This window comes from Perca fluviatilis, chromosome 10, assembly GCF_010015445.1.
Source record: "Perca fluviatilis chromosome 10, GENO_Pfluv_1.0, whole genome shotgun sequence".
Classification (NCBI taxonomy): domain Eukaryota; kingdom Metazoa; phylum Chordata; class Actinopteri; order Perciformes; family Percidae; genus Perca; species Perca fluviatilis.
The window spans coordinates 11,251,612-11,323,700 of record NC_053121.1 but is presented as its reverse complement, the minus strand read 5'-3'; the positions used below and the strand labels follow the sequence as shown (position 1 = coordinate 11,323,700).

The 72,089-nt window shown below is 39.5% G+C and overlaps 2 long non-coding RNA genes across 2 annotated transcripts; one reads left to right on the top strand and one right to left on the bottom strand.

Annotated features, from left to right (window-relative positions):
* Positions 1 to 41,003: 41,003 nt before the first annotated feature.
* LOC120566375 lies at positions 41,004 to 43,232 on the top strand. Its single transcript, XR_005640394.1, has 3 exons — positions 41,004 to 41,203; positions 41,706 to 41,801; positions 42,837 to 43,232. It is a non-coding gene; the product is annotated as an uncharacterized LOC120566375 (long non-coding RNA).
* Positions 43,233 to 48,648: 5,416 nt separating this feature from the next.
* Positions 48,649 to 49,185, bottom strand: LOC120566306. The gene is made up of 2 exons (XR_005640369.1): positions 48,944 to 49,185; positions 48,649 to 48,862 (listed from the first exon to the last, which is right to left on the bottom strand). It is a non-coding gene; the product is annotated as an uncharacterized LOC120566306 (long non-coding RNA).
* Between the last annotated feature and the right edge of the window lie 22,904 nt (positions 49,186 to 72,089).

Below are 72,089 nucleotides of genomic sequence, written 5' to 3'. Positions count from 1 at the left end.
TGTACACCTAATATATTATGTGTTGATGTCTATGAATCTGTCTTTAATAGGAGCATACTATACAAAGACAACAGTGGAGAGTTCCTGGATCGGTCTGTCCTCAAAGTGCCAGAGATCTACAAGGACTTCACCCTTTTTTGCACCATCAGCTGCATAATCAAAGTGATAGAAGAGAGAACAAATTATTGTTTTCTCTGTTGACATGAATAGGTGCCTGTAATGTCTGCCCATATATTCAATCAATTCAATAAATGTTAATAAGTATCACTGATATTTCTTAAATCATTGTAGTTTTTCAGAGCAATAAGATACAGATTATTAAAACCATGTTCACATTTGCAACAAATTAAAACCCTGATCAAGGCAAATAGTTTTTTTCATTTTCCATAACATTTATAAAAAAAAAAAAAAAATTAATTTATCAGAGCTGACACTTGGTAAATGGCTTTAATTTACCTTGTCAAAACAATGAGTAATTCATAACAAATTGCACAATATTTGACACAAAACCTTAAAAGTGTATGGTTCATACTACGGTGAAGCAGTACAATTTGCCTATAGGATTTACTGTAGCAGGAACATTGATATTGGCAAACAGATGACCCAGGTTCAGGTGAGTTTGTGAGCAGGGTTATGAATAAAGATAAGATAAGCCTAGTGTTCACAAGAGGGATGATTCAGGTATGGCAACACAAATAAAGAATAATTGAATTAAATAGGAGGTATATACAACTATTAGAAGATAAATTAACTATACGAGAGCAATTAAGGTAAAGTTATGAGGTAGTGGCAAGCTAAAGTATAGTCAATAGCATGGAGTCAAGTCAACAGTGTACACCAGAATAATATATACTGTGATTAAGTAATGATACTTACTGTTGTCTGTACTAATATAACAAAACAAAAAAATAATATAGTGTATGGAGAACAACCAAGTCCCATATGAACCCAAGATACTTTTAGTGCAGCTGTTGATGATGTTCACTACAAACAAAACTTGCAGATGGTTGTAGTCTGTAGTCAGCCATACAGCAGGTAGATCTGGAGTAGTAGGGTGAATTCTAGCTATCATGGGTTGGTGATATGACACACACAGATCAACAGGGGTCGAGCCCCTCAGCCCCACCTGGATGAAAAGAAAGTAAAACAAAATACTTGTTTTTTCAGTTCAGTTTGCTTTGTATTAAATAAACAAATAACTGCGATTTAAGGAGCAAATAAGAAACCATATCATTTCTAGATCTGTTTTTATTATAGTGATAAAATTGAACTTAACATTACAACATTTTATACAGACTGCTATGAATCCATCATTTTCAAACTAATGTTATATGAAGGAATGAAGAATTCTGATGAACAACACACAACAGTGATGCAAAAACTGACACAAACAATCCAGTTTCTTGTGTTCTTTCAGTTATATTACAGTTTAGGTTTTACTACTGACTCTAACATGAAATTAGCCAAATCCCAGGAACATGGTTAACCAAACGAGGAAAAAATACAAAGTGGGGTCATCACATATACACATACTGTCCCTCATATGTCGTTCAATCTAGCTAGCTATACAATAAAGAACATGTATTTGTTTATGGACATCAAGCTAAGCTATATGCTAGCGCCATTTGCTAGCTAGCTAGCTAGCTAGGTGCTTAAGTTATGTTACTCACCCTCGTAGTTGTTGACATAACTTCATACGTCCCAGTTCAAAGCTTTCTCCCGTTTCCTGATGGGTGCAGGTGAAAGTGCGTCGACCATTCTGTGCACATTGTTGACATATACTTATAATAAAGCTATAAACGGCACGGGGATATATAAACTTGGTTTCAGTCAGGTTACAGTGCAGCCGCCCTCAACGATGTTCTTAAGTAAATTGAACGCACCCTCAACGGGGTTTGGGATCATTTCATTGGTCAACACTACAACTGGCATTCTATTGGTTGTTGACTTTTGACAAAAAAATCCAAGCGCGCAGGAGAAATCCGAGAGCAGAAACTTTGCAAGCGAGCAGAATCAGCCTGAGTGCGAGGAGAAGGTTCAAAGCTGAGAGCAGGAAATCTGTCCAAACAACAACATATCTGAGTGCAAGCACAAAGTTTGAGCGCAAGCAGAGCAAATCCAAGCACGAGCAGTGACTATTTGAGTGTGAGAGCAAGGTTTTGAGTGCGAGCAGTGACTATTTGGGTGTGAGCGCAAGAAATCTGAACGTAATATCAGTGAGAAATGCTCTCAAATTGAAATAATGCGCTCTTGACATTTTGCACCATATTTACCTTCATAGCTGATCTTTGATATCAATGTACTTTTATGTTTTGATGTATTCACAATGTACTCTGCAGCTTATTGTGCTAATTAGATCATGTCTGTCACTTAGCATACAGGAGGAAGGTCTTTGTTCACACGGCAGGAAGAACTTTTTGTCTGTCCGTCTTAGAGCCAACCCCTGCTGGCGTGCGGACTAGATTAGAACAAAAGAATGTTTATTCCTGTAGTTTGAAAAGAATTGACACCCACAGGGTAGGATCTTGTTTGTGACCGGAAGTAACCTCAAAACACATGGTTTTGAAAGCCAAGTCATCGACTATAGACCTATGGAAAAATGTAGCAGCACAGGTATCAGTCCTCATGACCTCAGCATCACAAGAATTAGACGAAATGTGTGATTTCTGACTCCTGTTTTTGTTTTTTGTTTATTTGCAGAGGGTGGGGGTGGGAGAGGTTTGTTGTTCTTCTTCGCTTGTGTTTGTCTGTACTGTATGTTTAAAAAAACAATAAGAAATTGATCATCAAAAAAAAAAACATGGTTTCGGGAATAACGACTTCTTTTGGGCGATGACGGACCAATGGACAAAGTCATCCAAGGAACCACCCAGAACTTCAAGTGATTATAATTGTGAAACTGAGAAATGTTTGGGACTGTAAAACGTGAATCCACAAGGGAGAAGCATCTTTTCAGTCAGCTGCAGCGTTAATACTTGTTTTTGTCATGTCATTTTCTTATTAAATGTTTTAGTTAATCTTCATTGGACCAAGCCTCTCTTTCCTCAAAATTCAAGAAAACGCAACAGAACCCACAGGCATTTGACCTGACATCCCTGATTAGTTTTTCTTGTAACTGACTTAAGGACTTCATATGGTATATCTTGACAGCTGTCTGAATGGAAAGACCTTAAACTTGCTAGGGCTGAGGATGAGTCTGAGCATATCAACACCTTATCTTTGTCTAGTTGTTTCCACCCATTTTAGCACAAGCAACACTGCTTGTGTTTCCACTATGTAAACCCCTAAATGGGATGTTCTTCTGTTGATTCCATTTTCTTTTGCTGGTATTGTTACCCCAAATCCTGGCACTCCTGTCTCAGTTTTCTTCACTATACTGTACTATCACTATATTCTTTTATTGCACGGTGTTCCCCGAATCTATTTTGCCACACAAGCATCCATGGAGTTCCAATGGCATTTTTTTCCCATTTCTACTGCCGGTGTTTTAAGAGCCCAACTGCACACTCCCAATGCCTGTGCCTGAATCACATCTAATTTTCTTACAAGAGACCTGCCTGCTATACCTAAATGCTATACTGCCATAATCCAACACACATCTTATCAATGCTACATCTATTTCTTTAAATGATGATCAGCTTGCACCCCATTCCCTTACAGTCAAACTTACTACTACTTTTTTTGCATTGATCTTTAATTTTCCTGATATGGTCTGCCCAAGTTAACCGTGAATCAAGAAGACCTCCCAGAAATTAGTTAGATAGTTAGATAGTTCCAACCCTTTCTAATACTTTCCCATACATCTGTAGCTTCATCCCTTCCTGTATTATTTTTCTGGTGAAAAAGGCCCTTTGAGTTTTTTTCTACTGAGGTCCTACACCCCACTCCACCACCTCATCAATTGCCTGTGTACTTTCCTGATTGCATGTTCCATGTTTCTTTCTCTTTTTCATGCCCTATCATCTGCAAACAGGGACCTACCTACTGTACATATATCTACTGGAACCCTTGTGTCATTGATAATAACAATGAACAGTGGCGGCATATCACACTTCCTTGAGGTTTGCCATTTCCAATCCTATACTGATTTGACAAATCTGACCCAATCCGTACTTTTAAGTTTTCTTCCAAACAGAAAATCCTTTATCCACTCTTCTACCAATTCCCATCGTATGCAACTTAATTTACAATCCCTGCTTCCAGGTCATAGACTTTTTCGATGTCACAAAACACGGCAATTACTGACTCTTTATTTGCCTGGACCTTTCTTATTTCAGTCTTCTGGCCTTATCACTGAGTCTATGGTATTCCTTCCTTTTCTAAAACTAATCTGATAACTTGCCAGCATTCCTCTATTCTCAAGTTTGTGTGATAACCTCTTTGTTATCATCCTCTCCATTATCTTGCAAATATTTGATGTCAGTGCTGTTGGCCTGTAGGTAGTGTCTTTAGACGGATCCTTGTCGGGTTTTCTTATCAGAATCAATACTGCTTCTTTTCATGCACTTGGTAATCTTCCTGTGAGACAGAGAGGTGCAGCAACTTTGAACAGCTTCCTTTTCCTAAATGCTTAATCATGACATAGCATATATGATCTTTCCCTGGTGATGTTGATTTATTTATTGCTCTCACTATCTTTGCCAAAGTAAATGGTTCATACATTTTATCATCTGTTTCTTTCCTTCTGTCTAACACACCTGGATGTAGACTCATTGGGTCTTATTCACCAATATCTTTCTAAGCTTTTTCTTAAATTTGTTCTTAAGAAAGTTCCTAAGAAAAGTCTACGTCTGATTCATGAGGTGTTCTTAAACAGCAGAATTGTTCGCAAGTGTGTTCTTAGAATGATGAATCTCAATGTCTTTCTAAATTGAATGCTTGTGCCCTTTGCTACTATTTAGCATAGGTAAACGCCCCATTAATTCCCATAAAAGGGCATGAGATGGCAGGGCTATGTGCACACTTAGAGAAATGTCGAAAAGACATGGTAAAGACGGTGGAGGCCTCGACTCCAAAAGAAAAACTTTAGTAATTCTGAAGTGGAGGTACTGCTGCACGAAAAACGAGACATCATATTTAGTAGCATCAGCAGTGGATACAAAGCAGCAAATAAAACCAAAACATGGAATGCAATTATTCATGCAGTGAACACTGTATCCGGAGAATATGAAGTATGATGAACCCACTTTGGGATTCCACCACCTGGTCTCCCTTCCGTTCTTTTTCACACCGAGCATGAGACTGGTGGTGTTATCTGCCTACTGTTGTAGCTGTCCAAACATCCCAGTTACTTACTCCAGTCATGAGATTATATACTTGTGTAATTTCTAATGCTGATTCAGTAGTTGTTTGCATGGATTGTAGTAGTTCAATACAACCACTTCCTCCCACCTTTTCTACACTTTCACCACTATGTGATCCTGAACATCTCCCTTTTCCAGTACCCTATATGGAATATCTTGTTTTGTTTTGAACATTCTTCTTATTGTTTTTTTCAGGTTAAAACAAGAACAGGAAGGAAAGGAGAGAGGGCAATCGAAAAAGAGACGTGGGCAATGTAAAACATACCGAAAAGAAAGAAAGAAATAACAGGGCTTTACAATTAGAGTAGGTTACATTCCTTATAGTTTACAGACCATTTTTTCCACAGCTTAATATAGTAGTCAAATTGTAACCTTAAGGAAAAGGACAGTCTCTCCATACAGTTTATTTCGCTGACAATTGCAATCCAATCATCCTTAGTTGGCGGGTGTATCCGCAGCCACTTCCATGTAATGGCTTTCTTGCTTGCAACAATAAACGTTGTAAAGGTACTTATCATGGGACATGAGATTATCTTGTAATTTGCCCTTTTGTAATGTGAAAAAGGAGCAATCGACTTTTAGTCCAAATGCAGTACTCATGACCTTTGTAATATCTTTCCAAAATGGCTGGATGAAAGAGCAGTCCCAAAATATTGAAAGTAGTCTGCCATCGATTTACCACACTGCCTCTAACATCCGTTCTGACCGTGAGAGCCCTGATGCAAGAATTTCACTTTAGGAGTCACAAAAAAACGTATTATATTCTTCCTGGAGAATTCTCAGCAAGATCTTGAGTTGGTAGTTTTGGCCTTATTCTCCCAAATGTCGTTCCACTCTAGTTCAGATATCTCCAGGCCAGATTCCCTCTCCCATTTCTGTCTAAACTGAGCAGTGGAGTAAGTTTTAGAGTTTTGTAATTCCTTATCCGTGAGACTAGATACATGTATATTTATCAAGTTCGATTCATATTCCTCTGTCTGATTTCTTTGTTGAAATAATCCCGGACCTGGAGATATCTGAAGAAGTCCCTTTTTTTTCAAGGTCATATACAGTACAAAGACAACTAAATGACTCCAGATTGTTACCTTTGACTATAGTGCAGTAAGCAGTTACACCCTTGAGTATCCACTGTTTAAATTGCTTGTCCTTACGGTGAAAAATGGAATATCTTCTTTGACGAATGCATAACCTCTATCTACCCCTATGATCTCTGTCTTTCCTTATTACTGTATATCCATGTACCACAAAGTCTAAAGTTGGTTTTAACCAAGTTTCCTAAAGACATATTATATCCAGTTTTACAGCCATTTCTTTAATGTGATACTTGAATTCCTGGCCATTAGCCAGTAAGCTCCTGGCATTCCATTTAAATAAGTTAAACCAAGGCTCCACCATTGTAGGAGAATTACCATAATTAGTATTAACCAACCCATGGTGTTTCCTGGCTCGACTGATTGGTCACTGACATGTCAGTCCCACTAATCTTAAGTGATTCACTTTGACAACCAACTGAAGTTCATCATTTTTGGACTTTATTTCAGCCGCATTAATAACTCATGTAATGAATGTTACTAAAGCCCTCTTATATTCACATTAATCCTGTCATTTGCATTTAGTTGCAACTCTTGAACCCCCATTGTATTGTTTTCATTAATTGAATTGTTCTGTTCTCCTGAAATTCTTACAGCTTCTGCATAAGGGATCCTTCTTTCCACTTTTACTTTTGGGATTTCATTCTCCCGTCTCATTTCCTCACACCCACCATATGCCACATTATAGGCTCCTTCACAGTTACAACATTTTGATTGCACCCCTGTTCCATACTTTTCATACTCATGGTCGCCCCCACATCTAGCATATCTCTTCTGCTCCTGACAGTTTTTTGCTGTGTGGCCAAATATTTGACAATTGAAGCACCTCAATGGCTTTGGCACATACACTCTCACCAGGGAAATCATAAAACCCAGGAATACCTTTTTTGGCACACTTTCTCCTTCAAATTCAATCAATACTGTTTCAGTAACCTTTTTAATCCTCTTGTTGTTTTCAGTCTTTGTACACTCACTATTTCCCCCTTTTAAAATTCCTCTTTAGGCTATGTTCACACTTGGTGCCAAGTGTGAACTGACTGCCAGTGTCTATTTTACATTATAAATCCTATTGAGTAAACTGTGTTTTCAAAAAAGTCGTGAGCTCTTCTTTTCACTGCCGGCTTCTTTTCTGCAGCTTGGAGCGTCTTTTTGAAGTTGAAAAAAAACGCCTTACATCAAGCGCTTTTTTGACAGCCGACCAATGACAAGCGGATTAGGCAGACCTGTCGTTTTCATAACAACAAGAAAAAATGGATTCGGAGCACAACGAGTTAAACGGTATGACAGGGTGCTCCCTGTACAGGGAACTTGCTTTGTTTTATGTAACGTTAGCAGCACCACTGTCTCTAGCTCACTCTAACGTTAGCACCGCTTCACATGGCGCTCTAGCTAGGATACTGTAGCAGTAGCTGTTGTTATAGCAACAAAAGACGCTCTTGGCTGCTTTTTGGAATAAAACCGCTGCCAGGTTCTTCCTTTTTACAAAAAAAGCCTGAGTGTCTCCATATTTACACTCATTGGTGCCCCTGTCATCACTAATTTATATCCACCACCTTTTGTGCTCCCAACCTCTCCTGTGCTGATCACCTTCATCTTTTCCTTCATTTGCACATCTCACCAATAGGTTACCATTATCAAGGACCTTCAAGTATATCCCCTATCTTATTTGCCAAAGTAGTTGTTTGTACAATGGGCTGATTTTCTTCATTTGTTCCTGAGCCTTTTCATTAAACCTTATTATGCCAATAGGCTTCTCCTTTTCCTTCGTCTTTTATATCCTTTTACTTGTCTGTCCCGATTTCCATTCACCCATCCCTTATATTCTCCTCATTCTCTTCATCTCCCTCTTCTTAATAGTCCATGTCTGCCCATCTTCCTACTTCTGATCCATTCACAGGGCATGCTCCACCGCCACCAAAAGGGAGGGTGCAGTGGGACTGAGGGCCTGATTTACTAACACTAGCGCAGTTTGCGCTGCGTCTGTTTATGCGAGTTCGGTAATAGCGCACGCTATGCTTCCACAGTTTGCGTAGTATTTATCAACCCTGACACCCATCAGGCAATCAGCGTCTTTCTCCGCCCACTAGACCGTAAATTGCGCTGTAGCAAAGCGGTACTGGTGCTATGATATGGCTGAGTGCAGACTGCGATATTCCCACTGCTGATGCTATGACTGTTTGAAATGATCCTGATGCCAATATTTGTAATGTAGCGAGGAGTTTAACAACTGCTGGAATGGGATGTGAACGCTGAGTGGGAGATTCAATTTCATCTTTGATTTCTTCCAGTATTGCATGGCTGCTTGATCTGTAACGCTAAATTATGTTGTGTTCACTGACAAAGTGTGATTCTCGTGTTAAAAATATTTTCAGCCTCGCCTATGTCTTCGTCTTGCTCAAATTGCTGTTGCCATTTCACCAGCGGCATAAAGGTCTACGAGGAAACTCGATTGCGGCTGGTTTAAAAGAGGCGAGGGGAGAATTTCCCCCCCGAGAATAAGAGGCGCTCTTACTGACAGTCTTTGTAAATACCACGGAATATATAATTAGGTGCACTTTGCGCTTATCCTCCCACCTTTTTGGGTGGAACTCCCACTTTCCCCACGACCCTCCCACGAACGCATATTGAAAGCGCAACTCGTCTCTTCTCGCTCATGTGGCAGACAATCTGCGATTTTACCCAAGTGCGCCTTGTTTGTAAATAGCCCGCATCGGTTATGTCCGTTTTTGCGACCAATTAGCGCCTGGAAACAGGCGCAAATGGCTTGATAAATCTAGCCCTATGTGCGCTAGAATAGCCATTCAACCAGAGGTGCACGGTGAAGCTGTAATTTTGTGTTTTGCTCATATTATGTTTTTTGGCTTTTCCCCTTTCCTTTATTGTGTTAGATGTATCTCTTTTGTGCATGTAATAGGTTTACAAAGTAAAAAAGGCCAAAGTCCACCCCAAAGGGAATTACCATCTCCCACAGAAAACACTGTTCACAAGCTACTCGAAACGCCTCTATTGTAGTCCAGCCTTCACTTCCGTGACAAACTCGCGTCACTTTGTAACACATGTTATAATGCTCGCCTAGCTGCTAGCGTGGCACGCCCTCAAAGCAAGCTAGTTAGAGCAGAGGCTCAAAAAGTTCAGATAGTTCTATCGCCATGTCCAGGAGACTTAATGGAGAATTAAAAAGTTGGTTACACTTTACTTTAAGTTTTCTACATTAGAGTGACATCACACTGTCATGACTGTGTCATAAAACATTATAAACAAGTCATAAATGTTTATGACATAACTCTTTTTTAGTAAGTGTCATTGAGTTTTGTCATGACACGTTATGGTTAGGGTTAGGGTTCATGTGTCATGACTGTGTCATGACAGTGTCATGTGAGTGTCATGTGAGTGTCATGTGAGTGTCATGTCACTCTTATGTAGAAAACTTAAAGTAAAGTGTTACCAAAAAGTTAAGTATAAAAGACACATTTGTTAACATTTAAATAACTTGCAACTCTGAAAAGTCTTGCTCCAAGGTGTAAGTCAAAGTCTAGGTTGCGAAGCTGGTTCGGGTTGTTCTGCCTGTGTTTCGGGTTTGAACATGAGCCACACTGGCTGAAGCGGGTTTGTTTTGGATCACACTAGCTTGCTTGTCAGGGCCCACTCTACTCTGCTTCTGACTGGCTAGTAGTCCTTACCTCGGTACTGCGCATGTGCGACTCCCAACAAAGATGGAATAGAAGTGAGATGCCTTACTCGGTAGCTAAAACAGAGTGCCCAACACACAGAAATCTGCAGTATGACAAAAATATGGTGTTTTTAGAAAATTAAACCATATAAACCTATTCTGGTAGTATATATATATATATATATACATATATAAATATTGTTTATAACAATATATCCATGGCTTTTCAGGTACAACCTTCTTGTAATACAGTACATCCATGGGGATGGCTGGCTAGCTTGCTCCCCATGTTTAAATGCTACATTGGTTAAAAAAAAAATGAGCCAAACTGCCCACTGGTGAACAGCAGCAGTGCTGGCTCCAGAGACAGATAAGCTAGCTAACTAACTAGCCAGCCCTAACGAAAGAAAGAAGAGAAGAGAGAAGAAGAAAAGAAAGAAGAAAAATAAGAAAGAAAGATCCTAAGTATTAGGAGCAGTGGAGAGCTATAGATACAGCATCCAGGGAGCAACTTGGGATTCAATGTCTTGCTCAGGGACACACCGGAGGAGACTGGGATCAAACCGCCAATCTTGTGGTTGAGGGGCGACCGCTCTACCTCCGAGACACATCCAATTCTAATGTTAGCTTATGCATAATTCTGAGGAGCTGCCCTTAGCTCTCCTCACAGCGAAGTAGAGGATCGTGCCATTTTGGCTACATAGGGGTGCTCATGTCTGAATTTACATAGAACTACCTGTTTTCTTGCAATAAGTTAATATAAACCCTATTATGATATAAATATCAACATATAATGCTGTAAATAAAAATGTGAAAAAAACAAACAAGTTTTTAAAGTGCGTGAATAAATCCAGCCGCCCCATGCTGGTTTTAAGTTTCACTTTCCATGATCCGTGACCAATGCAGGAGCATCTTGGCGGCAGGGATTTAAATCTTTGTGTGCCGGATATGGGCCGGAACACACCGGTACTGAGTAGCTGGCTGGCACTTCTGACTTTTATCCACATGAGTACCGTTACTTCTTACTGCGTACCAGCACCTCCTGCTTTGCATATGCAGCACCCCTAAACACCTGGGTAACTGTGTCCCTCATATAGCAGCTTAACGCTGAGAAAAAAGAGCTTTAAATGTGCTTGTTAAAGTGATGGTTTGGAGTAATTTCACCCTAGGGTCCTTTGCACCATGACCTCGAGCCAAACAGCCCCCACAGAAGCTTTTTTCACCTGGATCGAACATTGGGAGAGTTAGCGTTATCAGCTGAATAGCTTAGTGCAGGCGCTAATGGATCCAACTGTTTATTTCGAAAGTTACCCCACTAATAATGCCCAAAATTATACAAAAATTCTACAGTAGTACAAATAGGTTATGTACTCATAAAACGATGGATTGGAAAGTTTGTAAGTACACCAGGAGTTTATTTAAATAACACTTGCCTGCTGCCTTCTGCTCTCTGCTGCTACTGGCAGTAAGACGAGTGCTTAGGGACGTCTACAAATTACAACACCAAAAAGAGATACAAGAAACATATTTATTAATTTAATTATTAAATAAGGTAATGTCTCCAAACTTACCTCAATTATGACTTGTCTCCTGCTAGTTGTACTATAGCACTTACTTTAAAAAAATAAGTTCAATTAATAAATATTTTGGTTATATCTCTTTTCTGTGTTTTTTTTTTGTAGACGTCCCTAAGCACTCGTCTTACTGCCGGTAGCAGCAGAGAGCAGAAGCCAGCAGGCAAGTCTTATTTAAATAAACTCCTGGTGTCCCTACAAACTTCCCAATCCATCGCTTTATGAGTACATAACCTATTTGTACTACTGTAGACGTTTGGTATAATTTTGGGCATTATTAGTGGGGTAACTTACGAAATACACAGTTGGATCCATTAGCGCCTGCACTAAACTATTCAGCTGATAATGCTAACTCTCCCAATGTTCGATCCAGGTGAAAAAAGCTTCTAGGGGGTTGTTTGGCTCGAGTTCATGGTGTAAAGGACCCTAGGGTGAAATTACTCCGAACCATCACTGTTCGTAGTGGATAAACATATTATTGTAACCCTGATCGCTGGAGTAGGCTACTGTACCGCTGTGCCACAAGACATGCGTATAAATATAAATATATCCAAGAGAAATGATCATATCATGCAACTGCTGAATTAGAGTACCTTTTTTGGTCTGATTCAATTGACGATAGGCAAGACTTGACAATTCTGATTCAACTATGTAAATTCTTAGTCTGCAACACCAGTAAATCAGCCTAGCGGCGGTGACTAACTACCCCCCTTTCTCCTCCGTCAGCTGGGAGATGTGTTCAAACAGCAAGTTTGCTTCAGTCTAATAAATAAACAAAATATACTCACAAACTGTCAAGAAAGGAAATATTTACACATATTTTCCTTATTAAACAGAAAAATACAATCTACAACCGTGAAGCTTCTGAATTCAGGTTTCTCTCCTTCACCTAACAAAGACTATATTAATCACCTTAACTCATCTAAAACACACTTTATTCAAACTCAAATTAAACTCATCAAAAATCTGTATTTTCACTGTTCCAGCAATCACTCGTTTGGTTAAAATAATCCTTAATTTAACTCACAGATTAAAAATATGCCGGCTCCACACACTGTTTCACCGTTGTCAGTCAGTCTCACTGCCTGCCGAGCAGCGGCTTGTTGTTGTGAGGCAGACCATAAAATCTGCAAAGTAAAATGGCGAAAATCGGCCAACAAATCGCTCAATCATACTAACTAACGTTAACTAACGTTTCTTCTTGTCTAAATTTTTCAAAAAAATTTAACTGGCTTCTTTCTGAAGTGTCCTGAGATAAATTTTGTTATGATTTGACACTATAAATTAAATTAAATTGAGTTAAGTGGCCGTGTCTTCATATATAGTAGGTTAGAAAAACGATAGACGCCACAGCAACTGTCACTTTCTGCCACCAGTAAGACTCTGCCCACTAAACACGTCATTGTTGTTTACAGCTCAAAAGGTCTATAAGTATATATAATTCAGTTTTTTTTTGTCTGACATGCCCTAGTTGGAGGATTTCTCTGCATCCAGAACCTCAAGCAAATTTGATAATGAGTCTACGCTGAAAGTCATAATCAGGTACCATCCCATGCGGCCTGAAAACATATGCCACAGTTTATTCTTGCTGAGCTGTCCTCGTCAAGGGACTTCAACCCAGAAAAAGACTGTACTATGTCAGGTTATCCAATATTTGGTGAAATTCCTTCAGGGACTCTAACCTATATGGCTTTATTTACCAAAGATACAGTAACTCTGCACCTGAGCTCTTACTGAACAAAACATCCCCGTAAATTTGATACATAATGTTTTATTCTATATCCAATATTATCTATGAAAAATAGGTTAAGTTGAGGGATTCTAAGGGACTCTGCAAACACCCACAACAATTCGCCTTTCCTGTCTGAACCTCAGCTGACTCGTTTGACACTAACACTTGATGAAAGCTGATTATTAAGTCTTTTAATAGGTCTCATCGCAAGGTTCAAAACATATGACTCCCCTCTGCCTGCTTGAACAAATGCCCCAGAAGCACCACGTAATTTCAGCAAATGACTCTTTGGCAAATGAGCTCTTTGATCCAGTTACTGTTGGGCAATGAGAATTAAAAATTACAGCAATGACATCTCAGGATGCACGGGATTTCGTGTACAGCTGTGGTTTCGAGTTCATGCAGAACTCGCTTGTTGAGTAATCTGATGAATTGTGGAATGACTAACCTTATTACCTTACTAATTTAACAACAGTATTTATCAAAGAACTACTCACAGAGCCACATGGGATTCACATTTTTCTCACCACCAAAGTTGTCTCTGAGGATCCTTCTACAGGTAATGGTGCTCTGTGCTCTTGATAAGATATAAGTGATTATTTTATCAACCATTTCTGTATTAACTGAGTCCATGTAATGGTTTGGTTGCAATTATCACTTTGTTCTGGAAGATATTTTGTAGCTCTTCATTGTGCACGTTAGGAAGGGATCTTTTAATGACCAGCATGGAGAGGAGGTATCCCTATAGCAACCAATAACTCTTTTATATTGAAACTGTTTTTATTGAGTTTTACATTATAACAGCAACAATACCAAAATAGGACAGATTTACAGACAATTTAAATTAAAATGAAATTAAAATTGACAATGTCCAAACTGAAAAAAAGAGAGGGGAGGTTGAAGGGAGGATGCGGGGGGGGGTATAGGGACCTCAATCAGTCACACTGGTACATGGTAGGCTGTTAAAGTGATCCAGGAAGGGTTGCCATGTCATGTAGTATTTGGCCATAGAACCCTGACTATGATATCCTAACTCCTCTAATTTTAAATGGCGCTACTACTTCTCTCGGCACATGAGGGCGGAGCCCGATCCTTCCATTTAAAAGGAATGAGCCGACGGACCAGGAAGGAAGCAAATGTAAGGGAGTTAGATTGGGAAATTGAAAGGGATGTTCCCTCTGGAGCCACTCCAAACACCGCAGTTATAGGATTAGGTGGAATACTACAGGAATATATGCGTGAAAGAGTGTCAAATATAGATGACCAAAATTGGGCAATCGACTGACAGGAAAAAAACGTGATGAAAACCAATAACTCTTTCCGCATACACATGAGCCCCGCATACACATGAGCCCTTCATATTTAAATAGGAAATGGGTCCTCTTCCACGGAGTCTGCCGTGTTGCACTGCAATGTTTCCACAGTAGTCCAGAACGGACAAACCAAACACTGGCTCGATAGGGCCATTCACGGTTTTACATTGAACTGAAGGCCACTGTAGTTTCTCTACACCAGTGTTTCTCAAATGGGGGTACGCATACCACTAGGGGTACTGCAGGGCATATGTGAGATCTAAAAAGTATCAGTCATGCATGATTCCCAAAATAATTATATGTAAGCTTGATAAACCATATTTTATATTCAATATTCCTACAAACGTACTTTCAATTCAATGAAATGCTGTAAACCGTCAACTGCCGCAACAAAAGATATATTAATTATGTCATGATTACATTTGTTCACCGTGAGCGGGAAGCCACTTTCGATATACAATTACAGACAGTAATCATTAAAACTGATTCATGGTTGAAATGTAGCAGCAATACAGCTGAAAATGCAGAGAATTACAGAGTTTCTCAGTGAAGTGCAATGTATTATTTTGTTTTTTTAGATTTAGATAATTTTTTGGGCATTTTCGGCCTTTATTTTTGACAAGACAGCTGAAGACATGAAAGGGGAGAGAGAAGGGGAATTGAGGAGTAAACCTCTATATATGGGCGCATCTACAATTCTGTCTTAGTGTTTTTGCATGATGACAAAAAATTGGTTTGCCATGAATTTAGGAACGGATTATGAAACATTTGAGATGTCGCATTCAATTGTTAGTTAGTTAGGTTTTTGTTTGTTAGTGATGGCCAAATGAAGCTTTATGCACCTATCCTGAGCTGCTGAGATTCTATCAGAGCCTTCTACTTCTGTCCATGGGAAAGCCGGTTGAAAGGGTTCTCGATCCATGGAGGGACAAAGGTTGCGACTTTGTCTGTGTGGGACATTCTAAGGTGCAAAGAGAGAGAGATAGAGAGAGAGAGAGAGAGAGAGAGAGAGAGAGAGAGACACACACAGAGCCTCAAAAGGAAAGCAGTTGAAGATCAGCTTGAAAAGAAAAGGATGATACGAAATAAAGGGTGCGACATACTTCAGAAAGGGGCTGTTCAACTTGCTGAGCGGGCTGAGGGAAAAGCTGGATCTATAATGGCTCAACTGATAACAAAGTCCAACACTTTCAGAAGGGGGCACATGGAAAAAAGAATTGAGCTAGAACAAACCGAAAAAGAGTTGGACAGCAAAGCAAATTAAGTGAAGCACATGCCATGATGGGCATTGTTTTATTTATTGGTTTGTCTTTCTAATAAAACTTGAATTGGGTTAGTCACTCAATTCATCCTTCTTGTGCTTTGTTCCAACCCTGTTTCTGAATTATGTTGTATTGATAAGGATTCATCGCAAACTAAGACTGTTTAGTTGTGCCATATTACAATCAATAAGTAATCAATCAAGTAAATGTAAGTTTAAGTGTGTAGCCGATGTAACCGGTTAGAATTCGAATTGGCAATGAAGTCTTAAAATGTATGGGAAGGGTCTTAAAAGGTATTCAATTTATACTTTTCTTTATTACACAGGACAGCTGAAGATTTGAAAGGGGAGAGAGGGGGGAAATTACATGCAGCAATGTGCTGCAGGTCAGAATTGAACCTGTGGCTGCTGCTGCAACAACTGAGCCTTCATATATGGGGTGCACGCTTAACCAGGTGAGCTATCCATGCGCCCCAAAGGTATTACATTTAACTTCAGAATTCCTTTATATACCCTGAAGAATGAATGGGCTTGGGGCGAGAGTAATTTTTTTGACTTTTCATAAAATATGTTATATAAATATGTTAAAATATAGAATATCACCAGCCTTATGCTTTCAACATTGGTACCTTGATATTACTTTTATTGTCCTCTTGAGCTATCTATGCATTGGTTTCTCCCTTCAGCTAAATAAAAACTTGTAGCAGTCTGGAGTACCAGCACTCCCCCTAGTGGCTTTATAATGAATTTACTTTTTTGTATTTTGTATTTTGTTTTTTAGTAGTGATGGCCAATTGACCCTTCGCTAAGCCACGTCCGAAAACCACCACAGGCCAGTCGTGGCTTAGCAACCGTAACTAGGCACGGGAGGTCTGTCGAGCGAGGGAAACACGCTGAAGCGTTGTGTGTATGGATTGTGCAAATCCGATACCCGGTATTCTAAAAAGTCCCTTTTGTCTTGCTATCTCAGATATTTCACCTGTTCGCCAAAAAATTACTAATTATCTCCTTGGGAATATCTGACACCGGTGCATATATAGCCTACTGTAATAGACTTGCCAGGCACGAAAGCTTGTCAGGCGTAGCAACAGTAAGTAAGGAGGGCGGGGCTTAGTGAAGGGTCAACTGAAGCCTAAGGAAGCTTTGTGAACCATTTTATGTATTTTCTGAGCCCACTAGATGGCAGTCTTGATTTTCAGAATTCACCCTTTGTTGAATAGAGAGCCCTGTCAAGTGGGCTCAGAAAATGGTTCACAAAGCTTCACAAGGCTTCATTTGGCCATCACTATTTTTAGTCATGTTCTTCCATCACCAAATATAACTTACTTAGCTCTCCTAGACTCCAATCTCAAATGTTGTTAATGTTTGTTTTTTAGTAAGTCATGCATATGTGTCAAAATGTCCCAAATATGTATATTCAACACTTGATTATCTTTTAGTTAATATTTTAAAGGTTGACTGTGAACATTGTACTGCATACAGTTTTGGTCTTGTTTGTGCTTCTCCTCATGTTTTTGATCTCAGCACTCATTGGAACAGGGTTTCATCAATCACTGTTTTCTAAGTATTAAATAAAGGTTAAATGAAAAAAGATTGATGTGACCTTCTACAGCAAATTCCGAGCCATGAGTTTGGCAGTGCAGACTTTAAATCAAGCCTCTACCAACTACCCTGTAGATAACTCTGCAGCTGAGAGGGAAAAACCTTAACTTATCTTGCTCAGACCTACTTTGATTTACCAGGGATTGCAGTTCAAGATGGCTGACGTTTTACCCACTGCTGACCTTTTCATGATAGCCCAATTAAAGTCCTTCATTTAGACATGGTGGTTCAGCTAAAGTCTCTATAGACGTTTAACGTGCCACTACTTAAGTCAAGAAGTAGAACCAAAGTACAATGAGGCGTTGTCATGGAGATGATACACCGTCTAAAAATGCAAACAGCATTTTAAGAGAATTTTAAGCATTTTAAGAGAAAATCTTACCGTGGTTCTCAAAGCGGCCGCTTCCAAGAGATTGACAGGAGCATTGCTATAGAACAATAGATATGACATGTAATTCTGTTGTATATCTATGGAAATATTTACCGTTTTAAATGTGACACTTTCATCTAAAAAGATATTGAAAATATTATTTATTTAAAAGATGTTAAAAACAACAGCCTATCTTGTTTTATTCAATGTGTTCTTATTAGAATTACTTTCAAATAAAATTATTTTCTTCATAAAAACAAGATTTGGTCTTAAAAAAAAGCATTTTTCCAAAAATAAGTCTTGAAAGAGGTGTGGTTCGTCTTATAATCAGGGTTGTCTTATATTTGGACCAATATTGTAATTGAGGCTAGATACTTAGTGGAACTGGAATACAGTGTATCGTATGTGCTGTCAGCATCAGTTCCTGTAAAGCTGAAATACGCCATTTTTGCTTTTAAGAAGCAAACAAATTGCAAAAGTGCTAGTGTTATGTTGATTTGTGGTACATGAACATAAAACATGAGCAAAACATTTACTGGCTATTTGGAATATATTTTAGCCATATTAGGAGTGTGTCTCTAGGGATGGTAATATGGGTCTGTCTATGGATTGGTCCAAGTGCTCAACGTTTATTGTCAACAAGGCCTCTAACCCATAGGACTTTATAGGTTGTTTGCTCCTAAATTAGCGCCACTGTTTAAAGTCACTTATTTGTATCTTTGTGCTGCTACCTATATCTTAGCCAGAACCTTGAAAAAGAGATGTTTAATCTCAATGGGACATATCCTGCTTAGATTAAAGTTAAAGGTGCCCTGCCACACGTTTTTCATTACTTTGTGGTAATGTCTGTTCTACCATAGACTCTTACAGTTTTTTTGGTAAAAGTAGTACACTATTAGCAAAACCTTACACTCAAGAAGCAAAACATCAGCCCATATTTGCACAACTATAAGCACATTGTCAACCTCACACTTGTTGCAAAACTCTACACACAGTGATTTGCAAAACACTAAACACACTTAACATACATTACACACAAAAATCTATCATGAAGTCACTTCCTTGCAATACCAAAGCACTGACTGTCAAATTACCGCACCATCCAACCAATTGGTTCAACACAGTCATCAGGTGGGGAAACACTTGTTTGCTTAATTGTAGACACACCAATCAGGTGTGTAAGCACTATAAAAAGCAGCAGGTGAGTTCATCAGTTTTCAAGCACAATGATAAGAGTCAGAGAAAGAGTAAGACGGGGAGGAGAACGAGGAGAACGAGGAGGAGGACAAGGAGGAGGAAGAAGGGGAGGAAGAGGAATCAACAGAGGAGGAATCAACAGAGGAAGAGGAAGAGATGGAGGCCATGCTGGAGGTAGAGGTAGAGGTAGAGGTAGAGGAAGAGGAAGAGGAAGACAAGAAGGTGCTCAAAGAGGACCGAATCTGACAAATGAGATCCGCGCGACACTGGTTGACCACGTTGTCTACCATGGCCTGACGCTGAGGGAGGCTGGACTGCGAGTACAGCCAAATCTAAGCCGATACACAGTGGCAAGTGTGATAAGAACATTTCGACTGGAAAATAGGTATTGTAAAAATATCATCATATCAAAAACATCTGCACGGTTTCAGTAACTGCTTACAGTACTGTATTCTGTGCACTATCAGCACTTCTGTTACCTTTTCCTGTGAAATTACTGTACAATTGTATACTGTTTTTTTTTCTACATAGGATTGAGGGTCGGGAACGACAAGGGGGAAGGCCTCCTATGTTCACAGAACAGCAAGAGAGGGAGATAGTAAACATGGTTTTGGCCAACAATGCTATAACACTCAATCAGCTCCAAACTAACATTGTCAATAACCACGCCAGTTTCAACGATATCCATCAGGTCTCAACATCAACACTGGCACGCATCCTAAAAAAAAATCATATTCAAATGAAGCAAATTTATCGAGTGCCTTTCGAGCGCAATTCCGAAAGGGTGAAACGACTGCGGCATGATTATGCAGAGGTATGTATTCACTTTAGCAGTGTGATCTTGCATACTGTCTCATAATCTTTTACTGTACTGTAATATGTATACTACATCTACACTGAACTACACAATTTTGCCTGACACTGTTCTTCAGAGAGTTTTACGAATGGATGGAGAGGAGATCCAGAATGAGTTCATTTACGTAGATGAGGCTGGGTTCAACCTGACGAGAGCACGAAGGAGGGGAAGAAACCTCATTGGCCACAGGGCTATAGTCAATGTCCCAGGGCAACGTGGGGGTAATATAACACTCTGTGCAGCCATTACACAGAATGGGGTCCTCCACCGCCATGCCCATATGGGCCCTTACAACACAGCACTCATACTTACATTCTTGGACCAATTGCACAACATAACAGCAGCAAATCAAATCGATCATATGCAATACATTGTTGTCTGGGACAATGTGTCTTTCCACCGCTCTGCTCTGGTTCAGAACTGGTTTCAGCAACATCCACATTTCACCGTCCTATATCTTCAACCATACTCTCCATTCCTCAACCCTATAGAAGAGTTTTTCTCGGCATGGCGGTGGAAGGTATATGATCTCCGTCTCCAGGCTGAGGTACCCCTCATCCAAGCCATGGAGGAGGCCTGTGACCAGATGGAGGTAGCAGCAATTCAAGGATGGATTCGTCATTCAAGACGTTTCTTTCCAAGGTGTCTTGCTAATGACAACATTGCCTGCGATGTTGATGAAATTCTCTGGCCAGATCCAGCTAGGCGAAGAGACAACGTCTAGTTTTTTGTTTTTGTTTTTTTTTACAGTAAACTTACATTACAATACGTAAAGTGACATTTTGTTACAGTATTAGGAATCTCCATGTCAACATTTTGGGCGTGTTGAGAAATAAATGAGTTTCTTCAGTCTGCAACATTGGTCTTGTGTAGTGTTTGGTGAATTTACATTATATTTGTACTTTGTTGATGGTAGCCTACTCTAATCATAGGGAAGTAGAAGTGCTAAAAGTGTTTTAGGTTTATCACAGAAGAGTGTAACTTGCGGTAGGGTAGTATAAAGCTGTATAACGTGTGTTTCATATGGTAACAAAGTGTGGTTTTTAAACAAAAGTGTATAGTTTTTACAAGAGTGTTTAATTATGCAAAGGATCTGTAGTGTTTTGCTAATTGGGTTTGTGCTAATTGTGTGTAGTGTTTTGAAAACACGGGCCCTGTTTTGAAAATCGTGCTTAAGCAATCCAAAAAAACTAACATTTTTTGTTTAAAAAATGCCTTGGTGACCTTGTTTCAAGCCATTCTAGCGTGGTATAGAAAGCCTGCAGGAAGACTCCGCTCGATTTGTGCCAGTTCTCATTAATATTTAATGAGCTTAGCTGCTTGACTCTGATTGGCTAACATCTAGCCAATGAGAGCCTGGCTATCAGTATCCTTTACCCTGCACAACTGATGAATAGTAATGAGCTCAGGCAACACCACATCAAACTGACCAGCTTTTGTAATTGGCCTGATTTCTCCGTTTATTTCTTTTCAATGGCTAGAGCTGACAAAGGAGGTAGCAGTTCATTTTTACATTCACAACATAACACAAACACATATGGACCTAACATAAATTTAGCACAAAAAGTAAGGAAACTTATGTTAAAATATATCATAATAATTTAAAACATTCTATGATCACTTAAAAATTACACCCCCAGAGGCTTTAACATTTAACATACACTTTCCACTAAAAATAAATTACTGACAAAAAAGATATCCCATTCAAGATGTTGAGGCTGAAATCAGCAATCATATTTCAACATTTGTCTTGATGAGTCACAAATAAGTACACAAAGTACAAAGTACACTACTCCAGTCTTTAGAGGAAAGATGAATGAAGAGAGAGAGAGAGAGAGAGAGAGAGAGAGAGCGATATAGTCTGAGAGAGGGGGGAAGGGAGATCATTCTCAGCCAAAATGAGAGTCACCCTGAGGTAAAGAGAGAGAAAGAAAAATAGAGAGAGAGGAGTAAGACAGCGAGATGTAAGAGTGAGAGGCAGGCATGTGCAGAGATTGACAAAGAGAGGGAGAGAGAGAGAGAGAAAGCCACACACGCACACACCTGCACACACACACACACACACACACACACACACACACACACACACACACACACACACACACACACACACACACACACACACACACACTTAAAGAGATCGGGAGCTTTTGAAGGCTGGATAGATTGCTTTGAGGTCAGGATTGAGGAGATGATGGCTTTTAGCTGTGAGGGAGGCAGCCCAAGAGGTCTGCCCCAGAATCAGCCTGTCTGAACTCAACTGTCAGCCGGTGAGGGATTACAGCCGGCCAGGTCAAGGAGAGCACACACACACTCTCACAAACAAAGTGTCACTTACTGAAGCTACATACTACTACTAATAATAATAATCAAAACAATAACATGGTGGAGTAATACGGTAATAAGAGTAGTAACTCTGAGCTGCAGAGACTAATGCACTCCAGGAAAGTCGACAATTGCAGTGTTCTTCTATCTACTTGATAAAAAAAAAGAGTGATAATTCAGTAACAATTGATTTAGAACTGCTACCTGAGGGCTGATGAGGACTACAAGTAGAAGACACATCATACTTATGGCATTGATTTTTAGAAATTTACTACATGGTCCTACACCAGTATTTAATGTCCCCTCAGGCCTTCTGGGGCTGGTCTTTAATTTTGTCTGACGTGTGGGACGAAAAACCTCTAGTCAGGCAGCTTTTAGCTCTTGAGCTCCGGGCCATTGGACCAACCTGCCAGAAAATTTGAGGGGAACTGAAATTATGGGCAATTATGGACTTGAACTATACATTTTATTTTGTTGTGTAGAACTGTATTTTTTTGACATTTTCCTTTTTTCTTTATTTTATTTTATTTTTTACATATTAAAGTCTATAACATAAATGCCATCCACAGATTAAATGCAATAGCGCTTTCATTGCTCACTGTCTTAACTTGTTGCTTGTAGGTTGGCGACAATTGATAACTATATCTTAACTGTTCTCCTAATTATGAGATAAGGTGTTTAATAGTTTTTCCTTTTGTGAATGCAATGCACTTCCCTAGTTTGCTTATATTGCCAGGTCAATCAAATCTTATCAAACCACATCCACAAAATCCTGAGGGAGCAAATTAGCTTTTTGAGTTTTTTGATTGTTTGTCTATTTAATTTAAACATAATATACCCAAGGATGTCCCCCCAAAAAATTAAATAAAAACTTTAAATTGAATTGTTTTTTTATTTTGTAATCATGAATATTTAATGATTTCAAGAAAACTTGACAACCTTAAATTTGAACACAAGTTTTAGGGGGCAATATCAGTCCATCAAAATAAAGAAATGTCTGACTTTTGGAAATACAATATATAAAACCATGAGGTGCCAGCTGTCTGACAGAGACAGAAAACAAAGGGAACAATACAAGACAGCGTTACTGAGAACAAGACAAACTGAATGTCTTTAATGTATTATGCCTTTTTTAGCTAATACCCCAGTTTGTTTTATTTTTCAGCTTTTGATGGAATTAATAATTTATTTTAAAAGGCATATTTTAACTGATGGTATCAAACATATTCAGTATTTCTAATACTAGTAGTATAATGTTTGAAAAGCAAGTTGTTATCATGTATGATGAAAATGTATGCACACCAATACATATGATATCCTACGAAACTAGTCGACCGCCAGCTGGTCACGTGACACCAGCTACAGAGCTCTGTCGTATCAGCGGTATTTGGTGGTTCAGTTAACCCGATAAAAGGTGACTTTGAGCCGGATAAAGGGCACCACAAGCTGCCGGTCGTTTCGGCAGACAGTGAAGTTTAGGCCCCAAAGCGACTAGTTAAGTTTAAGAAAAAGATTGTGGTTTGGATTAAAAAAATCCTAATGAAAACGCATTTCCTCGGTGAAAGTCTTTTTTCCCCCCCGGGAAGCGCACTCCGCTCCCTGGCTTGAAATTCCTTATTTTATCACCACCTCCCATCCAACCCAACATCCTTCCTATGCGGCCAACCACGTCCTTATACGGCAGAAGTCATTGTGGTGCAAACAGCAAAAAATACATGGAATGGTTACCAATTACAATGCTTAACTTTTCATAGCTATATGTAGGTATGGTTCATGAGAACAGAGTTTTTTTCACCTTCAGTGTTGCTTTTTCAGCTGTACTGTAGGTATCTCAGCGTAGAACAAACCTTTCCATTAACCTCACCACAACATCCAACACCACACAGCCTGTCCTTGTTATACTTCATTTAGACAAACTCCAAGCAGCCTCTGAAGTAAATATCTTTCCATTTCCCCATTTGAACCTTAATAGTCACCCGCAACCTCAAACAGTAGTTCTGCTTTTTAAAACCAGTTGAACCTATTCAAACCTTTGAACGGAAGCTTCCCAGGGTGCCGCACAACAGAGAAACAACGCTGTGCTTAAACACAAGTGATCAGAGAGTGCCCCAAGTCTAAACTCTGTATTTCCCCTCTTGTGTCTAACTGAGCTGTCTCCTGTGATTGATGAAGTCACTTTGACCTTCTGTTGGTTTCTCAAAGCCCCACTTCCCCTCTAGCAGTGGGCAACTTCCCTTCAGCCTTTCTCTGTTTCTCAGCCACTTTCTTTGAGTCCCCCTCTCTCTTCCTTTGGCTGTGGGGTAACATTTTTCTGTGTGTCACTTCAATTTTCCCTCTCGCTCTGGCTGGGGACGATGCCTCTTCCTCACTCCCTCTAATCTCCTCTCTCATTTTTGTCAAAGGTGACATCTCTCTCTCTGTATGCCCTTCTCTCCCTCTCTCGTGTGACGGCGTTGGATGTCTTTTTGTTAATTTAACATCTCTAAGACAATCCTGTCGCATGCTCCGTCAACACAGAGTCACGACTGATGGGAACCCTCAGGATGAAAGAGCACAGAAGGCAATTGTCACCAGGACAATCAAAATCACAGAGAAAATCCTTTAAACATTTTTTTTATTTATACTTATATTACATCTATTAAACAAGATTCCATTGTCATGATCCTAAAAATACAGATACTAACTTCAAACACACACACACACACACACACACACACACACACACACACACACACATATATATATATATACATATATATATATACACACACACACATATATATACATACATATATATATATATATATATCGGGTCAAGGCAAAAGTGTAATGTTGGACTACAAAGTGTGTGAATATGACAATGCAGACAACTGTTCTGCATTGGTTTCCTTTCACCATAACTATGATCTCTAACTTACTTTATCCATGTACTTTTAATTGCCTAAAGTTATCCTGATCTTAACCATAGAAAAACATTTTTGTCAGAATGTGACAAAAGTGTGTCAGATCAGAAATGGCAAATGTAGGTTGATTTTGAAAGGCGTACAACAAATAAGCTTTTTTTGTTGTATAGTATACGGGCTTAAAATACTTTTTAAAACTTTTTAATACTTCTTAAAAACATTTTTCACAATTTTCACATTATGAGGTTGAGTTTATTCTGCACAATGTTTAGCTAAAATAAATATCGTACAGGAATGCAAAGCATATTTTATAAACCTCTGGAAAAGCAGCAGACTACTAAATGTCGTCTAACAAGTCATGGGCAACAATATTTCATAATAATAAGGTCTTGGCTGATAAACAATGAACCTATCTTTTAAGTAGTGAGGTCCAAATGAAGCTATATGAACTACTAGGTGTATTTGGTTTATAGAAAAAAGCTCAAGGAATGATAGTGATGGTCAAATGAAGCTTCGCGAACCACTGTCTTTATTTTCTGAGCTCACTAGATGGCGCTCTCTGTTCAAAGAAAAAGGTTAAAGGAATGGCAATTCAGTGTGTTTTCAACCCTTTGTTGAACAGAGAGCGCCATCTAGTAGGCTCAGAAAATAAAGAAAATGCTTCACAAAGCTTCATGAGGCTTCATTTGGCCATCCCTTCATCAAACTCATAGGTAATGCCCAATGCCAACGTTTCGTGTCAATTTAGTAGTATGCTATATATGTTGCAAGGTGGCTAGTAAGGATATAACGGTTGGGCTTTCAAGCATTTAACCCTTACCCTGCTTTTACTTGCCTTACCCTAACTTTATCCTAACCTCAACCTAGTGTTTCAGTTGCCTTGCCTAACCCTACCCATACTCAGCCATAATGCATTTGCCATAACCACAACATTTCTCTAACCTTCACCGTAGTTTAAAAACAAAAAAGAATTTGAAAAACATTGGCATTGTACATCTTTGGCTTTGAAAGTAATCACGTTTTTTGCGGATCATGTTTGGTTATAGTTTTGCAATTGGCAGCCAATCCCCCAATAGCACTAGATTTTTTTTGATTTGTATTTTGAAGCCTGTGTTAGCCTGACTATCAGCCTGAATTGCCATTTTGTTTTCCCATAAAAAAAAACTAGTGGCAGTTAATGGAGAGGTATTATGTGCTATAACCAATCAGTATTGAGTATCTGTCCCTTGAAATTCATTTTTAGGCAACAAAGAAGCAGTTCGCTTTAGTAGTGGTTGCGAGGACCAGTTAACGTTCATCAGGTAACGATGATCAAATGAGAGAAAGATGCCAATATAAGAGTTATTTATCTGACTCTACCTACAACAACCTGTCTAGTTGTTATAATGTCATTCATCCTTGTTACCATTCTGCTGGCAGTTATTCTGTTGCTATTTGTCTGGCTCTGGCACAGAAAAATTACGTTCCCCTTCTCAATGTTACCTACAAAGCTCTCAATGGCTTGATTCTTTTTCCAACCACGGAAACAGGCCAGTGGCCACTAGAGCTGAAGATATTTGCCGGTGGGGTTAATTTCTATCATTTTACACGGGCTCGGGCCCGGCTTGGGCTTGCGCCCCGGGATGCACGGTAAATGAGTGGTCAGGTGATGAGTTTCGATTAGTGCGAAAATGGATGCTGAGAAGGAGAAACGGAGGCTGGCTTCTGGCAATTATGTTTTGGTTGCACCGGCAAAGTCTAAGGTGTGGAAAACATTTGATCATGTGCATAATGAGAATAATGAGCCAGTGTATAAATGACTCATTCTTGACAAAAGGCAAAAAGGCTGTGTGCGTGCACACATTTGAATAATGTCGGGCTGTAAACGGGTTCGGCCTTTTAAAAAGCTGTCAATCAAAATGTACTTGTCGGGCTCGGGCCAAATTCTGTCGGGCTCAGGCCTTATCGGGCTTAACTTTTAAGGCCCGATTACAGCTCTAGTGGCCACAACATCAGTTCTATTTGAATCGCAAAAATAAAATCTAAAATGTGGGCTCTAATTCAGAGGCCTGGACCCAAGCTAAGGCTGTGCAGGGTCCGAGCAATGTGGATGGTGTTGCATAAATTATAATGCAATGATTGGCTGGCTAGATAGACACAAACCAATGAGCTCCCTGATATTTGGTGAGAACATGCATGCTGGTTGGATGCCACACACAGAAATATGCATCAGCTCAAGGAAGCTTAGAAGTTAAGCTTCAATGGGAACAGACCACAGAACCTTTTTTTAAAGATTATACCCTCTTCCGAGAGAGGTACCAGCGCACCCTAAAACCATATAACCTTTGTCCTTTAGCCAAAGCTTTGTCGCTAACAAGAGCGCACAAGAGCTCTTTTGTCAGCCAGCATAGCTCCAAGCTTAGTGATGCTACCACCTTCATGTGCCTTTGCTTAAGGCCATTAACAGACCACATTAGTGTTTTGGAGTGTTAAACCCATTTACAACAAATTATACATACATTACTGTCAGCTATTTTTCAAAGCGTAGCACAGGTTTTAGATTGATGAATGGGATTTTTGTACCCTCAAGGCAGCCATTGGGTTTCAGTGTGTTAAAAAGGTCACAAAGACTTAAAACTTTCTCCACATACATCATAGTGCAAATTGTCAAAGTCGTATCATAGCAGCAACAAAAAAAATTTAAAGGTACCTTTAAACATCTTCATAAGCAATTTTGTTTATTTTTTTAGCCCACAAGATGGCGCTCTTGGTTTAAAGAAAAAGGCTCAAAGAATGGCAATTCAGGTTACTTCCAACCCTTTGTTAAACAGAGAGCACCATCTAGTGGGCTCAGAAAATAAAGAAAATGGTTCACAAAGCTTTATTAGGCTTCCTTTGGCCATCACTAATAAGCTTATTTGCTATCTTGTTACAAGTCAGATGAGAAGCTCTGTTTTCTTTAAATAAGTAGCTGGAGCCTATGGAGCAGCCCATTAGCTTAGCTAAGCAGAAACATTGAAAATGGGGGAAAGGAGCTGGCCTGGAGTTTTGTCCAAAAGTAGCAAAATGTGCCTACCAGCTGCTCTAAAGTTCACTAATTACCATGTTCATTCTTGTTCATTTAAACATGTAGTTTCTACCGCTAGAAATCAAAACACTAACAAAAGACAGACTTTTCATGACGTGAAGTAGCATGGGTCCATATCACTGCCCATGGAGCAACTAAATTTGAAATGTTCACAGTATTGTCCTTGTTTGTCTTTTTGGATCCATTTTTTCAAAGTCATAGGTGTCATAGTGAATTGTCATGTTTGGATTTTGTAGCATATGGTCTCACCGTCTGAAATCACACTCAACAGAGAGGAGGTTTTATATAATAATACCTTTATAATAATAACATAGTAAATATCACAGGATAAATCAGGTTTTCTTCTACCCTGTGCTCTGGTCATTAACCCACACTGTATGTGGTTTATTAGGAGTCATAGCTGTGGGAATCACTCTTTTAGCCCACATTTAACTAAAGATGGCCTCTCTCTGTGTGATATCTATTTATCTTTGCCACCTAATGAGGACTGTGCCCTTTCGTTCTAAACTTGGCAGATTAACAAGGGCATTTCAAATGTATTACATTAGTACAATCAGGCATTGGCTATTCCCATTAAGCTCTCTCAGCTTGTGTTTTTGTTCTGAAAATTGAAACTTAATTGTCATGAGTATCCAGTCTCTGCTGTCATTTTTTTTTAGATTTTTCTCCAGTGGCTCCGTCAACACAGGGGGGTAAGCTTTTAATAACCCCAATGTAGTGCATTATTCATATAGGATATAATGACAATACACAGAAAGCTGAGAGGAGCTATAGATTGAGAATGTTATTGAATATATCATTCTGAAAGTTAGTGTGATAGAGATGACTGGAGAGACTGCAGCAATAACATCACTGTGTAAACTTTTTGTTCGATGTTCTCCCTTTTGTGGATTTACCCATTCTACTGTTGGTTCTGTCAAACAAAAATTATACATTATTTTCTATTACACAAAAGATTGCAGTGTAAAAATAACAATGAAAATTGCTCTCTTATTTCGTTTCCATTTCACCACTGATGGAGCTAATTGACTAAAGCCTGCTAACACCAATTAACACATTGCATTTTGTCCAATTCATATGAACAGAAAAGTTTTTAAGGTGAGTTACGTGCGGCCATTTCTTGGCAACGACAGCTGATGCAGTGAAACTTATTACTTTGCCCAAAGTCATTAAAATTTTACATATTCATCTCATCTTCATTTTGGAATATTTTTATATGAATGTGAAAAAAGCAAGACTCACAGAACATGGATGCAGAAAAACAAATGACGGAAAAAAATGAGGGGTTACTTATGAAAGTAGCAGGGGTTACTTTCAATGATCATTGCAATGTTTTTAAAAGCCATGCTGTTTCTGTTTTCCATTAATCTAATATCCTATTTGAAGATAAAGCACATTTAATGCAGCTTTGAAGATTTTTAGTCATTTAAAGTTTATATCACAAGTTAAAAAATACCATCAATTTTATTGATAAACTTACTTAAGTCTTTAGGCTCTAAAGCAGGGGTCTTCAACGTTGTTTAAGCCAAAGACCCCTTAGCTGAAAGAGAGATGGAGCAGGCACCCCCTACTAGAGATAGTGTATAAAATGAAGTTGCATATTAAACTGGGCTTACAGTTACGTGTGGGGGGTGGCCTGAAGCCTTTATACATACTTTTTTTTTTTGCATACAATACTAAGCTTTTAAAATAGCCGTATAATTGTTGACATGATTTCATAAATCATGTTTTCATTTTAAAACATACATGTGGCACAGTGCATCCTAAGCATATACTGTATCTGTGGATGGCTATCTTAGTGACTACCTTACCTTTAGGCCAGTAAGCCTATCATCAGTGGGTATTTATATTTGCTAATAATATGTGGATTTATTTTAAGACTTTTTGAAAACACTTCAAAAAATGAACAATAATTTGGATGCCCCCTGCATTGACCGCCTAAGGGTCCCGGACCCCCTGTTGAAAATCCCTGCTCTAAAGGCACTGATATACTCCAAACGAACATGAACGCAGACAGCCGATGCACATGGTTCATCTGTATACTAGGTGGGTATATTCACACAGTTGCAGTCAGCACATATGGTCTCTGTGAACAGTCTGTGGTCACATCCACACATCCAAAAGACGTCTGCGTAGACCCTCAGGGAGATGGGCACATGACAATATTTTCATCATACAGACCCTTACCACAAAACAATGATGGAAAGCATTTACATCTAATTTCAGTTTCACAATGGTATGATATAAAAAGTTGATTTAATGTTCCTTTCCAGTTGAAAAAAATACACAGTATCAGAAACATCAGTCAATTCTGATGAAGGGGAGTTGCAAGGATATATATTTTGACTGCTGTTGCCTCTTTATGAAATGTCACTTAATGTGCAACACAAGGACTTTTCCTTGTAAAGTCTTACCACACACTGTATTTAAAAAAAATGAATGTATGTGTGGGATTTTGTAATGTCAAACTGAAAAGAAGAGCCATTTTATACAGAAAAAATAATAATGGCTTATCCTTGTAGACATGTGCAATCAAAACTGTTTGGAAGAAGACAGACGTGCATGTGAAATCTCTGGAGGTATTTGTCCCAGTTGTCAGATTCAGTCTCTGTGCAGGCAGCAGTGATGCCACCGTGGCCTTCGGGTTTGTTGTGTGTGTGCTGTGTCTTCCTCTTTGATCTGGTGTTTAAAGTCTTTGCTCTTTCTGTCTCTGTTTCACTGTCCCCAGCTTGTAGTGAGGTAGTTTTGCAACACAAGAGCCTTTGAAATGTAAATCACACCAGTGAGAGTGTGTGTGTGTGTGTGTGTGTGTGTGTGTGTGTGTGTGTGTGTGTGTGTGTGTGTGTGTGTGTGTGTGTGTGTGTGTGTGTGTGTGTGTGTGTGTGTGCGTGCGTGCATGTGTGCAAAAGAGAGGGAGAGAGGAAATTTTAGAAGCTTTGGATGAAAATGTAGTTGGCAAACGGGCGGAGCCAATGACTAGAAAAACTAAAAGTCCACAGGGGCCCACTTTCTTCTTGCTTCTCGTCTTTTGTATAATTTCAATAAACAAGTTTAATATTCATTCACCACCACCTCACAGCATGAAATTAGGGTCTAAAAAGGTTTTATTTTCTTCTTTTCCCCCCATATAGTAGTGATGGTCAACTGAAGCCTCATAAGCTTTGTGAACCATTTTCTTTATTTTATGAGCCCACTAGATGGCGCTGTCTGTTCAACAAAGGGTTGAAAGCACACTGAATTGCCATTCCATGAGCCTTTTTTTTTTAAAAACCAAGAGCGCAATCTTGTTGGTATAGAAAATAAAAAAAATGGCTCACAAAGCTCCATGAGGCTTCATTCATCCATTGCTACTATATGGCAATTTTCAGTCAGAGAAAAGCCATACAAGTTTTTAGCTGTAGATGTATTATGTGAGTTATCAATTATGTATTTAAATTAGACTGCAAACTCAAATGATGGATTTAGACAAAGATAAACTGATCCCATGTACCCACATGTCCTAATTTCGGAACTTTTTTAAGTTGCTTAAGTGCTTTATAGATTAAAAAAATGGGATCAAAAAAATACAGCTGTGTGTCATTAGGATATTAATGATAAGTATAACCAAAGAGCAGCAGTTATTGTCTTGTTTTCTTCTCAGTAGAAAGCTTTCTACATGTAACACATTTTCTAGGTGCAGCTGTCTTAGTTTTAGCAACTATGTAAATAAAATGTTAGCTGGCTGGTGAAAATGGACATTGTGTATTTATATAACTCACCTACAGTATATAAAACAATGTTCTTATGTTATTTGGGAAATAATGTTGGTGGCAATAACCTTCCCTTGTTATTTCTTTGAGACACTGATCAAAAGGCTGTTCAGTCCTTTGAACCCTACCGACACTGAAAAGTCGCACACATGCTTGTCAGACTAGTAATTCAGTTCTCACTGTGCAGCAACAGAAATAATGTCACAATCAGCTCAGTTTACTCGGTGGCAGCAGAAATAAGTTGTGAACACAATATTGACATATCTAAGTTGATATGACAATCATGTTAGCAAAGGTTTACCAGTTTACACATCCAGCAGATACAGAGCTACATTATCATTAATTTTGAGTTTTGTTTCTGGCCACCTCGTGAATGGAAGTCCATTATTCACTCTCTTTTAGCTCTGTTTTGATCTTCACCAACTCCTGATACCAATATCCGGCTCTTTTGATGCTTAATGCTGCACTATGTTCACCAGATAGTCTCAGACTGTGTCTAATTGTCGTTTGGTGCTGAGCAGGTAGTGTACAGTGGGTTTTTACAGCTTTTTCTCTGAAAATTAGTAATTAGCCATCTAATGGGCTCAGAAAATAAAGGAAATGGTTCCTGAAGCTATATGAGTCCTAATTTGGCCTTCACTATCAAATATATTATGGCTTCCGAGACATCATTTCTACATGTCCACCAAATGTGGTTGCAATAGCACAAGCGTTGAGGAGATATTACATTTTAAGCCCTGCCCCCAGCATTTGCAAACTTTGAGGGCCAACTATGGCAAAACTCTATGGAATATCAAAAATCTGACAAAGTAACTTTTACCAGATTGGTCCAAAGATGTTCCGTACAATTTAAATATATTGCTCAAAAGTTGTAGAAGGTGTAGCGAAGCGTATTTGGACACAATTCAAAATGGCAGAAAATCGATTGAGATGCAAATGTAGTAGCTGCTATGGTTAGACTCGTGGGGACACACAATTGGTTCAAAAGTTACAGGACAAAATGTAAAGTTCATTTTTAAATCGCCACCATCTGGCAAAATTGTACCTCATTCGACAGTGCGCTCCTTTGGGTCCCCAGCAATATACCCGCCAAGATCAAAGATTAAAAAGAACTGGGGACAAAATCCACCTTGGCTGACACTATTGTTAACCCCAAATGGAGCTGAGACCCTATTGCCCCATTTTACTTGCATAGACTGGTCGGCATACCAGTAAGCCAGAATTCTCACAATGTATTTGGTCACCTCTCTTTGACTCAATTTAAAAACTTTCTATGATTGATGATCACAGGCTGTGGAAGCATCAACAAAATACATAAGAACTGATGAGTTTTTATCTCTATATTTGTTCACAATTACCTTTAAGGCATATATACACAAATCAATGCCATGTTTAGCTTCAAAACCAAAGTGGTTATCTGTGGCATTAATAACCTCATTTAATCTATTCAGCAGAATGCTTTCTAGGACTTTTGACAGTATTCTGGCTAAAGCAATGGGCCTGTAATCATCTAGGCTGCCTACTTTAACAGCATTGTCCTTGACTGGCACTAATATAACAGACATCATTGAATCTGGTAACAAGCCATGAATCATAGAGCCAGGAAAACAAAAAGCAAGGAGAAGAGCTATCCTCATACTGGAATATTTAAGATGTTCAGCAAAATTATCTAAACCACTTGCTTTGTTATCAGACAGCTTGTTTACAGATTGGTACACCTCATGTGACATAATCACCACTGAATCTTTACTCTCAATATTGTCCGCCTTATACAAATATATGTGACACAGTTGAATAAGGTACTATAATGCTGTCGCCATAACTCTGCAATATTGTCTGTTCTGGAGATTCCATCTACAGTGCCTGGTAGAGATTTTTTGCAGTTGTTGAGAACTCTCACTTCTTTCCAAAAAATCAATAGCATTGTTACTTGGCAGCAGCTTAGCCATGAAATCAGCCCTCATGACTTGCTCATTTTTAATGAAATGAGTAGCATACTTATATCTTGAGCTTCTTGTACTCAAGGACAGGCCCTGTGTCTGGCTCTACCTGACATAGCCCATGATTTAGTGGCTTCACAGGCTTCAGCACGATACTCGGCTACATACTTATTTCAGCCAGGCCTGATGTTATGGGTCTTATTTTAATGCTTGTCACAGGGCTTACTGTCTTCATACAAAATACTTACTAGTGATGTCCAAATTAAGCTTTGTAAAACTTTTATTTTTATTTTTGGAGCCCAATAGATGGCAATCTCTGTTTAGCAAATGGTTGAAAGCACACTGAATTGCCATTACTTAAGACTTTTTCTTTAAACCAAAAGCGCCATCTAGTCGAGTCAACAAATACAGCTAAGTGGTTCATGAAACTTCATTTGGACATCATTAGCACTTACTATATCATTATACATGGATCAGATATTCTCTTATGCTTCACATACTTACAATTAATATTAGTGATGTCCAAATGAAGCTTCGTTATGCATTTTCCATACGTTCTATAATACTTTCAGAAAGATGATTTAGCATCTACACTGCAATGCTCTAAAATACTCATGTACATGTGCATGAAATATGATTTGTAAGGCTTTGTCTCAATAACAGGACATTAAGATGGCATGCTTAAGTCCACATTATTTTAGATGAGACAGGAGTTACTCAGCATTCATATTTCTAGTTTATATTCTCCATGCCTGCCTTTTCCCCATTCATTAACCTCTCTGTTACGTTCAAGAGTCTGTCACTCCGACTTGCCCTGCAGCATTCCCCTTTCCCCTGTAGTATGTGTGGCAAGGGGTGGTGGCTCCACAGGAGTAACCGCCACCAGAATGTGGAACTATCTGACAACGCCACCTGAAAAAGAAATACTAATTTATTGAAAATTAAATGGTCAAAGACTGAAAGTGCCTGAAAAGAGGATGGTTAGAAATGTAGGTGAATTAGGATAATCAAATTTAAGTAGAAAATATAGACATGTCTAATACAATGTTGACAATTTAAAAAGCTAAATTATTTTAAAACAATTAGACTCCCAGTTACTTAAAATTACCAAATTAAAAGGGGAAGTGGGCAGAGGCCAGCTGTGGATAGGCACTCTAACTCAGGGTGTGTTCCAGGGGTGCCTCAACTTACCCACCACATGTGCTCACTGCAATGGATAGTCACTGCAAACCGGTTCACTGCAAATTGTGTCACCGCAAATGGTGTCCCAGTGCTATTATCACTACAAACTGTGCAGGGACCCACAATAGCGTGCTTAGCCTCCACCACAAGCTGGCTACTAGCTCCACTGAAAAGAAAATAACAAATGAAAGATATAAAAACAATAAACAGTTGGTCATATATAAGATACAAGCAGATCAAACAGGGAGAGTGCCTCCTGGTGGCACTTTAACAAAGAATCCTGGTTTCATTAAATCCCTGCAAGATTGTCTAATGTTCCATTCCTGACAAGCATTCCAGCCTTTTTTCTGAAATGATGTGTTTGTTTTGAACCCCAGCCAGTTTTTGGATTTATGCCTTTTGTTTGCCTGATATTCTGCCTACTGTTGACAACCCCAGCTACCCACGGACTTTGCCCCTTGCCTTATCCCCTAAGTTGGTGGCTTTTTCCTGCCATCCTGTTTCTAAGCTTGTGTGAACTGTTCTACCTTTCAACAAATGAAAAACCAAAACCAGCAATGTGTTAGAATCCGTAAATACATTCCAGCTTCACAGCCTGTCTTTGGCACTCCTACTAGTCAGTCCTTCCAGAAAAACGCAGAGTTTTTTTGTGATTGTTGCAAGCAAAAATCCTTTATTATGCGGCACGTTTTCTTAAAAAATGCGATGGAATATGCGGGATATTTATGCAATTTTATGCAATGAAATTGCGTGAACTTGCAAAAACTGCGGTTTAATGCAAAAGAGAAAATAAGTGATTCCCCCAATACCCTGCTTTTCGATGATGTTCACGTTGCGTAATTACGTCACTTCATAGCATAAATGGCTGCTCTTGTGTGAAGTAAACACAACATTTTTCATCTTTCTTGTAAGATATAGGTGACTTTTTTCCAACGAAAATGCGGGGATTATGAAATCATGCAAGCCCCGCATATTTTGCACGGAAATCTGCAATTTATGCGGCGAAAGTGCGGCGTATTTGAAAAAATGCGGCCCCCGCATAAATATGCGGACTTTGGCTGATTATGCATTGAATTATGTGATTGCATAATCGCGTTTTTCTGGAGGGACTGACGAGTTATGTCCAAATGAAGCTTTGTAAAGCAATTTCTTTATTTTATGAGGCCACTAGATGGCGTTCTCTGTTCAACAATGGGTTGAAAGCACACTGAATTGCCATTCCTTAAGCCTTTTTCTTTAAACCAAGAGTGCCATCTAGTGAACTCAAAATAAATAAAATGTTTCACAAAGCTTCATGCGGCTTCATTTGGCCATCAGGACTTTCAACTCTTTGTCAAACAAAGAGCGCCATCTATTGGGCTCAGAAAATGAAATTGCTTCACGAAGCTCTATTTGGACATCATTACCTACAGGTATTCCTGTTTCTTCCCATAGTCCAAAGGCATGCAGGTTTGGTGAGTTGGCAACTCTAAGGCCCCATTTACATCTGGCATTAACACATTATCTGTATCTGCCACCTAACTGAGATCTGATTACTATGCGTGCCATACAACTTCCAGATATGGTCTAGAGATGATCTAATTGTATTATGATGGCAATGTGTTATGCGTGTATTCACATCTGGCATTAAACTGTGTTTTCTTTATCAAGATAAGAATTCTTGATGCAGCATTGCATGCTAATGCCAGGTGTAAATGTGTTTTAAGTTTAGACCGACTAGCAGAACACTTGCTAAGTTAATAGTTGTTGTAGTTGTCTCTGTGTGTTAACCCTGTCGTAGACTGCGAGCTGAAGGACAGGGGCCATCCCCCCATGACTTTGCACAAGATAAGCAGCTATAGATGAGGGGTTTTAGAGAAGAAATTAGATGACCACAGCAGAATAACAGCATCAACAACATTATATTGGTGAGTTTGCTGTAGTGCTTACCAATGCAATCACCAACTTTATTCTCAGAGGCAAAGGTAACAGAATAAAAAAAGTCCTTGCTCTTCTAGGCCATTCATCACTTATGGTCAGTGCTGCTAATTGTTCTCCTGTTTTTTTTTTGTGATTTTGTGTTTGAATTGATGGAAACTGAATTGTTTTAAGTGTGGGTGAATGGATGTTGGTAGAGCCAACGAGTTTCGTAAATATGACAACATTGAATTACTATCAACATACTCGTTAGTGACCTAATATTGATAATTTTGTTTCTTTTTTTCTTGTTGCTGGGAGGTTTGCTGGCCAAAATACAGACAGCTCAATGCATTGGGACAAACTGGCACTGCGACAAAAATTAATCCTCTACATCAACATCATAAAGACTTAGCTATTGGCAGGTATATGCAGAGTCACAGCTCTCTAAATGCCTGTTGTGTTTTGTTGTAATATTACAGCTGACATGCTGCAACAGTCACTGAGGCACTCATAGAAAGCGATGGTGATGATGCTCATTGTGTTACCTCACCAAATGAGGCTATTGTTTACTGTTTTGGACAGCATTATATTCATGGACTTGTTTGTGGGTTGCTGTAATATTTTCATCCTGCAGAGATAAAGGCTGTGGCAACTAAATAGATATGCTTGTTCCAGATTTTGGAATATAAATGAGCGGTCACAGAAATGCTATAAGACAATTTTATGTAAAGGAATTTTCACTGAGCAAGGTGAAGCTTGGGTTTAGTGCAAAAATACTAGCCATGTCAATCGATTAAAATATTTAATTGGGTTTAATGGCATGATTGTCCACAGTTTATTGTGATTTAGCACCAATTAATCACACAGTTTAACACTCTTATCAAGGAGTGGATAAATATATTTGCCTTGAAATGTACTGAAAATTTCTGGTACGGGATAAAATCCTTTTATTCTAGACTCAAACACTGTGTACAACAAAACAAAAATGATACAAACAAATATGAAATCACATTAATAAAAATAAAATAAAAATCACATTTATTTATAATAAATGCATAAATTACAAACCAGCTTTGTAATTGTACAGGACATCTTTTGACAAACAAAATGTATCCAACCTATTCTTGAAAGAGTTAACTTCACAACTTCTTTTAGAAATCTTGTTGCATGCTTACGCAAATGTATGTATATTTATCATTGGAAATTGGCGACACAAAACTTTGTCCAGACACATGGGCCTCAGGTCCTGGTGATTGTTTATAGTAGTAGAAATGATTGGAAGATGAATGACGTGTTTTGGAGAATGCAGACAGGCACTTTGACTACAGTTGTCCTTTTCACTTTACTAATTGATTTGATAACATCAAAGAAATCAATTTAACAGAAATTGCTTTTTTTTTAGGTTGCCAGTTTAACACTGGCCATGGACAACAGATTACAATTAGCCTGTTGAGCTAACTCTGTCTTATTTTCAGTTACTTTGCCGTTGATAATTGTTAAATGGATAAATGTTGTTAATGAGAATTGTCCCTGTCAGGATTGACAACTGGAGAGGAGGCTTTTAAGGTGCACAATTTGTGTATTTATTAACAAAACGACACCAAAACATACTCAAACCGAAACACAATTTTTTTTAAAACTCACTTTAAACTTAAGCAAATGAAACCAGCAACCTATCTGCAAGCTGCCCATCCCTTCTCTCACACTCCCCTTCTCCTCAAACCCTTTTAATCCAGCCTCACCCAATTGGCACCTACCACCTGTACTGGTGGGTAGAGGGTGAGCCAAACTGAAGAAAAACAAGACACTTGAATGTAGAAAATACCATACTATGTAGATAAATGTGATTGCTGACATTCCTAGTTATATATATATATATATATATATATATATATATATATATATATATATATATATATATATATATATATAGCCACAAGCCCCAACATAACATCCAAATGTCAATTGCTGCAAAAACGGTTTTACCTATTGCTCTACACTTTAGGATTACCCAGCCCCTCCCTACAGAAAGGACCCAATGAGGCAAACCTGCATGCAATCTCCTCAATGAAACTAGTGAGCAGCTGATCTCCCCCACATCACAAGCAGAACCATAGCAAAACACTATGAACCCATAAAACCTACACTGTAAAAACTCCAACTTAATATTGTTGACATGAAAAAGTATTTTAAGTGTTTAAGAATTGAAAATGTAAATTATTAATATTTGACTAAAAAATGTAAGTCGCTCCAGCAAAAGTTCAAATTTGTATGATTCAACGGCATTTAGTAAGTCATTACAAAATACATAATTCAGTTGGGATGCACAACTTATATTTAAATGTCCACAACAAGTGGAGAAAGTTCTGATAACTCATATGTCTTTGTTGTGAAATGCGGGAAAGCCAACTGTCCGAGTTGAAGATAGTCACTTGAAGTCATCAGATCCCCGCACTGGCTGTTGCAGCGGAGCTGCATGAAACCTGGAGCCCACACTACAATTGGTCTGCACAGGCAAGTTTGAACCTTTTTTTCACTTAAAATATAAATTGTGTAATTGTATAATTGTGTGATACATTAGTGGATAAGGTAGGCAGTGTTACTTTATTGACAACAGTTTGGCCAGCCAGAGTTAACGTTAGCCGCTAGCTTCTGCTTAGCTAGCAGCAAGGTTACCGTTAGCTAAGACTAACGTTAGCTGATAAATGCGGTACTTTTCTCAGAGGTATCTAACTTGGCTAAGGTTACCGTTTAAACTTCGAAAAACTTTTCAGACCGGTAGCGTTAGCTAAGTTAAAATACTTGTGTGATTCTAGCTACTATTTCGTAATTGCGGGAACGTTAGCTAGCTAGTAACGTTATACATTTCTAACAGGGTCGGCTTTCGGTTGCTTAAACCTAAACAACCTAGCTAGCTCGCTAGTACCAACAGTTAAGCTATTAGCTAGTTGGGTTCAATTCAAGTCAGTGTTGTGAATAGTGTTTTAAAGTAACTTTAGTACTAACGTGAGTTAGCGTTAGTATAAGTATAATGTCTAAATAATAGGTAAGAAGAATAGATTGCTCTAGCTAAATCATGCTGCCTCAAGACAGACTTCCACCTGCATCTCTCTGTCTTCTGATTCTGGAGAGAAGCAAGGAGGTTTTATAAGACAGATGGCAAAGTTAGGACGGTTACACACTGCCTGCGTGGAGCGGCGTGCGTTTCTTGTTGCGTGTCAGCTGCGTGGATTTTTCTGTCTTTACACACCAGAAATGCTGCTGCTAGCCTTGTCTGTACACATGTACTGTATGTTTCTCATTGATAAAATGAAATACTGTGTTAAACATAAATATCTACAGATCTGATTACAGAAAAGACAACGTCGGCAGTATTGACGGCAAAATAGGCTCCAGAATATTTCCTTCTGTATTGACAGGTGCAATATTAGAAAATCTCGAGGCTTTCAAACATCAACAGGTCATTTATTAATATATATTCGTGTCTGAACGACATATAAACATATTTTTATATTCTATTTTGCCTGGAAATGCTTCCAACACGCTTCGGCGTCGCTGAAAAATAGTCGTTGGTTCTATTTCTAGCATGCATGCGTTTTCCGTGTGGCTCGGAGCGCGCTTCGAGACGTGGCGTGCGTGTGGAGGTGTGTAAGCTCTAACCTGGTAACATGGGAGCCCAAATAAAAACGGACACGCCGCGCAGCTGACACTCCCAGCCTTCGAGATTGAGCGGGCCCATTAATGAATGTTATTGCGCTTGACTGACGCGGGCTCAACTCCTAAAATATACGCGTATGTGTATGGATCAACTGATCTGTTGCACCACAATTAATCAATGTTTTAAACTGATTAAGAACCTGATTTAAGAATTGTTTCTCCTATGTTTTGCTTATTACCAATATATTGTAACCTTTGTCTTTCAGATTGAGTTGGCAATGCAAATCCTGCAAATTCACCAACCTTAAAGAAGCTGTTCTCCTGAAGCACTAGGCCTACTGTCTGTATCACAGAGGCAGGCAGAGTTCTATCGGATCACCAACAAGAACCTACTAGACAACTTTAGAGCAGCCATTAATCTGCACACTCCAGGACTGCTTAGACTCTATCGGGCTAGGAGGCCAGCTATTCCGTCTGAGATGGATCAACTCCTTAAGGGACTGGATGAAGAGGTGATTAATTTAGTAATCTCAGTATTTTGGAAAATGTTGACAGTTGTATTGCAAGAAATCATGGGATTTTTTACTGCAAGATATATAAAGCTAAAATAATAAATACAAAGTTTCCAATTTAAGGTGTTTATCATAGTATCAAACATTAGAATTAACCCATTATACACTACCTAACGTACAGAAAAAGTAGCGACTAGGTGCTGAACAAAGTGGCACATGTAGCAGTTAAAAAGCATTATATATTGTAAGTTTTGAGTTACCCTTAGATTTGCATTCTACTAAAATTTGCTCGATGTGGAAGAAAACAGCGGTTTACCAATACTTACCAATACAGTTAATTGTGTGATTCAGTTTTAGTCCTCTGCCTTAGTAAATAAAAAAGGCAGCTGTCACAGAAGTTGCTCAATTGTTAACTGGCCAGTCCCTTTGGCGTAGCTTTGGCTTTTCTGCTTGTTACTTAGATTTTGTTTTTATGTTTTTCATCCATCTTTTGTGTGTTCAGACCAATGACATCACAGCACACAGACAGGCTGCAGCCTTGAAGGGCCTTCCTTTGTATATCTGTGAAAGTCACGAGAAGCTGTACAGGAGTTGTCTGGTGAGTGGTTATTAGCAACTCCTGTTTATGTTGTACTTGACTAGGATTGTTACCGAACAGTTAACACTGCCCATTTTTCCATTCCAGTTTATCTATCCACTGTTGTCCTTGCCCATTTTTATCTAAATGCATGAAGTGTCTCAAATAGATGTACTTTGCTGTTAATATTCTTTATTCAAGCTGCAATATTGAGAAATTTGGTTTGGTGCTCTTTAGTGCCATCTAAAAGCCCCATAATTGCAACTGCAGTGAAACGTATAGTTGTGAAACGGATAAGAAACTCAGTCAGAAATCTGTCATCAAATCCATGTTTACTCATTAATTAATCTAGATACCTAATTTTGGAAACTTAAATTCATATATAGCCGATATATAATAAAGCTTCTAATATAACGTATTCATACTAAACTTATGCTCTTTTGAAGGTATTAACGCAGCTCTCTCCTGTCAGATACACGGCACAGGGAGGTCTTATTTTCTGTCAATTCTAAAGGGACCGTTTTATTAGTTATTATAATTTGGTGATTAACAACCAAGTCTCTTCCCATTCCATTAATTGTATGACAATTTTTTCTCGTTGTCTCTGCAATTTAAGATTTACATTAGCGTCTTTGTACTGTCTTCTTTTTCTTTGCCCTCTTTGTTTGTTTATTTCCGGTACCGGCAGCCGCCTGATAGGTCATCAGCATGACCAATTGCTAAACCCAGATTGTCTTTGTCAGAAAGCTGAACATTTAGTAAGCAGCAAACGATCCTGTGAGGCAGATAGCCGCAGTAGTGCCGTTTTTTTTAATTCTCTTACAATATATAATTAAACTGTACATTTTCATTTTCAAATCTCAGTTGTTTTTTTAACAATTTGAATATATATTCAAATTTAGAATATTCTTTGACAGCCCTACTAGATACATGCTTATAATCAGGGGAAGAAGTAAAAATACTAATACAACATGTACAAATACTCTAAAGATTGCAAAATGTCTGTCAGTTTGATTTACTAATCATATATTTGTCTTTCCTGTCTGACATCACAAGGATACTGACCCAGAAGAGGAGCAGACAAAGCCTCATTGTGGGGATACTTACTATGGAGGATGATCAAAGTACGGCTCCGGCAAGTTGCAAATGTAGCTGTGGTTCTAGAAGAAGACATCGTCTTACAAGACCTCCCTGACCTGCTAACGGCCTTTGTTTTGCTCTTTGGGCTGATATGCCTCAAACATTTAGTTTCCCAAGGAACTGAGGTACACCTTCGAAACATTTCAGAAGTTGTTAACTAATCTAACCTTGCTGTCCTTACTAAGTATTTAAGTAAAAAAATTAGAATATGTTAACTGACATCCACAACTACTACTGTTCAGTAGGGGTGCACGATTCAGAAAATGTCACAATTCAATATCGATTTTCATAGGGCTGTGTTCGATTGAAGAAATTCTTAGTCAACTAACACTCATTCAACTGTATCGACTAATAGATTAGTTGATTTAATCGACAGATCTGTAAATCTGAGTTTCTCCGCAAAGAGTCATGCAAAAGGATGCATATATTGAATAAGATAATGCCTCCTTTGCATATTTAAACACATTTCAGAAAAACGTAATACAACAAATAACTGCCTTAATGAAAGTTATTAAAGTAGATTTCACGGTGATATCTATTAGGTAAAATGTCAACCCTTAATTTGTGTGTTTACCAGAGATGTGCTCGTACGTTTCTTGGAAATAAGTCATTCAGCATGAAAAAAGCATCAAACATGACTAATCGACTAAAGAAATCTAAGTTGACTAAGACCAAAACGACCGATTAGTCGACTAAGAGGGAGCAGCCCTAGATTTTCTATTTAAAAAACGGTAGAGCTTGAATCGCGATTCAAATGTGAATCGATTTTTTTGCACACCTACTGTCCAGGCAACACTGTTTATTAAAGGAATAGTTTAGCATTTTTTTAAGTGGGGTTCTTTGAGGTACCTATGCATAGTTATGGAGATGGCGATGAGTGCAGTCACTATAAGGAGATGGGGGAGATGTCACTGTAGCAGAAGTCATCCTTGTACTGTGGGGGTGAGTAGAAAAAATGCCTTTTTACCACATAGGAAATGCTTACCTAAAATAATAAATAAATGTCTGTTCAAATGTACACAAAATGTTGTCTCTGCTTTAGTTTGCCGCCAGACAGACATTTATTTTTGCACTTTTTTTTGTAGTCTAGTTTGGGCCATGTATTTCTGCACCAACTCCCCTGCTCTGATTTGGCGTGTTGAGTGATTCGCTGCACTCCACAAGCATGAGTTGGCATAGTAATACAGGGCTAAGGGACATCTCCCCCAAACTCCTTATAGTGAATGCACTAATCACCATCTCCATAAGGGAAAAGACTAACTATGCAAAGGTAGCTCATACAACCACACTTCAAATATGCTGAGCTATGCTTTTAACTGTATAACTGTTTAACTTACTAACAAACATTGCTCTATCTGTACACTTTTTAAGTTTTTGTCTCCTTTTCTACCCATTTCTTATATTCAGTTGTTCTTTAAGTAACCTGCACTTTATTAGTTATATATAATACTATACTGTTATTTACTTGTGTAAGGATTTCATTGTGTGAAATTGTTGATACACCGACAGTATTTTAATACATATAGCATTTGCTGCAACATTTTACAAGTTAGAAAAGTACAACTGTTTGGCCTGATTGGGTCAGTTACGGGTTTCCGCTGCTCTGTTGCTTGTATGAAGCATTTGATACATGTTAAACATGTTGAATTAAAAAAAAGCTTTGAATCAAGACATTGTATGATTATTTGTATGTGCAAATTATTTGTATAAGTGGGTATTATGGTTATATTGAAATTGCCCTTGGGTTTTAAAGTTGTTACAAAGCACAATCATGAGTTACTGAAACTTGGAAGTTGAGTTGAGATAAGAAAGGTTTTAGAGTCATCACAATGTATTGTTATGAGTCACTGCGACTTTGAGTTTAGTTAAGATAAGTAAGGTTTTGAAGTTTTCCCAATTCGGAATTATAAGCTACTGCAATTTTGAGTTAGGTTGAGATAAGTAAGGATTTAAAGTTCCCTTAATTCATTGTTGTGAGTTACCGCAACTTGGAGTTAAGTTACGCAAATTTAAAATTGACAGTTGGACCAACTCAAAAGCAAAACTTAAAAAGTTAAGTTTTTTTCCCCAACTTAAAATTTTGCTGAAGTTTGTTGCCTTAAAATTGTAAGTTGTGTCAACTTTTTATTTTTTACGGTGTACTGAACAGGCCTACGTCAAATAATAAAGTAACAAATAAACTAAAACAATAACCTACGACATTACACTGAAAATAAGGATTAAGCAGACACAAAATAGTATTAATTTTGGGAACAGGGCCTAGTGAAAAGGGAGAAAGGAAGCCTTTTCACAGTCCCTGTAAAATAAACAAATAAATGAAATTAAATAAGTCATTGAATCAATTTCTGTACGTTTAGCTATTTTAATATATTAAAATATGTCATTTGGGGCCGACCACATCCTCTGGGTGAAATTACAAAATGTACCCATCTTTTTTCTCATGCATCAAACCACCTGTTACACTACCAGCATACAGGAATTGTCTTCTGCTTCAATGTTTCTGGGGGCAGAGTACCAGACCTCCCATTAAGATTGTCCCACCCACATTTTTAATGCTTCCTACGCCCATGGTGCAGTTGGCGCAGATAAGATGGGGAAGGCCGAAGCCACTGGGAGCCGCCTACTTTGAGCTTTATTGTGGCTTTTCAGAAACCTATGGATGACGTCACGTAGACTTCGTCCATATTTTATATAGTCTATGTGGTCAGCACTATCAACACCACTGAAGGCTGCTGTGTCTCTAGTCTGACTCACCGGATATAGACTGTGGGTATAAGCCTGCCATTGGCTGGGATTCTCCTCCCCTTCCACTATTCCACTATCTATTTTGCAAGGGCACCGTCGCTGCAGCCAGAGCAACAATTGTGATTAGTTTAAAGAAATGCAAACAATTCAGAGCATTTACTCCCCCTGTAGCAGAATGATGGCTGCGTTCCTTTCTCTAGCGCTGACGCAGTGCTGTGGAGATAGGTCTGGCTTACGCTACTGTGCCTCTGACTCAAAGCACAAAATCACGAAAGGAAAATCATAGTTACTTGAGGTTCTGTGTGGGCGAGAGACTAGACCTGCGACTAGATTATAATAAGTTCTAAAAATGCAGTAACGATACAGACATTTCATACGCAGACATTTTATTAACAAAGACCTGCAGACCAGTTCAGAGACTCCAGTCTGTAGTTTAGTTCATACAATTCAGACATCAGATGAGATCATCATTCAAACAGAACCAGCGTTAAAGCGTGAAAAGAATTGGTGGTGTTCAAGCCAAATTGTTTTAACACGATAATGCGTTAACTTTGACAGTCCTAAAAAGTACAGCACTTATTAAACAAGTAGTCTGGAATTCAGAGTGAAATTTTATTCATAACTTGGCAGTGTTTTCACACTATAACATGGGCAAAGAAAATTACTTTCTTTGTTGTTGATTTATGGCTAAAGCATGGCACTGACACTGCAAGGGGACACACACACACACACACACACACACACACTGCGGTTATCTCCCCCCTATTGCTACCCGATTTAGTTCAAAATAAACTTAAGAAAGGCGGGGAGTGGACTTGAGCCGCCAGTTGGCAGACATACCTGTTGGCATCAATAAAACTAATTGTAGGACTAATGATTTTCTCCACAAATGCACTTCAAAGTGTTTGCTGCTAATCCAGAAGGTTGGCAGTTGAGATAAGGAGTAATGAGCAGATATTTAAGGTTATCTATTCATGCTGATTTGTGAGGAAGTGCTAATTATTATTTGTCTGTGATTTATTGTTTGTGGTGGGCTGATGTTACCTGACCTTGTGGAGCTTTTAATGTCACAGTCTCATTTTAGGCAAGTCTATCTTTATCTATCTTTTAGGCTATCTTTGTCAAGAGTTTAAAACTTAAAGGGTTGACATTTTCACCCCCTGCTCAACTCTGACAGTATGTGGCTCCATTATTTCTATCCTCTGTCTACACTGGACAGGGTTTTCCCTTGTCAGTTTCCATTTTTAACCAATACAGGTGCATAACACATTTCACAGGTTTCCCTGAAAGAGACATGGGCTCCCCAGAAAGCCTAATAAATTAAATGGGGCTTTCTTAAATTACTATATTAATGTTTTTTTTGATTCTATGACGCCTTGATTTAACTGTACCTGTAAGGGCCAGCGGCGACGTGGCGTTCTCCAGCAATCGGGTCTATTCAAGACAATGCTTGTTATTACACCAGCCGCAACGCAGCGTGTCCATAAGGCATGCGAGAAGTGGCTCTCCACTCAGCTAAAAATATGCACCAGGTATATTTTTTTGGGGGGTATTTTTAGGCCTTTATTTTCACAGGACTGATGAAGACATGAAAGGGGAGAGAATGACATGCAGCAAAGGGCCAGAGGCCGGAGTCAAACTGGCGGCCGCTGCATTGAGGAGTAAACCTCTATATATGTGCGCCTGCTCTACCAACTGAGCTAAACTAGCTATAATTAACTTTTTTTTCCAAATATTCACTCATTTTGAATTTGATGCCATTGATGCCGTTCCGAAAAAGCTGGGACAGGAGCATGTTTACCGCTGTGTTACATCACCTTTCCTTTTAACAACACTCACTAAGCGTTTGGGAACTGAGGACACCAATTGTTGAAGCTTTGTAGGTGGAATTCAATTCCAATCTTTCTTGATGTATGACTTCAGTTGCTCAACGGTCCAGGGTCTCCGTTGTCGTATTTTGCACTTCATACTGGCCACACATTTTCAATGGGAGACAGGTCTGGACTGCCAGTCTAGTACCTGCACTCTTTTACTATGAAGCCACGCTGTTGTAACACGTGCAGAATGTGGCATGGCATGGCGTCTTGCTGAAATTAGCGGAAACATCCCTGAAAAAGACTGTTTGGATGGCAGCATATGTTGCTCCAAAACCTGTATGTACCTTTCAGCATTAATGGTGCCTTCACAGATGTGCAAGTTACCCATGCCATTGGCACTAACACACCCACACACCATCACAGATGCTGGCTTTTGAACTTTGCGCTGATAACAATCTGGATGGTCCTCCTGTTTGGACAGGACGTCCATGATTTCCAAAAACAATTTGAAATGTGGACTTGTCAGACCACAGCATCAGTCCATCTCAGATGAGCTCAGGCCCAGAGAAGCCAGCGGTGTTTCTGGGTGTTGTTGATATATGGCTTTCGCTTTGCATGGTAGAGTTTTAACTTTTTTATGGTATGGCACGTGGTGGAGGACGGAACAAAACCACGGCACAGCCAGAACTTCTGCACCTGATGGAATTTCAGGGTAGGGTGTCCTTGATTGTTTTGAAAGGCGATTATAAATGAAATGCATTATTATTATTATTATTATTATTATTAATATTATCAGGTTAGTGTTTAAAGCACAGTATAGTAGCTCAGCACGTAATTATATCCCTGGCAGAGCAGTTATTTTCAGTGGACTGAATCACTACAATCCATTAATTAAAAAGATTTGTTTACCATATCATTCAGTGCTTGACCGGAGCTCTGACTGAATCACTCACTTAGTGAGACCCTGCACATTCGCTCTCAACTGACTGAGAGCTCAGCTAAACTGAGAAATGAACAGATCCTTTCAGGAAGTGATTCAGTTCGTTCACCCGAAAGATTTGTTCTTTTGAACAAATTGTTTGCGAATGACATAACACTAATCCCAACTACCTGTTAAGGGTGTATATATAACCCAGCACACAGAGATACCTCACAGGACACAGATAAATAGTTCAAGTATTTATTAGGTGAAAATACTCAGTGGAGATGAACAATCTAGGCAGAGCTAGTAGTTTTCTGGGAGTGGACTGAAACCAGGCAGTGACAGATCTGAAGCAGTTCCACAGTTGAATCCAGACGAAACAGGTGGTTATGTCTGAGTTGGTGTGAGGCAGGCAGCACGGCGGAGCACGGCAGGTGGGAAGCAGGTTACGGTGGGATCTGCACAAAGGAATTGCAGTTAGACAAAGTACACACAAAATCAAGAGAGTTGCTAGGAGCAGGGATATTGCGCAAAGTTACCACGTCGAGGTATGTAACAATCTGACGGTGAAGAGGTGAACAGCCCGGGTTTAAATACTGCAGGTGTGAATCATGGAATGAGCATCAGCTGTGCCGGCAACAGAGCAGGGATGAATGGCCACGCCTCTTGACCTAGTTCCTCTTGACACGCCCCCTGTCACTTCCAGGTAGAGACAAACAGACAGACACGGAGGGGAAAAAGGGAGACACAAACACACAGGAAGGGGGAACAAGGCAGCTGACCCACAACACTACCCTTGTTGAGTTGATTCTGTTTACGAAAACTAATTAATGGCGTCAGCACTTAATGGTATGCCATGGTAATGCCATGTAGGAAAGCAGTACAATATTATTGAAAATAGTTGTTAGGTGGAAGTACCTCCAGGTAATCAGAGCTACAGAGCTCCATGGTGATCTAACACATGTCCAGTCAGAAATTCCAGTTGCAAAGAAAAAAATTCAAAAGGTACTTCAATTTTATACATTAATATTTATTCCTGTAGCCTATGGAAGTGCAATTCTTTAACTCTTGAACTTTAAATCTGCCTCGCTGGTGATCACCAAGGGAGGAGAGCCCAGAGTAGACCCAGAACACGCTGGAGGGCAGCGCCGGCCCGAGGCATAAGCGAACTAAGCGGCTGCTTGGGGCCCTCTGGCCACCAGGGGGCCCCCAATCGAGTGTTGTTTTTTCCTCTTAACATTCGCCGATGGTCCCATCTGGGCTCCAGTAGTTCAGAATGGGCCCAGCCCTCCCCCCGCGCGTTTGCTATGGAGATACACAAACAACATGGCAGCGACAGCGGCTAATATTAGTTATTTTCTTAACTACTCGTTTCATTACTTACTTAACCATAATATCCGCCGAAATGACCGGCATCTCATTGTGCTCTGTACCCGGCTCAAAGTCACCTATTATTGGATAACTGAACTACGAACTACGGCTGACCTGACGGAGCACCGGACCCGGTGTTGAGGAACTCTGATGCGGCTCAAAACATCCACTAAAAGCCGCTGATGCGACCGAACTGAGACGGAGGTCTGTAGTGGCTTTAAAGGGGTGATAGAATGATTATATAGGGTATTTTACACGGTTCCTTAAGGTCTCCTAATAGGGTATGTAACATTGGTTGGGCTGAAAATTGCCCGAATGCTATTTTATTAGGCCCTTAACTACCCTGTGAATATGGCTCTATTTGGAACAAAAGCTTTTCTTCCAAATATGGTATGCTCATTAATATTCCGAATGAGCTACGTGCTGATTGGTTTGAGCAAACTACATAGAAACACATGGGAGACTCTCATATTTCAGACACTGCAAAATTATACATTGTTTATCGGGCTATTCCATTACAAAATTCACTTCTGAAACTTTTTTATGCGAGAAATCAACTATGTAAAGCTCAAATATGGGCCGATTTACGAAAATGGATGGCTAATTGCAAATTTTGTCCGACTGTGTGTCGGAGTTCAGCGCCGGTGCTGCCTGTGTAGCTGCCTCGCCGCCCGGCCTGCCTTCCTTCACAGACTCCGGCCTGTTATGAGGTACTTGGAGCTCCGTCACGACTGGCAGCCCACTGCACTCCATACTCCATAGTCACCGTCTCTTGGGCTAATGACAACCAAATGCCCCTGCCCTGACAGAGTTCCAGGGCCTGCAACTCCCCTCTTCCTGCTAGCTAAATGCCCAGTGTATGTGAGTGAGAGCGCGGTCAGCGAGCTTGTTACGCCAGCAATCTCTTACCACAGGTTTCAGTTAATCTTTTAGTGTGTGTAATTATAATGTGTTGAGTTATTTAAACAAACGATTGGGGAAATAAACGCCGCTTGTCCGCGAGTCCCATTGATAGAGCCTGCGGCTGGATGTAGATTTGTAGCTACAAATCACGGATAGTTAGCTTCATTTTCGGAGTATATTTACAAGTTTTTACGAGTTTGAATTTCGTCACGCCACGTATACAACATCTAACTAAATGTCTTATAAAGTTAACAACGGTGTCCGATTTCAAATTAATGAATATTTGTGAAGAGTAGGGCTTCCATTAGCTGCAACTGTCCCTTCAATCCTAGCTACCTGTGTAGCTACAAATCACAGATAGTTAGCTTCATTTTTGGTCATAATTTGAAGATATTTACAGTTTTAATTTCGTCACGCCATGTATACAACATCTAGCTAAATATCTTATAAAGCTGACAACGGGGTCCGATTTCAAGAATATTTCAGAGGAATTCAAAGAGGAGGCTAGCTAGCTCTCATTGATAGAGCTACATCCAGCAGCAGGCTCTATCAATGAGACTCGCGGACAAGCGGCGTTTATTTCCCCAATCGTTTGTTTAAGTAACTCAACACATTATAATTACACACATTAAAAGATTAACTGAAACCTGTGGTAAGAGATTGCTGGCATAACAAGCTCGCTGACCTCGCTCTCACTCACATACACCGGGCATTTAGCTAGCAGGAAGAGGGGAGTTGCAGGCCCTGGAGCTCTGTCAGGGCAGGGGCATTTGGTTGTCATTAGCCCAAGAGACGGTGACTTTGCGCGGGTATGGAGTGCTGTGGGCTGCCAGTCGTGACGGAGCTCCAAGTACCTCACAGCAGGCCGGGGTCTGTGAAGGAAGGCAGGCCGGGCGGCGAGGCAGCTACACAGGCAGCACCTGCGCTGAACTCCGACACACAGTCGGACAAAATTTGCAATTAGCCATCCATTTTCGTAAAGCGGCCCATATTTGAGCTTTACATAGTTGATTTCTCGCACATAAAAGTTTCAGAAGTGAATTTTGTAATGGAATAGCAGAGATCTGCGTGACCTAGCTAGATTCAGAAGACTACCTGATCTCAGGTCAGTTGTGTAAATGTTGGGGCGTGACCGTTCTCTTAATACACCCAAGGGCTGACAAAGGTTCCGGTTTTTTGTGAGGTTGACGTCAACTTCCAGCTTTGTTGAGATTCGCCCGTTTTCAGCGGCAGTTTCAAAATATGAGATTTTCATAGTAAAGAGGTGTCAATGGGATTTTGAGCTTCTATGTATGTCCTATTTACCCACCGAACTGTCGTTATTCAACTATGACAGGGTAAAATCGGTTTTGCATTCTATCACCCCTTTAACAACTAGCAATCGCCGCTCTGTAGAATGGAGCTCCTCTTCAATGTTTCTTTTTTTACCGCTAATTACTACGATGGAGCTTGCTACAGGTATGCTACACTCATGAGACCATGGCATGTTAATGTACGTTACTCAGCAACAGATGAAAATAGGGGCAAGGTTGCGCGACTAAAGTCAAAATGAATTGAACTTTTACTGAGGAACGAGAAGTGAATTACCTGTATGTGTGAAAACAGCTTTATCTCACGCATCCGTTTAGTTGTTGTTGAATATATAGCATAATTATATAATTTGTAGAATATATAGCATAATATAATTTTTTCATTCTTTCACGGAGGGCGCCAATACAATGGTAGGGAAAACACTCCAAAACCAATATATTTACATAAAATTGGCATGAATAATCCTAATGGTATACATGCCCTGTGTGTGTGTGTGTGTGTGTGTGTGTGTGTGTGTGTGTGTGTGTGTGTGTGTGTGTGTGTGTGTGTGTGTGTGTGAACTTGTCATTTATTTGTCATCTGCAGATTGATTTTAAGTAGGGGGGAATCAATTTAAATCATTAATCAGATTTTTTTGTGAAAAAAATCAGGGATTTATTTTTTAGGCCATATCGCCCAGCCCTACTTCCTACTAACACAGAGTACGTCAGGCAGACCCACAGCTGACAACCAGCTAAACTAATTGATGTGGTGGAGACTTGGGGAATGGGAAAGTTGCTGCATGTGTCAACAACAATGTACGCAACTTTGTGGCTGCTAACTCTCCCAGATGGGTGGACTTGGACTTAGTCAGCTGATTGTTAACTGTTAATAAGCTGTTAACACGGGCGGCCTATCGATCAGGAAAAAAAATCCAAATATGCATCCCTATTAGGATAAATAGATGTAATATTTTACTCAAACATAAAGTCCTGTGGGAAAGAGCGTGTTGTTTGGCCCTGAACCCCAAGTAGTTGCGTGAAGTCACTACCTTAATGAATCGAAAAGCAAAACGCTATGAATCTGAACAAATTTAGGTATTGCCCTTCTCCAGCTGACCATCCCCAAAATGTACCAGAATACAGGAAATCACATCTACCAAATTCAAAATGTTCCGCCCCTCACTGTTTGCACCCACTTTTGCACAAATAGAGTAGGGTGGTCCTTATGCATCTGTGCCCAGGGGGACAGTAGTTCATAATCCGTCACTGTATTGATACATAACCTCACTGTATTCATTTATAATGTAACATTATAGCGGGACACTTGTCAATAATCGTCAAGCACAGGTGACTTCGCGTGGTGGGAGGGGGGCCCCCAAATCAAATTCTGCTTAGGGCCCCCAAAAGGCTCGGGCTGGCGCTGCTGGAAGGATTATATATCTCATCTGTCTTGGGAATGCCTTGGGATCTGGGCTACCTTACTTGATCTGTTGTCACCAACAACCCAACCCCGAATCAAGCAATGGATGGATGAATGGATTGGAGCTGAAGAAGCTTAACTGTTTTGAGCTATTTTGGTTGTTTTTTGAAGCAGTTTTTGACACAGCGAAGAGACCAGCCTCATGTTTTTATGTGGATAAGGATAGTCAGGTTTATACTGCTGATGGACAGAGGGTGGGATACACAGCTTTTATGCACAGCAGGAATTATGAAAGAGAGGCTGCTGAACTAAATATGCATTTAAACACGCTGACAGAAAGGAACTGGTGTTTTAATGAACACTATAGAGTGGGACCAGAATCAATTGATGTAAACTAAACTGAATGTGCTGTTCATACTATTTTATGTCAGAATATTCCATATTTATACTTATATAACATATCATTTACATGGCTTTGTGAAGATTGTTAAATTATTCATTATTCAATTATTCACACATGTATATTATTGTGTATTGTACAGCCTTTTTCACATTGTGTCTGGATGCTATTAAGGTAACTATAAATCATGCAAGATAATGACACCCCAAGGGCAACTAAAGCATCAACATGGTATACAGACAATCAAAGTTCAGAGTTCCTTATTTAGTTCTTTAGTTGTATCAAAAACTCAGTTTCATCAAGGGAACATTTCAGAAGTATGTTTATGCTTTACTTAAAAATATAAAACTCTTTTGCAGATTTGCATCTGTAACTGTTTGTATGTGGATAGTTCCAAAGGTTTTCTTCAAAGTTGTGTGAGTAAAAATAATATATGAACAAACAAGATCACTAGCTCCCACAAGAGACACTGAAGCAGAAGATTCCATTTTGCATATAGTGCAAAATACACCTTTGATAAATCTGATTGACTGCACCTTTACAATGCAGCAAGTACAAGTACAGCAAGGTAGGTAGTGGCTCAAATCAGCACACTGCAGCTGTGGCTATTTACAAGAGCAGTAAAATCATTGGAATATATCAGCATGTGTGAATGGTAAGATCTTCCTGTTGTTTTTCTCGGGGCATGACGCAGCAAAATGCAAAGTAGCTTCAGAAATTTGGAAGATTCTAAACTTGTAGCTGCAGCCAGGAGAAAAAGTGAATGGCTCATGAAGAGTGATTTCATTTTACCTGAGGAGTTTCTTTCTTATATGGTCTGTGCATGGCTGTCAAGATGAACGATGTTTCCGAACTAAAGTAAATCAGAAAGGACCAGGGGAAATAAAAACGTCTCTAAAGGTCTTAATATGAAAATGGTTCTCATAAGAGGAAGGAAGAGGAAGTATAAGCAGGGCTGGCGCAAGTCTTTGTGGGGCTTTAAGGTGAGATTGATAAATCCACTTTATACACACACACACACACACACACACTACAGCAAAGCACTGCTACCATGTTAACACTGCAGTGGATAAATATAAAAATGTAGTTAACATATGGTAAACAACTTCTATTCAAACCAGTGTTAAATTTGGCAGCTATTTTAGATCTAGTCTTAGTCAGCAGACGAAAATGCTTATTAATTTGAGTCACGTTTTATTCATTTTTATCATTTATTTTTTTTTGTCTAGTTATAGTTGACGACAACTCAAAACTTTTAAGTCCAGTTTTAGGCAAGGTCAGATTATCCACTGGGACGATTGGGCAAGGGGCTTCCACAATCACACTAACTTTGGCCTCATTCTGTCTTTGCTGTGATGTATTTGAAAATAAAAATTTGATCGATTGAAAGTGATCGTGGGAATTTGGATAGCAGCAGACAGTAAAATGCTGTAAAATGCTCCTAACTCAGTGGAATTGTTTGACCGTGTAAACACAGCCTCCCTCTTTTAGTCCTTCCCAGCTTCTTGAAAAGGTTGGCATAACGATGTTTGCTCACGTCCAAAAACCTGTTGATATCCAAGTCTTTGATAATGTTTAAAAGTAGCCGTGTTTCTCCTTCTTACCGGGTCTGCAGCCTTGCAAACTGTTGGCTGGTTGGTTTGTGTACAGAAACCATAGCAATGCACAAGCTGACCATAAGCCGTAAAGCGACAAGACGCCGTAAACTGAGGTAAAAACCCTGATTGAGACGCAGATTCTGAATGCGCTGTATACATGTCCAAAAAATGCCTCTAAAACCCGAATAATACCGGAATATCCCACGTCTTAATCGGAAAATGCTATATTCGGAATATCCAACTGGAATATGCTGTTTACATGACCTGTATCACATTTGGAATTTTGTCATATTCTGAATAATAGGGGTATATCGGTGTGCATGTAAACATACTAACTAATGCTCACTAGATGGGTCCTTCGGATTCCACTTTTAGCACCTTAACGCCGACTGTTGCTAATTTGCATCAAACCCCTTCCATTCCGACTGCAGGCGAGATAGCGTGTGTATTCCCCCATTGCCGGTTTGTTTACATTCGATACATACCTAGGAACCTTTTGCACGCACTGGTTTCTCGTAGGACCGGTTGGAGTGGGAACTACATCCGGTTCACGGAAGCGAAATTAACCCTAACCATAACCCTAAAAAAAACTACTGTCAATGTTAGGGAGTAGGAGAGTGTTTTCTTTCTTGCTGTTGTCAAGATTCATATATTTGTCAATTAAAGTTTAGAAGTTCTAACAACTTTGTGACATGAATAAAATCTACATATCAGAGATGGGAAAATGTTTTATTAATTTTACCATTTTGTAAAGAATTTTACCATAAATGCCTGTCGCTAATTTGCATCATACCTAAATTTATATCTATTCTATATGCTATAGACAAATTAACAATCTCAACTTAATTTAGCATCAGCTTGGAGCCAGAAACACACATAATACATTTTTGTATATAATTGTGAATACATTCAGGCGTCAAGGGGTTAGGATTGCTCCGGTGCTGCAGGAAATTCCATGCATGTATTTTCAGTTTCCTTCCGCTTTCTTTGTGTTGGCGTTCTAAACTCCGGTGGATTTCTGAGGACTATGGTTAACTGCTCCTCAGATCTCTGCAGGGTAAATCCAGACAGCTAGCTAGACTATCTGTCTAATCTGAGTTTTCTCTCGCACGACTATTTTGCAGCGCCCATGACAATTCTGATTGGTTTTAAAAAATGCCATTACACTAGAGCATGTTTTCCTCCCATCCCCGAATGCAATCTGGAGTAGCCAGACCCTCCTTCAGCCCACTTTGGAGGAGGGTCTGGCCAAGCGAGACTAGGTGGTCTGTGATGCTGATTATCAGGAACCTAAAAATCTTAGCTCCACCTCAGCTCCACTGATGTAGACAGGGGTGTGTGTGTGTGTGTGTCTCCTTGGTTTTGCTGGCGTTGAGACGTTGCCATTAAATATGTCAGTCTGATATGTCAACAGAGACAAACAGAGGAGCTAAAAATTTAGCTAAAGAAAGAAATGTTCAATTGTTATTTGTTGCTGGTAGGAATCAGGTCAGCTAAACAGCTTCAATGGGAGCCTCGAAAAAAATGCTGTCTTTCTTTCTATGCGAGTACATTACAATCTATTAGAATATAGTAAAATATGTATTTCTGTCCAGGATTGTTATATGCACCACAGGTGCATTGTATTTCAGGGTAGTATTTCCTCAACTTCAGTGCTGTGAATCACATTTTAATGAATACTTTTGTATTTGATTTTCATAAAGAAACGATGATTTCTGATGTTCTTGTTTTCAAATCTCTTCTTTGTTGAATAGTTTACCCTGAAGAGCATTTTCAGGGAGCTGTGAATCTGTGGCTCCCTGCAGGGTTTTGGAAAGCTCTCCCCCCCTGATTAGCCGTAGCAGGGGTTGAAACTCTCCCAATGTGCCATAAGAATGATAATGGGCTTTTTCCACTCTTTTCTTTATGGGCTGTATCATTTTGGAGACTATTTGGAAACAGTATGAATTTTGACACAGCCTGGCAAATCTGCATTCATGACTGTGTCCCAAGAAGCCTTTTTCTCTTTTCAAACCTTATTTTCTTCATAATGGACATTGTGAGGATGGAGGTTAGAGTATAATAGAAGTATATTTGTTGATTAAGGTTTTGCTGACTTTTGTGGATCCTTTTTTTCCTCGCCCCCACTCAGTCTCTTTCTGGTTCTTTGAAATATCATTATCTCCCTCTCCCTGCTCAAATACATACATTTTCTTTCAATCACTGTGAATGAGATCTAAATGAGATCTAAATCAGAATATAAATCAAATATGAATGTCAGAATAAGTGTGACAATGTTAATATGATTGAGTATATGATACCATGCAAATGTGAAGGACACAGATAAAAAACAGAGGCTTCATCACAGCCGATAATAACATTTGTATTCAATCTATATTGAAATAAAAATCACTGTACAGTATACACTGAAATTATACATTACTCAAGGTGGCAAGTAGCTAAGATTGCTTAATTTTCTTTCAGAAATTACATCTTTTAAAAATGACAGCTGGCTCTAATAGCTTTTTTTGTTACGGTGTTATTATGTCTGCTGACTTTTGGAGTGTGGAGCATTTGTCACCTACAGTCATGACTGCGTAAGTGAGGGGGGGCAGTAGGAAGGAAGGAAATCAGCATAGTACCACCCAGCTGGATTTAGAGTATGGCAATGTCATCTCAGACTGTCAAAACATAGTTCCAGCTGAAAAGAAGAGGACTCAATAGCACAACTTGAAAACACAGAGCAGGTAAAATGAAAAAAGTCTTTACTTGCAGCAGGTTCGGTACACAGGAGATCAATCAAAAACAGGCAAATGCTGAGTCAAAGTACACGCAAGCAAGGTCTACAAAACACTAGGGCTGGATCTGAATATTCAAATATTCGTATTCAATTTTCTATTTTGGGATTCAAACCACTAACGTTAGCTAAATATCCGCTAGCTGCTGGCTAATTCATGCAATGCTATGTCGCCCATCTCGGCCAAGAACGGAGAAATGTTGAGTTACAAGAGAGCATTCTGATGTTTGTAGACGTCTGTATGGCTATACTGTTCTATACGACTATACGACCGTTCATAATGCTAAGGTATAGAGTTATATTCCTATCTTTATTCAAGAGCGCATTCTTTCAATTGGAGAGCATTTCTCACTGATATTACGTTCAAATTTTGTAATAATTTCCCTCAAAGCCTTGCTCTCACACTCAAATAGTCACTGCTCGCTCTTGGATTTGCTCTGCTTGTGCTCACACTTTCTGCTTGGAGTCAGATATGTTGTTGCTTGGACAAATGTCCTTCTCTCAGCTTTGGCCCTTCTCCTCACACTCATGTTGATTCTGCACGCTTGCAAATCTTCTGCTCTTGGATCTCTCCTCCGCTCTGATTTTTTTTTGTGTTACAACCCTATCTAAATCCCCCAACCAATAGAATATCAGCTGTAGTGTTGACCAATGAAATGATCCCTGCCCTGTTGAGGGTGCATTAACTTTTACGTTAGAACGTCTGTTGCGGATGGCTGCTCTGTAACCGAGTTTATTTCCCCCCACCGTCCATTGCTTTATTATTAGTATATGTCAACAATGGAACAGAATGGTCGACGCACTTTCACCTGCACCCATCATGAAACGAGCGAAAGCTTTGAAGTGGGACATATCAACTTACGTCCACAACTACGAGGGGGAGTAACATAAATTAAGCACTTAGCATATGGCGCTAGCATATAGCCTAACTTGATGTCCATAAACAAATAGATTTCCTTTATTGTTTAGCTAGATTGAACGACATATGATGGACAGTATTTGTATATGTGTGTGATGTTCCTGGGGATTTGGCTAATTTCATGTTAGAGCCAATAGTAAAATCTAAACTGTAATATGACTGAAATAACACAAGAAACTGGATTGTTTATGTCAGTTTTTGCATCACTGTTGTGTGTTGTTCATCAGAATTTAGTCTTCATTCCTTCATATAACATTAGTCTGAAAATGAACAATTCATATAAGTCTGTTTAAAAAGTTGTAACGTTAAGTACAATCTCACCACTATAATAAAAACAGATCTAGAAATGATATGCTTTCTTATTTGCTCCTTAAATAGCAGCATAGCAGTTTTTTTATTAATACAAAGCAAACTGAACAGAAAAAACAAGTATTTTGTTTCAGTTTCTCTTTTCCCAGGTGTGACTGAAGTACCCCTGTTGAATTATATATATATATATATATATATATATATATATATATATATATATATATATATATATATATATATATAAAAATGGTACAATAAAATTTACCAGAGCCGACACTTTGTACATGGCTTTAATTTATGTATGCTTCATACTCCTGTGAAGCAGTACACTTTGCCTGTAGGATTTACTGTAGCAGGAACATTGATATTGGCAAACAGATGACCCAGGTACAGGTGAGTTTGTGAGCAGGGTTATGATATGAGCTAAAATAAAGATAAGATAAGCCTAGGGTTCACAAGAGGGATGATTCAGGTATTGCAACACAAATTAAGAATAATTAAATAGGAGGTATATACACCAGTAGAATATAAATTAACTATACAAGAGCAATTAAGGTAAAGTTATGAGGTAGTGGCAAGCTAAAGTGACGTATAATCAATAGCAGGGAGTCAAGTCAACAGTGTACACTAGAATAATATATATTGTGATTAAGTAATGATATTTAGTGTTGTCTGTACTAATATAACAAAACAGAAAAATAATATAGCGTATGATGCAGTATGGAGAACAAGTCCCATATGACCCCAAGAGACTTTAAGTGCAGCTGTTGATGATGTTCACTACAAACAAAACTTGTAGATGGTTGTAGTCTGTAGCCAGCCGTACAGTAGGTAGATCTGGAGCAGCATTGTGACTTCTAGCTTTCATGGGCTGGTGATAAGACACTGTGCAGCTACTATGATGCAGCAGCTCAACAGTGGTCGAGCCCTTCAGCCCCAACTGGAAGAAAAGAAAGTAAAACAAAATACTTTTTTTGTGTTCAGTTTGCTTTGTATTAATTAAAAAAATAACCGCTATTGAAGGAGCAAATAAAAAAGCATATCATTTCTAGATCTGTTTTTATTATAGTGGTAAAATTGTACTTAACGTTACAACTTTTTAAACAGACTTTTGTGTAATTTCTTGTGTTATTTCAGTTATATTACAGTTTAAGTTTTACTATTGGCTCTAACATGAAATTAGCCAGAAGTTAGCTAAACAATAAAGGAAATCTATTTGTTTATGGACATCAAGTTAGGCTATATGCTAGCGCCATATGCTAAGTGCTTAATTTATGTTACTCACCCTCGTAGTTGTGGACCTAACTTGATATGTCCCACTTCAAAGCTTTCTCCCGTTTCCTGATGGGTGCAGATGAAAGTGTATCGACCATTCTGTGCACATTGTTGACATATGCTAATAATAAAGCAATAGACGGCGGGGGTAAATAAACTCGGTTAACTAGCTAACACGTTAGCTTAGCACCCTAAACGGGGCAGGGATCATTTGATTGGTCAACACTACAGCTGACATTCTTTTGGTTGGGGGATTTAGATAGGGTTGTAACACAAAAAAGATCCGAGCGCAGAAGAGATCCGAGAGCAGAAGATTTGCAAGCGTGCAGAATCAACCCGAGTGTGAGGACCAAAGCTGAGAGCAGGACATCTGTCCAAGCAACAACATATCTGAGTCCAAGCAGAAGTTTGAGCACAAGCAGAGCAAATCCAAGCGCAAGCAGTGAGCGTTTGAGTATAAGAGCAAGGTTTTGAGGGAAATTATTACAAAATCTGAACGTAATATCAGTGATAGATGCTCTCAAATTGAAAGAATGCAATCCTGAATAAAGATAGGAATATAACTCCATACTAAGGCTCTAGTAAGGCACCAGCTTGCTGAGCATTTATTCACATCAGACAGTCCGGCATAAAGGCAGGTCTTTCATTATTTTCAATTCCTGCAGCAAAAAGTTAAGACCGATTCAACTTTTGGAGAAATGCAACACAACTTCACTATGCGGTGGACAATCAAGTAAGCGGAGATCAGTCCATATCACGGCATGGAAGTTCCATTAACGTTACAGGAAACATCACTGCTGCTATCGCGGCAACAAAAAGGTTTTGTACAGTCCTAGAAAACACTATGAGTTGTAGCAGTAATAATTAGGGATGCATCGAATCCAGATTTTTGAGGTTCGGCTGAATACTGAATCCACTGGATAAGATTCTGCCGAATCCAAAACCGAATACCTAATCCTACTCCCATCCTCAGTCTATTAACACAGTTAACACTGTTTGTTCGGTGTAGGACTAGCAAAGCTGGTAATGGTCGTCTGGTTAACACAAGTTTTTAGCAATTACTTTGCCGTACCTGAAGTTGCTGCATTTTGGATGCTGACTGTAGATGCCTTCATGCACAACTCGTATTCTTTTGGCTGTTTCATACGCAAATGTTTTAACAGCGGCAATGATCTCACAGCCTACTGCATTGAACGGTCCACCTACGACAACACCTTCCTGTAATCAACGGCGGCGTCATTACGTTGACCACCGTCGATTCGGTGGAAAAACATTCAAAGGTTCGGCAGAACCCCGTCAAAAAACCCAATATTCGGCCGAATCCGAAGCCAAATCCTGGATTCGGTGCATCGCTGGTAATAATGTCAAGTAATGGCTAATAACAGAAAAGTGAAATGACCTGTCTCTCTTAGTTACGCTGTTATAGTTCTAGACTGCCGGGGGAATTCCTTCCTTTGACACACTGAGCTGCTCGCTCCTCTCCCTTTCTATTACCATTTGTGTGCATCCCGTCCCAGAAATGCTTGTTATTAATCCTAGCTTCTGGGAAGTTTACTCCCCGGAGTCCTTATGTTTTTTCCCCCAGCCTATTTCTTGCGAACAAAACGTTGGCACCAAGATCCTGGTTGCAGCTGTCGCCGTGGTCCTGCTGCACTCCCTGCTGAGCTCAGCGGTGCCCTGCAATGTCATGCGCGTCCTGCTGAACCCTGCTGCTTCCTGCTACGTCCATCCATGCTCTGCTGGGCCACGCTACATCCTGTAACGCCCTCGCGCGCGCCTTGATATGACATGAACTACTACGACTACCATTTGAAGTCACTGTTCCATTATTAATGTGACTATTATCGCCACTGTGCATCGGCATCCCCGGCACCGTCAGACAACCGCCTACCAAGAGCCTGGGTCTGTCCGAGGTTTCTTCCCAAGAGGGAGTTTTTCCTCGCCACTGTCGCACTGGTCGCACTGCTTGCTCTTGAGGGAATTACTGCAATTGTTGGGGCTTTGTAAATTATAGAGTGTGGTCTCGACCTACTCTATCTGTAAAGTGTCTCGAGATAACTCGTGTTATGATTTGATACTATAAATAAAATTGAATTGAATTGAATTCATTATCTCCTAACCGTACCTTATTGTGTGAATGATATAGCATTGCAGTGTTGTAAAATTCTCTCATGGTATTTATAATTTACTGTGCAGTGCTGTGCGACATTTTCTTATCTAATAAGCCTTCACACTTATGGATCTATTACTCAGAACTTTCAGACTGTAGTTCTCCTTACTTTATTGTGAGGTAACTGATGTCAACTTCCCCTGAACTTCGTCTGATCAGTTAAATGTCAGTACATTTAAGCCACAAGGGTGCAACAAAAAAAAATCTCAGATAACGTGATCTGGAAATTCTCACACACACACACACACACACCACCGCACCAGGAGTCCTCCACTAATGACTAGCCGAAGCCCTCACTTTATGGACGGTGACCTTTACAAGCCCAAAGGTTAAGACCATTAAGTAGTGGATGTCTGGGGAGAGAAATGGAACACCAAATGGGATTTAGAGCCATCAGAGTTGAAAAAAAGTCTTCTTCTAGTCTCATCTTTTTCAAAAATGTATTCCCATTTGTAGGGAAAGATGAAGAAAAGTAGGAAAAAGCACTATAGAAGGAGGGGTAATGGATAAGGAGAGATCACATGGAAGGAAGGGAAGGTTTTAGAGGAGAGGGCAAACCCTGGGAGTTTTTTCCTTTTCTACACAACCCTGTAATCTGTGCTTAGAGAAAAAAAAAAAAAAAAAAAAAAAAAAAAAAAAAGGGAAAGGAAGAGAAGAAAGTAAAAAAAAAAAAAAAAAAAAAGAAGAGAAAAGAAAAGAAGAAAAAGAATCAAAGAACATTACATTCCTCTCCTGTTGAGATGCAGCGAGGAGGAGTAGAAAATAGCGGAGGCTTCTGTGTGAGTTGGAGAAAGGAGAAAGAATCTGCTCCCCCATCCATCCATCCAGACTGTAAAGCCGAGGCCCTGCAGCAGCTGTGAGGCTGCTTAGAGAAAGAGCTGCAGGACGCTCTGGTTCAGAAAATCCCCGAGAGAAATGACATGAGAAGACAGTGAAGGTAGACAAAGTTTGGATGCAGAAAAGAAGAAGAGAGGTTGTAGGATGTCAAGTGTGAGAAACAAGGGAACAAAGTGTGAGGAATGTAACAAGCAAAAAATAAATGCAATTTAGAGCTGCAGAGCCAGTGACGGCAAGTTAATCTGTTTTGTTTGTCAATCAGAGTTCCTAATGCACTCACATTATCTTTCTTCTTCCATCAAATCTCCTTTGCTGTCTTAATCTGCCCAGCTTTGCCAAGATGCCTGTATACTCCCAATCCTATATAAACAGTTTAAAGGAAGCTTTGTGTTTCTCCGCTAGAATGTTTTGCTTAAACACACACATCTATGCATTGCCTTGCCAACCCATCCTCAAGCAGCTGCCTTCTGGAGTTTAGTGATGAGGTCGTGATTGTTTTTTTCATGCTTTAAGACAAGTTTTCTGCCTATATGCATGCATACTTACTCTATTTGTAACTACAATTTTCAACTCAGTTTTGTAACTTTGCACTTTATACATATTATGCTTTTTGGCTTTTTCCCTTTTATTGTGTTATATACATATCTTTTTTGTGCACGTTATAGGTTTACCAAGTGAAAAAGCCCAAAGTCCACCCCAAAGGGACTTACCATCTCCAACAGAAAACACTGTTCACAAACTGCTCCAAGCAGCGCTATTGTAGTCCAGCCTTTACTGACTGGCTAGTAGTCCTTACCTAGCTACTGTGCATGTGCAACTCCCAAAAAAGATGGAATAGAAGTGCGATGCTTCACTCTGTAGTAGAGTCCGGATCGGGACGAATTTTTCTGTCCTAGTCCGGCCCACGTCCGACAGAGCCGTGACCGAACCCGGCCCGAGCCCGACAGGCATTAAGAAATTTGTGTCTGAGCCCGACCCGAGCCCGACAAAGTTAAAATCAAATTTTTTTGTCATACTAATGACACGTGTAGGCTACATTTTTGTTTGGAAAGCCAGCTTTTATTAAGCAACTGTAGGAAGGCATTCGGAAATGTCAACAGGGTGAAAAGAGCAGCTGCAGCAATGTGTAGTTCAACAAAAATATGTTGTTTTCTGAAAATTGAACCATGTAAACCTATTCTGATATAACCTCTAAATACAATTTTTTTTTCATTTTCAGTGAGCATAAAATGAGCACTTTAAGTATATTTATTATGGTATATGACATTGTGTGTATTTATATTTATATATAAATAATAATAATATATTTTTCACCTGTCTGAACTACTTATTGTGCTTTAAATTGCCCCCAAGGAATAAATAAAGTTATTTGAATTGAATACTGAAAACTACAGTACACACACCTGAAAAAAACCCACAAGTTCTCCAAACCATACGACAATATGGGTGGTTTGTTCCTAACCCTCTTATAGACCAGAAACTACTTAGTTAAGTTTAGAAAAATTGTTGGTTTGGGTTCAAATCAGAAGTTATTTCACTTCCTGAATGTTATGCGCGTGACTTCTGCTTCTCTGCTTCTCTTTATAGTCGTCAGATTCATCTTCCAACACTTATAGAGCTGGCTCAGGTTTGCCTTGGACCAGCTTCCAGTTATGCTGTTATTGTTTTAGACTGCTGGGTGACTTCCTTTGACACACTGAGCTCATCTCTCCTCTCTCTTTCCATGCCCCAGAAATGCTTGTTACTAACTTACCTCCGGGGAATAATCTCCCCGGAGGTAAGTTAGTAACAAGCATTTCTGGGGTCTGGGTCCTTATGTTTTCTCGTCTCGCAGTTTTCCTTGGATTAGGGTGGCACCTAAATCATGGTTAACTCTGCCGCCATGGTCCTGCTCGGCGCTCTGCTACGCCCTACTACGCCTGACTATGTCTTGCTACGCCCTACTGCGCCTACTACGCCCTGCTACGCCCTGAACTACTGTCCAATTTTCCGCCTAAAAAAGTTTTTCCTCACCACTGTTGCCCTAAATGCTTGCTCTTGGGGGAATTATTGGAATTGTTGGGTCTTTGTAAATTATAGAGTGTGGTCTAGACCTACTCTATCTGTATTGTCTTGAGATAACTGTTGTTGTGATTTAATACTATAAATACAATTGAATTGACGAAGTTTGAAAAACCTTTCCGTTTACTTGTAGTTTCAAACTATAGCGCATCGCCACTATACACGTAAATATAGGTCATATTTTGCTGCTTGAACAAACGACGACAGTCTTGATAAAAAGTCGCTTAATTTGTATTTACCTTATTAGTGAAGTGGATAAAATAGATATAAGCATTAAGGGATCGTATGTGTGTCACTTGGATTCACCTTGCATAACTATTCTTTGGAAAGACAAACTGTTTCAAATATTTGTAAGTGTTCCCTGCAGTTCTGCTGTTTTTTCTTGAACTGAACAGACAGAATATAATCACTCCAAATATTTTCTTTTTTAAGAACAGCTGGCTGTCTCAGCAGCAGCTCAGAAGAAGGTTTGTAAAACAGATGTTTGCCTGGGTGGTTGGTCCACTGGCGCAATTTGACTCCATATGTGTCTTTGAATCACAAAGTGAAAGGCGTCCTTACACTATTTTGATTCTGATAATATGAAAATTAAGCTGTTAAAGACCCATTGCTGAAAGCACAGCAACACTCAACAGTTAACTTGTATTGTGGTATTGGCTGCTCCAAAAAGGCAGAAAACATTCAATAATTTGTTCTATATTTATGTATAGGCCTGAGTTTCCGTTGTCCGGAAATTACCGTCCATTCAAAAATAATGAGGAGCGGTGGAAATAATTACCTCTGCACGAGTTGAATTTTGTTAAAATAGGCTACAGTGATTTTCATATACTTTGTGCTATTAAAACAATGAACAATCATATTTCTTCATTTAGAAATGATAGTAGACTGTAGCGTATGCAATAAAGATAAAACTACATGTCGCGTTCTCTCTCTGCAGAAGAGTACCGTAGATTTACAACAAACGGCGACAAGCAAGCGGGAAAGTTAAAGCCCAAGCCATGGCCAAACAGGGAAATATTGTGAATTACTTCATAACACCAAGCAGTGGCCGGTCCAACATAAATGAAGCCAAGAAATTGCCAGCAAGGACGAGTCGGCACCAGCTACAGCCCCTCTCATTAACGTAAATGCCACAAACCCACATCCAGATACCATCACTATGATGACAGCTCTCCGAAGTTACGGAGGCTTGACTTTCTCAACAGCCTGCTAGGTTCTTATTGGGATTACGGTGAAATCTATCCGGAGTGGGTCAAACTGGCCAAGGTAGAATGCATAAAACCCTGCCCCTTGCCCTCTCTGCCTGTAGCAAGTAGCCTACATTTCAATAACAATAGTATATATCTACATCCCTTGATATTAGTTTTTAAGCGCAATAAACACAAAAATGAAACCTTACAGGTCACATGAACAGCACCACTGTTTTTTTTTTCATAAACAATAACATTATTTTCATTGCTTTGATCCACAAAGGAAGCTTCCATTCGTTAATAGGCCTTTTTCACTGCAAACATTTTAACTGTTTTTATGGGGCATCGCTGCATTCAGAGCTTAGCGCCACCCAGGGTGGTTGTGATTGGTTTGAAGAAATACAAACAAGCCATAGCGTTTTTTCTCCCCTTTCTTAGAATAGATAAGCGGTGTAGCCAGACCATTCTCCAGTGCTGACACAGTGCTGTGGAGATCTGGCAATGCGAGACTCGGCTGTCGGCGACGCCAGGTGTTAAACATGGTTAAATACAGTGGATTTTCATTATGCTCTATATCTGTGATGGATGTTGACAGTGCCGTTTATGCAGCACTAACCCTCACAAATAAAAAAAAGTCTGTTTAGATTTCTGTTTTATAACAGTTTGTTCGTAAGAGGTTTAACAATGAGCCAGATCTCTCTGAGGTCCGACTGACCCATTAGTAATGTCTCCAGAATAACATACTGTACATTTATATGTCTGTAAATACACATTTGGTAAATGTACATGTATAGTACAGACTGGCCCAATCCCAAAGTCCGGACTCACAGACTTTGGTGCGCGTTCTCGCAAAATTCGTAAGGGCTTAGGGTTGTCCCAATGTGGAATTTCAAAGGGCGCGAGGGTTTGAGTACACACTTACCGAGCCCTTTCCATGAGTCTGCATCGATGCAGACTTCACCAAAGGGAATTACCCACAGTTCAAAGCGTTGTGACGTTTACCGCGGAGACGATAGGGAAATCCAGAAATTACGAAGGTAAACAACAGCACGACACATGACCACGGAACGGACCAACCTGTTGTCCAGCTTGTAAAACAAGAGTTTGGAATCAGGTAGCCGTCTGTGGAAAGCAACAAACTTAAAATGAAAATTCCCAAACCGGCAAGTGTCAGCACCATCTTTGTTATTAAACGTCGCCAAGGTAACATGTGATCTCGTGAAGTGCTGTCCTGATCCCATTTCTACCTATCTGAGCCCATGTGGCCTCACACACTCACTCACTTAGTACCTGAGATCAATTAAGTCTGTGAGTCCTTAGTCCTTAGTCCTCAGGGCTCACTTTGGGATTGGGCCAATAGTACAAAAACGTTTTGAAAGGGAATACAATGTTTATTTTAAATTATTTTACACATACAGCAGTGGGATCGTTGTAAGCGACAACCTCCGGACCTGAAAGTAAAGCCAATGTGGAAGTCCTTGAACCTGCTTTCTTTCTAATTGTCAGCAGGGGGCGACTCCACTGGTTGCAAAAAGAAGTCAGATTGTGTCTATGAAAAAAGGACTCTTTTTCTCACTTGCTTTATTACTTTTAGTAAACATTGTCATAATGAGTTTATATAGCATGATGTTCATTTTGTAAATGATGGTCCTATTTATGGCGTTATATATGTGTCACATTCCTGAGCGAGTAATTGTATGTTTTGAGCACAGAGAACTATATTTTGCAAGCACATGCTAGCACACACAACTCTAGACATGCTCGCTCAGATTTTCACAGTATTACAAGTGTGCCACAAAACCAACCAATCGCAGAATCAAAAGGCCAATTCTGATTGGCTGTTCATCTCCAATTAGATCACAAGTAGCAGGAAACACATCTACAGGGAAACAGTCTTTGACACAACACCTGCAGTGATTCCCCAGCAAGGGGTATCTCTGCTGTAGCCAGTGGGTACTTGGAAAGATTGTGGAACAGCTTAACTAATCAAAATAATAATTGAATTATGATTGATTTAAAACAATATATCAGCTAAAACAGCTCAACACATATGTTTAAACATATAGCAAAGTAATCAGAAAATAATAGCTAAAAGTGGCCTACTGACTTAGCTAACAGTTGAAATGATTAGCTAAAAGTAATGGATGACTTTTGAAACATTAACCACACTTCAAGTAAAAGACCTGGCTAGTAGAATTTCTGACCAAACCAACCTAAATGTTTACAGTTCAATTGCATGAAAATGTAAGAATTTTCACTTTAATATGATAAATAGTGTGAACACATTAGGAATTAATAGGGCAGAGTATGTGAGTTAATATGATAGGGCTGTGGGGGAACCTCAGACCAGAAGGGTTGGAAAGCACGGATCTACAGTATTTTATATTATTGACCGACCGGTATATTACAGACATGCCTTAATAGTTGTGTTAATCACAATACCGTCGTTTGAATTACATATCTCCGTGTGTGACTAACGTCATCCTTCACAAGCAATCTAACCTTAGCCCAGCATGGATAAAGTCTATGCATCCAACATATTCATCCGAACACACCTAAAATGTCACAATACAGCCACTTTTAAGAAGTTTGTAATACTGGTTACATAGCTAGTTATCATGTTTTATTAACCTTAATTCTGTTTGCCAAGGCTATATTATATTGGCTTGCAAAGTAGCTATCCGTTGCTAATGCTAACATTAGCTAGCTAATTTATGTCACAGAGCAGTAGCTAACTAGTGTTACTGTCAGGGATTTAATTGGGATTTGTTATGTGGGGGGGCTCTCCCTAGGGGGGTCCGGGGGTATGCCCCCCTGGGAAAAAAATTTGAAAAATAAACCGTTAAATGGCACTTTCTGGAGAGTTTTGTGCAAAGAAATGGAGAAATTGAGTCATACATGATATGTGCAAAACTGCAAGGTTAAGAGCCTATACTTATCGTATATACGTATCAACAGGTATTAGGGCATTTAGCATTAACATTACTGTTAATCAGTCATCACTTGATTACACATTGTATTACCTTGTTATGATATAAGAAGTGACCCATACAATGTGCCAAACAAAATGGGCCACATGAAGAGACAGTGCAGCATATGACAGTAGCAACAGCTGAGAAGATTTGGGTCTGTGGTGACCAGGTCCACCTCATACAAACTTCCTTCTCCCAATCTCTCTCTTTACTACAACACACACACACACACACACACGGCACCGAGTGGGGCTCTCCGATGCTCGGAGGCAAGCCGTGGCCGGCTCGGAGCCCTGCCGCTGGAGGAGATGTGACAGCAAGAACCGGTTCAACGGCTTGGTCAGCGACATGAACTCGTAGCACCGGGCTTCCACCGCTACGAACGGGTTTTTAGCTTTAGGAGTAGGCATTTTATCTGTTAATCCTACCGACGTAGACACTTTGGCGTTATGTAGTTGACCCGCAGTGGTGAATTGTCTGCAGTTCTGGGCGGGTTGTTGCAGTGTTCTGATTGTTCTCATCTCAGCTCCGCCGAGACAAAATAGACATGCCTTTTCAAAAATCTTTCATTTATTGTCAGAAATATGTTTTCAAAAGCATCACTTTCATCAAATTTGATGTGACTTATTTAGACTGCAAGCAGGCACAGCCGGACAAACGAGCAGGCTTATGTGCCGGGGCTGAGCCCCGCAGAGCCCCAGCCCAATTTAACCACTGGTTACTGCCAAGATATGGTTTCATTATAAGACAGTGTAAACACATGACAACACTTGACGAGTCATACAACACCTCTCTGGTCTCTAGTGAAACCATATCTTGGCAGTACTTAGCTAACGTTTTCTGTTTTTTTTAGATAAATTAGCGTTAGCAACGGATAGCTCCTTTGCAAGCTAGCTAATATAGCAACAGAATTCAGGTTAATAAAATACGGTAATGTAACCAAAGTATTAAAAACTACTTACATACTATAGTGTGTACTATAGCTGTTCAGTCTCGCATTGCGAGACCTAACTTAGCTAGCTAGTTACAGTGCTGCGAGGCCTGTTCAGATGACATGTCGGCTGCAGTGCGTGAGCTAGATTGCTTGTGAAGGATGAGTCAAACTAACGTTAGTCACACAATGATATATGAGTCAAACTAAATAACGGCATTAAAGTACACACAAATATTAAGACATTTCTGTGATATAAGTCAATAATACAAAATACTGACCGAAATGTGTTTTAATCCAGTAATATCAGTCGAACAGCTCCACTGTAGTCAGCATTTGCTGTACCAACAGGTGTTGACTGAAAAAGACTGTTCCTCCTAGCTACATTTTTGTTTCTTGCTACTTGCAATCTAATTGGAGACGAACAGCCAATCAGAATTGACCTTTAATTCTCTGATTGGTTGGTTTTGTAGCACACTTGTAACGCTGTGAAAATCTGAGCAAGCATGTCTAGAGTTGAGCGCGTAGAGAGAAGACTATGACTACGTTTACAAGCTGTCAATTTTAGGTTATGGTCAGGTGTAGGTCACTATTCGGGTTTCTGAAACATTCGGAATAACCCGTTTACATGCATGAGCAGAGAGAGTTACTCCTGTATACATGGAATTTGTATTATATATATATCAATTGGCAATATCCCGATGTAAAAGGCGACGCACAGTTAGCGTCTAGACGTACGGATAAACCCTGCTTCGCATAACTTTTCGGTCACCTTCTTATAAATCTCACTATCTCTGTACTTTCTGCCGTCAACAAAAGACATTATATTCATGGTTTTCACCACACTAATAAAGAAATTGGTTTCCTCCTCGCTCCAAAAGTGTGGTGCTGTGCTGCGTCTCGCCATGTTTACCTCTACTTCTTGTTTACTTCTTGTTTACTTCTGCGCGCAGGTTTTCTGGCGCATACATGAAGTTCCTCTACTCAAAAGACCAAGATTCCTTGCGAATAGAACATGCGCAGAACACAAATCAATGTTCCTTTTGATTGGGATATGCCAATACGCGTTTACATAACCAAAATTTCGGGTTAGAAAAGGGGTAACCCAGGGATAATTTTCGGGTTATTGGCTGTTTGTAAACACAGTGTATGAGAGCAAGGGAGACACGACTGGAGCGCAGCAGCGTCTACCAGCGGCGGCGCCAGGGGGAGGCTAGGAGGTGCTGTAGCTACCCCTAGGTTGGCCATAGCACCCCCTTAA